Source organism: Rhinoderma darwinii, chromosome 4 (genome assembly GCF_050947455.1).
Source record: "Rhinoderma darwinii isolate aRhiDar2 chromosome 4, aRhiDar2.hap1, whole genome shotgun sequence".
Taxonomy (NCBI): domain Eukaryota; kingdom Metazoa; phylum Chordata; class Amphibia; order Anura; family Rhinodermatidae; genus Rhinoderma; species Rhinoderma darwinii.
The window spans coordinates 283373226-283445314 of NC_134690.1; the positions used below are offsets into that span (position 1 = coordinate 283373226).

A 72089-nucleotide genomic window follows, 5' to 3' on the forward strand; every position below is an offset into this window, starting at 1 on the left:
ATGAGGGCATTGTGTCTGGCAGGTGTCATGGCTAGCATGGGGATTTGTATCTGTCATGTGCTAGTTGGCAAAGGGGGAAGTGAGCGCATTGTTGCTTTTTATTGCAGCATAGTGGCTCGTAAAGGGATATTGCCAGTTTTTAAATACCACTTGGGCATAGGGGCTGGCTTAAAGGGCATTGATTATTGCATGGAAGAGAGTTGATTGTGACTTAAAAGGAGGAAATATGGCTGGCATAAGGCATAGTGGCTCTTATAAGAACCTGGTGGCTGGCATGGGGCATAGTAAATGGCATAAGGTACTTTGTGGGTGTTATGGGGGCATTATGGCTGGCCTGAAGAGCATTGTGGCTTTTTTTTGGGGTATTGTGGCTGGTATAGAGGGCACTCTGGTTGTCATGTGGGAATTTTGGTTGGCCTAGCAGGTACTGTGGCTTGCATAGGGTTCATTAAAGGCATTGTGGTTGTCATGGGGAAAGGTGGTTGGCACTGAGGACTTTGTGGCAGGTACTGCAGCTTTTTAGGTATTGTTGTTCTCAAACGGGCATTGTGCTGTGATTGGAACATTGTGACTGTCGTGACTTCTTAATTCAGGAGAGCAAAGAAGAAAAAATAACTTTACTCAAAAGGGTTTTTGTTCCAGGAGGCATAAGTTAAGTGAGAAATGGTTACTTATACTTTTGGGTAAAAGTATATTTTCAGTCTTTTGTGGGGCTAATAAATGTTAATAAAATTACTCTTGAAAGTATTATCATTACGTTAAGTAGGTGTGATAGAAATAATTCACACAGTTTTGATAATAAAATGATTTTGAGTTGGATTTCCCTGGTCAGGTTGTGTTTGGTTTGTGGTTTGCAAAAGGCTTTTTTTTTTTCGATAGTAATTGTTCTTGTTAGATATTCTTGAGAATGTGATTGGTGAGTAAATTAGGGAATGTGGTCAGAGACATTTCTATGCTACTTGTGGCTTCTAGTCAGGATGGGGTGGTCGGTGCAGATTCTTGGATAGGAATTCTTCAGGTGGGATCTCTAGTTTGGCTCATCAGAAGGTATCCCAGAAAGGGTTCAATTGCCCTTTCAAAATTACTTTTGTTTTATGAGAAACTAGGCACATTAACATCTCTTTACTCATCCAATACATCTATAGCATATACCAGGAACGTATTATCACACCTCTTTTTTTTTTTCTAGGTGTCTATTTGAAAGTGAAAAGAAGCAAGATATGGAATCCTCCAGTCAGCGGCAATAGAGGAATCAGAGAACTGGTAATTAATATTATTATTAATTACTGATAATGATCAGGCTAGTTTCTAGCTCTGGACTTTCAGAGGTGTGGTAATACCTTCCTAGTATATAAGAATACATGTCTAGTAGTATATATATTGGCTACAGATATTTCAGGGCATTGTAAATGCCTTTGCGTTCTGCACATGGATTCACTGCATTTACATTCCAACATACACATTCATCACCATCTCCCCTTTCCCAATAGGAAATTTTTGCTGTCATGTGGGCATTGTGGCAGGTATGGAGGGCCCTGTGGCCGGCATTGAGAGAAATGAGGTAACTGTGGCTGTCATGGGGCATTATGACTGGCAAAAGCAGAAATGAGGGCATTTTGGCTGGCATAGAGGACATTTTGGCTGTCATGGAGATATTGTGGCCGGGATAAGGGACATTGTGGGTAAAAAGGGTTCAAAGTGGCTCTTATGGGAGTATTATGGCTTGCATTTAGGCATTGTTGCTTGAATGGGAGCCATTATGGCTGGCGTTGGAGCATTCCAGATGGAATAAGGCATATAGCGGGAGTCGTGGGCATTTTGGCTTAAATTAGCAGCATTATGGTTAGAACAAGGCCATTCTAGTTTGCATAGGCTAGTAATGGCATTGTGACTGTCATGGAGGGCATTGTAGCTGATATGTGCCATCATTGCTGGCATAGGGATTTGTTACTGTCATGTGGACATCGTGGTTGACAAAGAGGAAATGAGTACATTGTAGCTGGCATGAAGGGCTTTGTTTTTAGGCAAATGAGAGCATTTTGTCTGTCATATGGGCATTGATTATATGTAGCTGTCATTGTGTCCTTGTGGTTGGCATAAGGGGCATTGGCAGCATTGTTACTGGCTGTTATGGTGGCATTTTGACTGGAATAATAGACATATCGGGTGTTATTGTGGCTGGCATGGGGGCTTTGTGGTTGTCATGTTGTCATTGTTTTTGGCCAAGGGTGAAGTGAGGGCGTTGTGACTGGCATGGATGGTATTGTGTCTCGCAAAAGGGGATGTGAGGACATTTTGGCTGTCATGGAGGCAATATGTTTGGTATACGGGCATTGGAGGTTTGTGGTTGTCGTTTTGGCAATGTGGCTGGCATAAGGGGTATTGTTTCCGGGATTAAGTACATTGTATCTGGCATTGTTGCTGGAATGTGGAATTATGGCTGGCATGAGGGCTTTGTGGTTGCCTTGGGGATATTGTGGTTGGCTAAAAGGAAATTAAGGGCATTCTGGCTGGCATGGAGGTCATTGTAACTGGCAAAGGAGGAAGTGAGGGCATTTTGGTTATTATGGGGATTCGTGGCTGGCATAAGGGCATTAAAGGCTTTTGCTGGTCAAAGAGGCATTGTGGCGAGCATAAGGTGCATTGACAGCATTGTTGCTTTAATAAAGTACATTGTGGCTGGCATGGGGGATTTGTGATTGGGAAAATGGATATAGCTGTTGTCATTTAGGCATTGTACATTGCACAGGCGCATTGTGGGTGGTATGGAGACTTTCCTTTTGGAAAGGTGGCGATGAGGGCATTCTGGCTGGCATGAATTTAATTGTGGCTGTAATAAGGACATAGTGGCTGAGATAAGAGATATTGTGGGTGTCATGGTGGCATATTGGCTCTTATGGTGAGCATTGTGACTGGAAAATATGAGTTTTTGCTGGCATGGAGCACTATAGCTGGTATAAAGGATATGATGGCCTTCATGGGGCAATGAGACTGATTAGAGGATCATTAAGCTTATTGCAGTTGTCTTTGAGGAATTCTAATTCAGTGTGGCTGTCATGGGGGCATTTTAATAGTTATGAAGGTGTTAGGGCTGGCATGGAGGGCATTGAGGTATTTATGTGGGCATTGTGGCTGGTAAAATGGGCAATGAGAGCATTGTAATTGTCATTGGGGCATTTTGGCCATTGTAGGGCAATAGTTTCTGTCATGGGCACTGTGGCTCTCATGTGGGCTTTATTGTGAGTTTCATGGGGTATTGTGACTGGGATTATGAACATTGTGGATGTCATGAGGGCATTTTGAGGAGATAAGGAATATTGCAGATGGGGGTTTAGTAAATTTCATGGAGTCATTGTGGCTGGCAAGATGACATTTTTGACTGTCATAGGGCATTATAGTTGTCATAGGGGCACTGAGGCCATTGTGGTTGTCATGGTTTTATTGAGGTTGGCTAAGGGGGGCATTGAGGGCAATGTGTCTGGAATAAGAGGAATTGTGAGAGGTATAAAGGATACTGGGGACATTGTAGCTGTAATGTGGGCATTTTGGTTTGGATATGGGATATTGCTAATTTCATATAAGCATATTGTCTGCCACGGGGTACTTTGACTGTCATGGTGTTTTTGTGGTTAGTTAGCATTGTGGCTGGCATGGAGGAAATTGTGGCTAACATTGGGGCATTTTAACTGGGATAAGGGACATATTAGGGGTCATGAGGGCATTGTGTCTGGCAGGTGTCATGGCTAGCATGGGGATTTGTATCTGTCATGTGCTAGTTGGCAAAGGGGGAAGTGAGCGCATTGTTGCTTTTTATTGCAGCATAGTGGCTCGTAAAGGGATATTGCCAGTTTTTAAATACCACTTGGGCATAGGGGCTGGCTTAAAGGGCATTGATTATTGCATGGAAGAGAGTTGATTGTGACTTAAAAGGAGGAAATATGGCTGGCATAAGGCATAGTGGCTCTTATAAGAACCTGGTGGCTGGCATGGGGCATAGTAAATGGCATAAGGTACTTTGTGGGTGTTATGGGGGCATTATGGCTGGCCTGAAGAGCATTGTGGCTTTTTTTTGGGGTATTGTGGCTGGTATAGAGGGCACTCTGGTTGTCATGTGGGAATTTTGGTTGGCCTAGCAGGTACTGTGGCTTGCATAGGGTTCATTAAAGGCATTGTGGTTGTCATGGGGAAAGGTGGTTGGCACTGAGGACTTTGTGGCAGGTATTGCAGTTTTTTAGGTATTGTTGTTCTCAAACGGGCATTGTGCTGTGATTGGAACATTGTGACTGTCGTGACTTCTTAATTCAGGAGAGCAAAGAAGAAAAAATAACTTTATTCAAAAGGGTTTTTGTTCCAGGAGGCATAAGTTAAGTGAGAAATGGTTACTTATACTTTTGGGTAAAAGTATATTTTCAGTCTTTTGTGGGGCTAATAAATGTTAATAAAATTACTCTTGAAAGTATTATCATTACGTTAAGTAGGTGTGATAGAAATAATTCACACAGTTTTGATAATAAAATGATTTTGAGTTGGATTTCCCTGGTCAGGTTGTGTTTGGTTTGTGGTTTGCAAAAGGCTTTTTTTTTCGATAGTAATTGTTCTTGTTAGATATTCTTGAGAATGTGATTGGTGAGTAAATTAGGGAATGTGGTCAGAGACATTTCTATGCTACTTGTGGCTTCTAGTCAGGATGGGGTGGTCGGTGCAGATTCTTGGATAGGAATTCTTCAGGTGGGATCTCTAGTTTGGCTCATCAGAAGGTATCCCAGAAAGGGTTCAATTGCCCTTTCAAAATTACTTTTGTTTTATGAGAAACTAGGCACATTAACATCTCTTTACTCATCCAATACATCTATAGCATATACCAGGAACGTATTATCACACCTCTTTTTTTTTTCTAGGTGTCTATTTGAAAGTGAAAAGAAGCAAGATATGGAATCCTCCAGTCAGCGGCAATAGAGGAATCAGAGAACTGGTAATTAATATTATTATTAATTACTGATAATGATCAGGCTAGTTTCTAGCTCTGGACTTTCAGAGGTGTGGTAATACCTTCCTAGTATATAAGAATACATGTCTAGTAGTATATATATTGGCTACAGATATTTCAGGGCATTGTAAATGCCTTTGCGTTCTGCACATGGATTCACTGCATTTACATTCCAACATACACATTCATCACCATCTCCCCTTTCCCAATAGGAAATTTTTGCTGTCATGTGGGCATTGTGGCAGGTATGGAGGGCCCTGTGGCCGGCATTGAGAGAAATGAGGTAACTGTGGCTGTCATGGGGCATTATGACTGGCAAAAGCAGAAATGAGGGCATTTTGGCTGGCATAGAGGACATTTTGGCTGTCATGGAGATATTGTGGCCGGGATAAGGGACATTGTGGGTAAAAAGGGTTCAAAGTGGCTCTTATGGGAGTATTATGGCTTGCATTTAGGCATTGTTGCTTGAATAGGAGCCATTATGGCTGGCGTTGGAGCATTCCAGATGGAATAAGGCATATAGCGGGTGTCGTGGGCATTTTGGCTTAAATTAGCAGCATTATGGTTAGAACAAGGCCATTCTAGTTTGCATAGGCTAGTAATGGCATTGTGACTGTCATGGAGGGCATTGTAGCTGATATGTGCCATCATTGCTGGCATAGGGATTTGTTACTGTCATGTGGACATCGTGGTTGACAAAGAGGAAATGAGTACATTGTAGCTGGCATGAAGGGCTTTGTTTTTAGGCAAATGAGAGCACTTTGTCTGTCATATGGGCATTGATTATATGTAGCTGTCATTGTGTCCTTGTGGTTGGCATAAGGGGCATTGGCAGCATTGTTACTGGCTGTTATGGTGGCATTTTGACTGGAATAATAGACATATCGGGTGTTATTGTGGCTGGCATGGGGGCTTTGTGGTTGTCATGTTGTCATTGTTTTTGGCCAAGGGTGAAGTGAGGGCGTTGTGACTGGCATGGATGGTATTGTGTCTCGCAAAATGGGATGTGAGGACATTTTGGCTGTCATGGAGGCAATATGTTTGGTATACGGGCATTGGAGGTTTGTGGTTGTCGTTTTGGCAATGTGGCTGGCATAAGGGGTATTGTTTCCGGGATTAAGTACATTGTATCTGGCATTGTTGCTGGAATGTGGAATTATGGCTGGCATGAGGGCTTTGTGGTTGCCTTGGGGATATTGTGGTTGGCTAAAAGGAAATTAAGGGCATTCTGGCTGGCATGGAGGTCATTGTAACTGGCAAAGGAGGAAGTGAGGGCATTTTGGTTATTATGGGGATTCGTGGCTGGCATAAGGGCATTAAAGGCTTTTGCTGGTCAAAGAGGCATTGTGGCGAGCATAAGGTGCATTGACAGCATTGTTGCTTTAATAAAGTACATTGTGGCTGGCATGGGGGATTTGTGATTGGGAAAATGGATATAGCTGTTGTCATTTAGGCATTGTACATTGCACAGGCGCATTGTGGGTGATATGGAGACTTTCCTTTTGGAAAGGTGGCGATGAGGGCATTCTGGCTGGCATGAATTTAATTGTGGCTGTAATAAGGACATAGTGGCTGAGATAAGAGATATTGTGGGTGTCATGGTGGCATATTGGCTCTTATGGTGAGCATTGTGACTGGAAAATATGAGTTTTTGCTGGCATGGAGCACTATAGCTGGTATAAAGGATATGATGGCCTTCATGGGGCAATGAGACTGATTAGAGGATCATTAAGCTTATTGCAGTTGTCTTTGAGGAATTCTAATTCAGTGTGGCTGTCATGGGGGCATTTTAATAGTTATGAAGGTGTTAGGGCTGGCATGGAGGGCATTGAGGTATTTATGTGGGCATTGTGGCTGGTAAAATGGGCAATGAGAGCATTGTAATTGTCATTGGGGCATTTTGGCCATTGTAGGGCAATAGTTTCTGTCATGGGCACTGTGGCTCTCATGTGGGCTTTATTGTGAGTTTCATGGGGTATTGTGACTGGGATTATGAACATTGTGGATGTCATGAGGGCATTTTGAGGAGATAAGGAATATTGCAGATGGGGGTTTAGTAAATTTCATGGAGTCATTGTGGCTGGCAAGATGACATTTTTGACTGTCATAGGGCATTATAGTTGTCATAGGGGCACTGAGGCCATTGTGGTTGTCATGGTTTTATTGCGGTTGGCTAAGGGGGGCATTGAGGGCAATGTGTCTGGAATAAGGGGAATTGTGAGAGGTATAAAGGATACTGGGGACATTGTAGCTGTAATGGGGGCATTTTGGTTTGGATATGGGATATTGCTGATTTCATATAAGCATGTTGTCTGCCACGGGGTACTTTGACTGTCATGGTGTTTTTGTGGTTAGTTAGCATTGTGGCTGGCATGGAGGAAATTGTGGCTAACATTGGGGCATTTTAACTGGGATAAGGGACATATTAGGGGTCATGAGGTCATTGTGTCTGGCAGGTGTCATGGCTAGCATGGGGATTTGTATCTGTCATGTGCTAGTTGGCAAAGGGGGAAGTGAGCGCATTGTTGCTTTTTATTGCAGCATAGTGGCTCGTAAAGGGATATTGCCAGTTTTTAAATACCACTTGGGCATAGGGGCTGGCTTAAAGGGCATTGATTATTGCATGGAAGAGAGTTGATTGTGACTTAAAAGGAGGAAATATGGCTGGCATAAGGCATAGTGGCTCTTATAAGAACCTGGTGGCTGGCATGGGGCATAGTAAATGGCATAAGGTACTTTGTGGGTGTTATGGGGGCATTATGGCTGGCCTGAAGAGCATTGTGGCTTTTTTGGGGGTATTGTGGCTGGTATAGAGGGCACTCTGGTTGTCATGTGGGAATTTTGGTTGGCCTAGCAGGTACTGTGGCTTGCATAGGGTTCATTAAAGGCATTGTGGTTGTCATGGGGAAAGGTGGTTGGCACTGAGGACTTTGTGGCAGGTACTGCAGCTTTTTAGGTATTGTTGTTCTCAAACGGGCATTGTGCTGTGATTGGAACATTGTGACTGTCGTGACTTCTTAATTCAGGAGAGCAAAGAAGAAAAAATAACTTTATTCAAAAGGGTTTTTGTTCCAGGAGGCATAAGTTAAGTGAGAAATGGTTACTTATACTTTTGGGTAAAAGTATATTTTCAGTCTTTTGTGGGGCTAATAAATGTTAATAAAATTACTCTTGAAAGTATTATCATTACGTTAAGTAGGTGTGATAGAAATAATTCACACAGTTTTGATAATAAAATGATTTTGAGTTGGATTTCCCTGGTCAGGTTGTGTTTGGTTTGTGGTTTGCAAAAGGCTTTTTTTTTCGATAGTAATTGTTCTTGTTAGATATTCTTGAGAATGTGATTGGTGAGTAAATTAGGGAATGTGGTCAGAGACATTTCTATGCTACTTGTGGCTTCTAGTCAGGATGGGGTGGTCGGTGCAGATTCTTGGATAGGAATTCTTCAGGTGGGATCTCTAGTTTGGCTCATCAGAAGGTATCCCAGAAAGGGTTCAATTGCCCTTTCAAAATTACTTTTGTTTTATGAGAAACTAGGCACATTAACATCTCTTTACTCATCCAATACATCTATAGCATATACCAGGAACGTATTATCACACCTCTTTTTTTTTTTCTAGGTGTCTATTTGAAAGTGAAAAGAAGCAAGATATGGAATCCTCCAGTCAGCGGCAATAGAGGAATCAGAGAACTGGTAATTAATATTATTATTAATTACTGATAATGATCAGGCTAGTTTCTAGCTCTGGACTTTCAGAGGTGTGGTAATACCTTCCTAGTATATAAGAATACATGTCTAGTAGTACATATATTGGCTACAGATATTTCAGGGCATTGTAAATGCCTTTGCGTTCTGCACATGGATTCACTGCATTTACATTCCAACATACACATTCATCACCATCTCCCCTTTCCCAATAGGAAATTTTTGCTGTCATGTGGGCATTGTGGCAGGTATGGAGGGCCCTGTGGCCGGCATTGAGAGAAATGAGGTAACTGTGGCTGTCATGGGGCATTATGACTGGCAAAAGCAGAAATGAGGGCATTTTGGCTGGCATAGAGGACATTTTGGCTGTCATGGAGATATTGTGGCCGGGATAAGGGACATTGTGGGTAAAAAGGGTTCAAAGTGGCTCTTATGGGAGTATTATGGCTTGCATTTAGGCATTGTTGCTTGAATGGGAGCCATTATGGCTGGCGTTGGAGCATTCCAGATGGAATAAGGCATATAGCGGGTGTCGTGGGCATTTTGGCTTAAATTAGCAGCATTATGGTTAGAACAAGGCCATTCTAGTTTGCATAGGCTAATAGTGGCATTGTGACTGTCATGGAGGGCATTGTGGCTGACATGTGCCATCATTGCTGGCATAGGGATTTGTGACTATCATGTGGACATTGTGGTTGACAAAGAGGAAATGAGTACATTGTAGCTGGCATGAAGGGCTTTGTTTTTAGGCAAATGAGAGCATTTTGTCTGTCATATGGGCATTGATTATATGTAGCTGTCATTGTGTCCTTGTGGTTGGCATAAGGGGCATTGGCAGCATTGTTACTGGCTGTTATGGTGGCATTTTGACTGGAATAATAGACATATCGGGTGTTATTGTGGCTGGCATGGGGGCTTTGTGGTTGTCATGTTGTCATTGTTTTTGGCCAAGGGTGAAGTGAGGGCGTTGTGACTGGCATGGATGGTATTGTGTCTCGCAAAAGGGGATGTGAGGACATTTTGGCTGTCATGGAGGCAATATGTTTGGTATACGGGCATTGGAGGTTTGTGGTTGTCGTTTTGGCAATGTGGCTGGCATAAGGGGTATTGTTTCCGGGATTAAGTACATTGTATCTGGCATTGTTGCTGGAATGTGGAATTATGGCTGGCATGAGGGCTTTGTGGTTGCCTTGGGGATATTGTGGTTGGCTAAAAGGAAATTAAGGGCATTCTGGCTGGCATGGAGGTCATTGTAACTGGCAAAGGAGGAAGTGAGGGCATTTTGGTTATTATGGGGATTCGTGGCTGGCATAAGGGCATTAAAGGCTTTTGCTGGTCAAAGAGGCATTGTGGCGAGCATAAGGTGCATTGACAGCATTGTTGCTTTAATAAAGTACATTGTGGCTGGCATGGGGGATTTGTGACTGGGAAAATGGATATAGCTGTTGTCATTTTGGCATTGTACATTGCACAGGCGCATTGTGGGTGGTATGGAGACTTTCCTTTTGGAAAGGTGGCGATGAGGGCATTCTGGCTGGCATGAATTTAATTGTGGCTGTAATAAGGACATAGTGGCTGAGATAAGAGATATTGTGGGTGTCATGGTGGCATATTGGCTCTTATGGTGAGCATTGTGACTGGAAAATATGAGTTTTTGCTGGCATGGAGCACTATAGCTGGTATAAAGATTATGATGGTCTTCATGGGGCAATGAGACTGATTAGAGGATCATTAAGCTTATTGCAGTTGTCTTTGAGGAATTCTAATTCAGTGTGGCTGTCATGGGGGCATTTTAATAGTTATGAAGGTGTTAGGGCTGGCATGGAGGGCATTGAGGTATTTATGTGGGCATTGTGGCTGGTAAAATGGGCAATGAGAGCATTGTAATTGTCATTGGGGCATTTTGGCCATTGTAGGGCAATAGTTTCTGTCATGGGCACTGTGGCTCTCATGTGGGCTTTATTGTGAGTTTCATGGGGTATTGTAAAGGATCTGCCAGGCACAGCTTCGGGGTTAACTCCCAGAATTAATCAGTCAGCACCTGAGTCTACATCCCTGAGACTGACTCCTGCTTCCACCACTGTGGCTGGCAGGCTTAGGAGTGGGAGAGCCTATCGTAACCTGGCCAGACTCAGCTAGCTCCCGCCCTCGGTCTATTTAAGCCTGCCCTTCCTGTCCCTCTGGGCTTGTGATTCTTTTCTTGTGGTTTCCTGGCCCAGCTACAGCTCCTGCTATTTTTGATCCTGCTCCATACAGACCCTGGCTTACCGACTACTCTTCTGCTCTTCGTTTTCTACCTCGCACACTCCTGGCTTGACTCGGCTCGTTCACCACTCTGGTTGCTCACGGTGTTGCCGTGGGCAACTGCCCCTTTTCCTTGCTTGTGTTCCTTTGTATGTTTGTCATGTTTGTCGTGCACTTACTGAGCGCAGGGACCGCCGCCCAGTTGTACCCCGTCGCCTAGGGCGGGTCGTTGCAAGTAGGCAGGGACAGAGTGGCGGGTAGATTAGGGCTCACTTGTCCGTCTCCCTACCCCCCGCCATTACATAATCACAAGCCCATACCTAGTCTACCCTGGTCCCTGACACCACTATGGATCCCCGTGAGACCCTGGCTCAGCAAATGCAGGGTCTCTCCCTACAAGTCCAGGCCCTGGCTCAGAGGGTCAACCAGCCTGATGCTACCTTGGTAGTTCCCCTCACCGCACCTCTTGAACCCCACCTCAAGTTGCCCGACCGGTTCTCAGGGGACCGGAGGGCTTTTCTCTCCTTTCGGGAGAGTTGTAGGCTTTACTTTCGTTTAAAGCCTCATTCCTCAGGTTCTGAGAGCCAGCGGGTGGGTATAATTATGTCCCGGCTCCAGGAAGGGCCCCAAGAGTGGGCCTTCTCCTTGGCTCCTGACGCCGTTGAACTTTCCTCCGTTGATTGTTTTTTTTCTGCTCTCGGACTTATTTATGACGAGACTGACAGGACTGCCTTTGCCGAGAGTCAGCTGGTGATCTTAAGTCAGGGTAAGAGACCTGTTGAGGAGTATTGCTCTGACTTTCGGAAGTGGTGCGTAGCTTCTCGGTGGAATGACCCTGCTTTAAGGTGCCAGTTTAGGTTGGGTCTGTCGAATGCCCTGAAAGACCTGCTAGTTAGCTATCCCTCTTCTGACTCCCTAGACCAGGTTATGGCTTTAGCGGTACGACTTGACCGACGTTTTAGGGAACGACAACGTGAACGTTTATGTGTTTTCTCCTCCGACTCCCCCATGATGCCTCCCGAAGCTCCGTTGCTTCGTTCCTCCCCGAAAGATTCAGAGATACCTATGCAACTCGGGGCCTCCGTGTCCCCCCAACAACGTAGAGAATTCTGCAGGAAGAATGGTCTCTGCTTCTACTGTGGGGACGACAAGCATCAAGTGAACAACTGTCCTAAGCGTAAGATTGCAGCCAGAGAACTTCCGCGTCTAAGTGATCATCGGGGAGGTCACTTGGGCGCACAGGTATTTCCCGTAAATAGGAAACGTACTAAGATCTTGCTTCCCTTTCAGGTCTCTTTTGGTGGTAGGTCTGCTACCGGCAGTGCCTTCGTGGATTCAGGGTCCTCTACTAATATCATGTCTGTGGAATTTGCTATGTCTCTTGCTATGCCTCTGATTGATTTGCCTAAACCTGTCCCGGTAGTGGGTATCGACTCCACTCCTCTTGCTAATGGTTATTTTACACAGCATACCCCTGTTTTTGAACTCCTTGTTGGCTCCATGCATTTGGAGCAATGCTCTGTACTGTTGATGCAGGGATTATCGTACGATTTGGTTCTAGGTCTTCCCTGGTTGCAGTTGCATAATCCCACGTTTGACTGGAATACTGGGGAGCTAACCAAATGGGGTAATGAATGTTGTACGTCATGTTTTTCTATTAATTCTATTTCTCCCCCTAAGGAGGCGAATACGGTACCCGAGTTTGTTCAGGACTTCGCTGATGTTTTCTCTAAGGAGGCCTCCGAAGTGTTACCTCCTCATAGAGAATACGATTGCGCTATCGAATTGGTACCAGGAGCTAAGCTTCCTAAGGGCAGGATATTTAATCTTTCTTGTCCCGAACGTGAAGCCATGAGAGTGTATATCCAGGAATCCCTGGCCAAGGGTTACATTCGTCCCTCTTCTTCTCCGGTAGGTGCTGGCTTCTTCTTCATAGGGAAGAAGGATGGTGGTCTTAGGCCATGCATTGACTACCGTAGCCTGAATAAGGTCACGGTAAGGAACCAGTATCCCCTTCCTTTGATTCCTGATCTCTTTAATCAGGTTCAGGGGGCCCAATGGTTTTCTAAATTGGATCTACGGGGGGCGTATAACCTTATTCGCATCAAAGAGGGGGATGAGTGGAAGACTGCGTTTAACACGCCCGAAGGCCATTTCGAATACCTCGTCATGCCCTTTGGGTTGTGTAATGCCCCTGCGGTCTTCCAGAATTTCATAAATGAGATTTTGAGAAATTACCTGGGGATATTTCTGGTAGTGTACCTTGATGACATACTGGTGTTTTCCAAGGACTGGTACTCCCACATTGAGCATGTCAGGAAGGTGCTCCAGGTCCTTCGGGAAAACAAACTCTTTGCCAAAACCGAAAAATGTGTGTTTGGGGTACAGGAGATTAAATTTTTGGGTCAAATCCTCACTCCTCATGAATTCCGCATGGACCCCGCCAAGGTTCAGGCTGTGGCGGAATGGGTCCAACCTGCCTCCCTGAAGGCGTTACAGTGTTTTTTGGGGTTCGCTAATTATTACAGGAGATTTATTGCTAACTTCTCGGTCATCGCTAAGCCCCTTACGGACCTCACTCGCAAAGGTGCTGATCTCCTCCACTGGCCTCCTGAGGCTGTCCAGGCTTTTGAGGTCCTTAAGAAGTGCTTTATCTCGGCCCCGGTGCTGGTTCAGCCCAACCAAATGGAGCCATTTATCGTGGAAGTTGACGCATCTGAGATGGGAGTGGGGGCTGTCTTGTCCCAGGGTACCGGGTCCCTCACCCATCTCCGCCCCTGTGCCTACTTCTCCAGGAAGTTTTCGCCAACTGAAAGTAACTATGATATTGGCAACGGCGAACTCTTAGCCATTAAATGGGGATTTGAAGAGTGGCGCCACTTCCTGGAGGGGGCTAGGCACCAGGTAACGGTCCTTACCGACCACAAGAATCTGGTTTTCCTAGAATCTGCCCGGAGGCTAAACCCGAGACAAGCTCGATGGGCGTTATTTTTTACCAGATTCAATTTTTTGGTTACCTATAGGGCTGGGTCTAAAAATATTAAGGCTGATGCACTGTCGCGTAGCTTCATGGCCAGCCCTCCTTCGGAGGAAGATCCTGCTTGTATTTTGCCTCCAGGTATAATCATTTCCTCGATCTATTCTGATTTAGTCTCTGATATTGCTGCTGATCAAGGTTCAGCTCCCGGGAACCTTCCTGAGAACAAGCTGTTTGTTCCCCTGCAATTCCGGCTAAGGGTACTTAGGGAAAATCATGACTCCGCACTATCTGGCCATCCAGGCATCCTGGGTACCAAACACCTCATTACCAGAAATTATTGGTGGCCTAGGTTGCCTAAAGACGTTAAGGCCTACGTCGCCGCTTGTGAGGTTTGTGCTAGGTCCAAGACTCCCAGGTCCCGACCAGCGGGCTTACTGCGTTCGTTGCCCATTCTCCAGAGACCTTGGACACATATCTCCATGGATTTTATCACTGATTTGCCTCCATCCCAAGGCAAGTCGGTGGTGTGGGTGGTGGTGGACCGCTTCTGTAAGATGTGCCACTTTGTGCCCCTCAAGAAACTACCCAACGCCAAGACGTTGGCTACCTTGTTTGTCAAACACATCCTGCGTCTCCATGGGGTCCCTGTCAATATTGTTTCGGACAGAGGGGTACAATTTGTTTCATTGTTTTGGAGAGCCTTCTGTATGAAGTTGGGGATTGATCTGTCCTTCTCCTCTGCCTTCCATCCTGAAACCAATGGCCAAACGGAGAGGACTAATCAATCTCTAGAACAATACTTAAGGTGTTTTGTCTCTGACTGTCAATTTGATTGGGTCTCTTTCATTCCCCTCGCCGAATTTTCCCTTAATAACCGGGTCAGTAACTCGTCAGGGGTCTCTCCCTTTTTTTGTAATTTTGGGTTTAACCCACGGTTCTCCTCCGTTTCACCTGGTAGTTCCAACAATCCCGAGGTAGAGGTCGTTCATCGGGAACTGTGCACAGTCTGGGCCCAGGTTCAGAAAAACCTAGAGGTGTCCCAGAGCGTACAAAAAACTCAGGCTGATAAAAAACGTTCTGCTAACCCCCTGTTTATGGTCGGGGATCTGGTGTGGTTGTCGTCTAGGAACTTGTGTCTCAAGGTTCCGTCCAAGAAGTTTGCTCCCCGGTTTATTGGGCCGTATAAGGTCATTGAGGTCCTCAATCCTGTCTCCTTCCGGCTGGAGTTACCCCCGTCTTTCCGTATACACGACGTGTTTCATGCCTCCCTCCTCAAACGCTGTTCCCCGTCCTTGGCTCCCTCGAGGAGACCTCCTGTTCCCGTCCTCACCCCTGAGGGGGTGGAATTCGAGGTGGCCAGGATTGTGGACAGCAAGATGGTCCAAGGCTCCCTCCAGTACCTCGTCCATTGGAGAGGATATGGGCCCGAGGAGAGGACTTGGGTACCCGCCCGGGATGTTCACGCTGGGGTATTGGTCAGGAGGTTCCACCTGCATTTCCCCAGTAAGCCAGGTCCACTTAGAAAGGGTCCGGTGGCCCCTCATAAAAGGGGGGGTACTGTAAAGGATCTGCCAGGCACAGCTTCGGGGTTAACTCCCAGAATTAATCAGTCAGCACCTGAGGCTACATCCCTGAGACTGACTCCTGCTTCCACCACTGTGGCTGGCAGGCTTAGGAGTGGGAGAGCCTATCGTAACCTGGCCAGACTCAGCTAGCTCCCGCCCTCGGTCTATTTAAGCCTGCCCTTCCTGTCCCTCTGGGCTTGTGATTCTTTTCTTGTGGTTTCCTGGCCCAGCTACAGCTCCTGCTATTTTTGATCCTGCTCCATACAGACCCCTTTCTTACCGACTATTCTTCTGCTCTTCGTTTTGTACCTCGCACACTCCTGGCTTGACTCGGCTCGTTCACCACTCTGGTTGCTCACGGTGTTGCCGTGGGCAACTGCCCCTTTTCCTTGCTTGTGTTCCTTTGTGTGTTTGTCGTGCACTTACTGAGCGCAGGGACCGCCGCCCAGTTGTACCCCGTCGCCTAGGGCGGGTCGTTGCAAGTAGGCAGGGACAGAGTGGCGGGTAGATTAGGGCTCACTTGTCCGTCTCCCTACCCCCCGCCATTACAGGTATTGTGACTGGGATTATGAACATTGTGGATGTCATGAGGGCATTTTGAGGAGATAAGGAATATTGCAGATGGGGGTTTAGTAAATTTCATGGAGTCATTGTGGCTGGCAAGATGACATTTTTGACTGTCATAGGGCATTATAGTTGTCATAGGGGCACTGAGGCCATTGTGGTTGTCATGGTTTTATTGCGGTTGGCTAAGGGGGGCATTGAGGGCAATGTGTCTGGAATAAGGGGAATTGTGAGAGGTATAAAGGATACTGGGGACATTGTAGCTGTAATGGGGGCATTTTGGTTTGGATATGGGATATTGCTGATTTCATATAAGCATGTTGTCTGCCACGGGGTACTTTGACTGTCATGGTGTTTTTGTGGTTAGTTAGCATTGTGGCTGGCATGGATGAAATTGTGGCTAACATTGGGGGCATTTTAACTGGGATAAGGGACATATTAGGGGTCATGAGGGCATTGTGTCTGGCAGGTGTCATGGCTAGCATGGGGATTTGTATCTGTCATGTGCTAGTTGGCAAAGGGGGAAGTGAGCGCATTGTTGCTTTTTATTGCAGCATAGTGGCTCGTAAAGGGATATTGCCAGTTTTTAAATACCACTTGGGCATAGGGGCTGCCTTAAAGGGCATTGATTATTGCATGGAAGAGAGTTGATTGTGACTTAAAAGGAGGAAATATGGCTGGCATAAGGCCTAGTGGCTCTTATAAGAACCTGGTGGCTGGCATGGGGCATAGTAAATGGCATAAGGTACTTTGTTGGTGTTATGGGGGCATTATGGCTGGCCTGAAGAGCATTGTGGCTTTTTTTGGGGTATTGTGGCTGGTATATAGGGCACTCTGGTTGTCATGTGGGAATTTTTGTTGGCCTAGCAGGTACTGTAGCTTGCATAGGGTTCATTAAAGGCATTGTGGTTGTCATGGGGAAAGGTGGTTGGCACTGAGGACTTTGTGGCAGGTACTGCAGCTTTTTAGGTATTGTTGTTCTCAAACGGGCATTGTGCTGTGATTGGAACATTGTGACTGTCGTGACTTCTTAATTCAGGAGAGCAAAGAAGAAAAAATAACTTTACTCAAAAGGGTTTTTGTTCCAGGAGGCATAAGTTAAGTGAGAAATGGTTACTTATACTTTTGGGTAAAAGTATATTTTCAGTCTTTTGTGGGGCTAATAAATGTTAATAAAATTACTCTTGAAAGTATTATCATTACGTTAAGTAGGTGTGATAGAAATAATTCAGTTTTGATAATAAAATCATTTTGAGTTGGATTTCCCTGGTCAGGTTGTGTTTGGTTTGTGGTTTGCAAAAGGCTTTTTTTTTCGATAGTAATTGTTCTTGTTAGATATTCTTGAGAATGTGATTGGTGAGTAAATTAGAGAATGTGGTCAGAGACATTTCTATGCTACTTGTGGCTTCTAGTCAGGATGGGGTGGTCGGTGCAGATTCTTGGATAGGAATTCTTCAGGTGGGATCTCTAGTTTGGCTCATCAGAAGGTATCCCAGAAAGGGTTCAATTGCCCTTTAAAAATTACTTTTGTTTTATGAGAAACTAGGCACACTAACATCTCTTTACTCATCCAATACATCTATAGCATATACCAGGAACGTATTATCACACCTCTTTTTTTTTTCTAGGTGTCTATTTGAAAGTGAAAAGAAGCAAGATATGGAATCCTCCAGTCAGAGGCAATAGAGGAATCAGAGAACTGGTAATTAATATTATTATTAATTACTGATAATGATCAGGCTAGTTTCTAACTCTGGACTTTCAGAGGTGTGGTAATACCTTCCTAGTATATAAGAATACATGTCTAGTAGTACATATATTGGCTACAGATATTTCAGGGCATTGTAAATGCCTTTGCGTTCTGCACATGGATTCACTGCATTTACATTCCAACATACACATTCATCACCATCTCCCCTTTCCCAATAGGAAATTTTTGCTGTCATGTGGGCATTGTGGCAGGTATGGAGGGCCCTGTGGCCGGCATTGAGAGAAATGAGGTAACTGTGGCTGTCATGGGGCATTATGACTGGCAAAAGCAGAAATGAGGACATTTTGGCTGTCATGGAGATATTGTGGCCGGGATAAGGGACATTGTGGGTAAAATGGGTTCAAAGTGGCTCTTATTGGAGTATTATGGCTTGCATTTAGGCATTGTTGCTTGAAAAGGAGCCATTATGGCTGGCGTTGGAGCATTCCAGATGGAATAAGGCATATAGCGGGTGTCATGTGGGCATTGTGGCTTAAATTAGCAGCATTATGGTTAGAACAAGGCCATTCTAGTTTGCATAGGCTAATAGTGGCATTGTGACTGTCATGGAGGGCATTGTGGCTGACATGTGCCATCATTGCTGGCATAGGGATTTGTGACTGTCATGTGGACATTGTGGTTGACAAAGAGGAAATGAGTACATTGTAGCTGGCATGAAGGGCTTTGTTTTTAGGCAAATGAGAGCATTTTGTCTGTCATATGGGCATTGATTATATGTAGCTGTCATTGTGTCCTTGTGGTTGGCATAAGGGGCATTGGCAGCATTGTTACTGGCTGTTATGGTGGCATTTTGACTGGAATAATAGACATATCGGGTGTTATTGTGGCTGGCATGGGGGCTTTGTGGTTGTCATGTTGTCATTGTTTTTGGCCAAGGGTGAAGTGAGGGCGTTGTGACTGGCATGGATGGTATTGTGTCTCACAAAAGGGGATGTGAGGACATTTTGGCTGTCATGGAGGCAATATGTTTGGTATACGGGCATTGGAGGTTTGTGGTTGTCGTTTTGGCAATGTGGCTGGCATAAGGGGTATTGTTTCCGGGATTAAGTACATTGTATCTGGCATTGTGGCTGGAATGTGGAATTATGGCTGGCATGAGGGTTTTGTGGTTGCCTTGGGGATATTGTGGTTGGCTAAAAGGAAATTAAGGGCATTCTGGCTGGCATGGAGGTCATTGTAACTGGCAAAGGAGGAAGTGAGGGCATTTTGGTTATAGTGGGGATTCGTGGCTGGCATAAGGGCATTAAAGGCTTTTGCTGGTCAAAGAGGCATTGTGGCGAGCATAAGGTGCATTGACAGCATTGTTGCTTTAATAAAGTACATTGTGGCTGGCATGGGGGATTTGTGACTGGGAAAATGGATATAGCTGTTGTCATTTTGGCATTGTAGATTGCACAGGGGCATTGTGGGTGGTATGGAGACTTTCCTTTTGGAAAGGTGGCGATGAGGGCATTCTGGCTGCCATGAATTTAATTGTGGCTGTAATAAGGACATAGTGGCTGAGATAAGAGATATTGTGGGTGTCATGGTGGCATATTGGCTCTTATGGTGAGCATTGTGACTGGAAAATATGAGTTTTTGCTGGCATGGAACACTATAGCTGGTATAAAGGATATGATGGTCTTCATGGGGCAATGAGACTGATTAGAGGATCATTAAGCTTATTGCAGTTGTCTTTGAGGAATTCTAATTCAGTGTGGCTGTCATGTGGGCATTTTAATAGTTATGAAGGTGTTAGGGCTGGCATGGAGGGCATTGAGGTATTTATGTGGGCATTGTGGCTGGTAAAATGGGCAATGAGAGCATTGTAATTGTCATTGGGGCATTTTGGCCATTGTAGGGCAATAGTTTCTGTCATGGGCACTGTGGCTCTCATGTGGGCTTTATTGTGAGTTTCATGGGGTATTGTGACTGGGATTATGAACATTGTGGATGTCATGAGGGCATTTTGAGGAGATAAGGAATATTGCAGATGGGGGTTTAGTAAATTTCATGGAGTCATTGTGGCTGGCAAGATGACATTTTTGACTGTCATAGGGCATTATAGTTGTCATAGGGGCACTGAGGCCATTGTGGTTGTCATGGTTTTATTGCGGTTGGCTAAGGGGGCATTGAGGGCAATGTGTCTGGAATAAGGGGAACTGTGAGAGGTATAAAGGATACTGGGGACATTGTAGCTGTAATGGGGGCATTTTGGTTTGTATATGGGATATTGCTGATTTCATATAAGCATGTTGTCTGCCACGGGGTACTTTGACTGTCATGGTGTTTTTGTGGTTAGTTAGAATTGTTGCTGGCATGGATGAAATTGTGGCTAACATTGGGGGCATTTTAACTGGGATAAGGGACATAGCAGGGGTCATGAGGGCATTGTGTCTGGCAGGTGTCATGGCTAGCATGGGGATTTGTATCTGTCATGTGCTAGTTGGCAAAGGGGGAAGTGAGCGCATTATTGCTTTTTATTGCAGCATAGTGGCTCGTAAAGGGATATTGCCAGTTTTTAAATACCACTTGGGCATAGGGGCTGGCTTAAAGGGCATTGATTATTGCATGGAATAGAGTTGATTGTGACTTAAAAGGAGGCAATATGGCTGGCATAAGGCATAGTGGCTCTTATAAGAACCTGGTGGCTGGCATGGGGCATAGTAAATGGCGTAAGGTACTTTGTGGGTGTTATGGGGGCATTATGGCTGGCCTGAAGAGCATTGTGGCTTTTTTTGGGGTATTGTGGCTGGTATAGAGGGCACTCTGGTTGTCATGTTGGAATTTTGGTTGGCCTAGCAGGTACTGTGGCTTGCATAGGGTTCATTAAAGGCATTGTGGTTGTCATGGGGAAAGGTGGTTGGCACTGAGGACTTTGTGGCAGGTACTGCAGCTTTTTAGGTATTGTTGTTCTCAAACGGGCATTGTGCTGTGATTGGAACATTGTGACTGTCGTGACTTCTTAATTCAGGAGAGCAAAGAAGAAAAAATAACTTTACTCAAAAGGGTTTTTGTTCCAGGAGGCATAAGTTAAGTGAGAAATGGTTACTTATACTTTTGGGTAAAAGTATATTTTCAGTCTTTTGTGGGGCTAATAAATGTTAATAAAATTACTCTTGAAAGTATTATTATTACGTTAAGTAGGTGTGATAGAAATAATTCACACAGTTTTGATAATAAAATGATTTTGAGTTGGATTTCCCTGGTCAGGTTGTGTTTGGTTTGTGGTTTGCAAAAGGCTTTTTTTTTCGATAGTAATTGTTCTTGTTAGATATTCTTGAGAATGTGATTGGTGAGTAAATTAGGGAATGTGGTCAGAGACATTTCTATGCTACTTGTGGCTTTTAGTCAGGATGGGGTGGACTTTGCAGATTCTTGGATAGGAATTCTTCAGGTGAGATCTCTAGTTTGGCTCATCAGAAGGTATCCCAGAAAGGGTTCAATTGCCCTTTAAAAATTACTTTTGTTTTATGAGAAACTAGGCACACTAACATCTCTTTACTCATCCAATACATCTATAGCATATACCAGGAACGTATTATCACACCTCTTTTTTTTTTCTAGGTGTCTATTTGAAAGTGAAAAGAAGCAAGATATGGAATCCTCCAGTCAGCGGCAATAGAGGAATCAGAGAACTGGTAATTAATATTATTATTAATTACTGATAATGATCAGGCTAGTTTCTAGCTCTGGACTTTCAGAGGTGTGGTAATACCTTCCTAGTATATAAGAATACATGCCTAGTAGTACATATATTGGCTACAGATATTTCAGGGCATTGTAAATGCCTTTGCGTTCTGCACATGGATTCACTGCATTTACATTCCAACATACACATTCATCACCATCTCCCCTTTCCCAATAGGAAATTTTTGCTGTCATGTGGGCATTGTGGCAGGTATGGAGGGCCCTGTGGCCGGCATTGAGAGAAATGAGGTAACTGTGGCTGTCATGGGGCATTATGACTGGCAAAAGCAGAAATGAGGGCATTTTGGCTGGCATAGAGGACATTTTGGCTGTCATGGAGATATTGTGGCCGGGATAAGGGACATTGTGGGTAAAATGGGTTCAAAGTGGCTCTTATTGGAGTATTATGGCTTGCATTTAGGCATTGTTGCTTGAAAAGGAGCCATTATGGCTGGCGTTGGAGCATTCCAGATGGAATAAGGCATATAGCGGGTGTCATGTGGGCATTGTGGCTTAAATTAGCAGCATTATGGTTAGAACAAGGCCATTCTAGTTTGCATAGGCTAATAGTGGCATTGTGACTGTCATGGAGGGCATTGTGGCTGACATGTGCCATCATTGCTGGCATAGGGATTTGTGACTGTCATGTGGACATTGTGGTTGACAAAGAGGAAATGAGTACATTGTAGCTGGCATGAAGGGCTTTGTTTTTAGGCAAATGAGAGCATTTTGTCTGTCATATGGGCATTGATTATATGTAGCTGTCATTGTGTCTTTGTGGTTGGCATAAGGGACATTGGCAGCATTGTTACTGGCTGTTATGGTGGCATTTTGACTGGAATAATAGACATATCGGGTGTTATTGTGGCTGGCATGGGGGCTTTGTGGTTGTCATGTTGTCATTGTTTTTGGCCAAGGGTGAAGTGAGGGCGTTGTGACTGGCATGGATGGTATTGTGTCTCACAAAAGGGGATGTGAGGACATTTTGGCTGTCATGGAGGCAATATGTTTGGTATACGGGCATTGGAGGTTTGTGGTTGTCGTTTTGGCAATGTGGCTGGCATAAGGGGTATTGTTTCCGGGATTAAGTACATTGTATCTGGCATTGTGGCTGGAATGTGGAATTATGGCTGGCATGAGGGTTTTGTGGTTGCCTTGGGGATATTGTGGTTGGCTAAAAGGAAATTAAGGGCATTCTGGCTGGCATGGAGGTCATTGTAACTGGCAAAGGAGGAAGTGAGGGCATTTTGGTTATAGTGGGGATTCGTGGCTGGCATAAGGGCATTAAAGGCTTTTGCTGGTCAAAGAGGCATTGTGGCGAGCATAAGGTGCATTGACAGCATTGTTGCTTTAATAAAGTACATTGTGGCTGGCATGGGGGATTTGTGACTGGGAAAATGGATATAGCTGTTGTCATTTTGGCATTGTAGATTGCACAGGGGCATTGTGGGTGGTATGGAGACTTTCCTTTTGGAAACGTGGCGATGAGGGCATTCTGGCTGCCATGAATTTAATTGTGGCTGTAATAAGGACATAGTGGCTGAGATAAGAGATATTGTGGGTGTCATGGTGGCATATTGGCTCTTATGGTGAGCATTGTGACTGGAAAATATGAGTTTTTGCTGGCATGGAACACTATAGCTGGTATAAAGGATATGGTGGTCTTCATGGGGCAATGAGACTGATTAGAGGATCATTAAGCTTATTGCAGTTGTCTTTGAGGAATTCTAATTCAGTGTGGCTGTCATGTGGGCATTTTAATAGTTATGAAGGTGTTAGGGCTGGCATGGAGGGCATTGAGGTATTTATGTGGGCATTGTGGCTGGTAAAATGGGCAATGAGAGCATTGTAATTGTCATTGGGGCATTTTGGCCATTGTAGGGCAATAGTTTCTGTCATGGGCACTGTGGCTCTCATGTGGGCTTTATTGTGAGTTTCATGGGGTATTGTGACTGGGATTATGAACATTGTGGATGTCATGAGGGCATTTTGAGGAGATAAGGAATATTGCAGATGGGGGTTTAGTAAATTTCATGGAGTCATTGTGGCTGGCAAGATGACATTTTTGACTGTCATAGGGCATTATAGTTGTCATAGGGGCACTGAGGCCATTGTGGTTGTCATGGTTTTATTGCGGTTGGCTAAGGGGGCATTGAGGGCAATGTGTCTGGAATAAGGGGAACTGTGAGAGGTATAAAGGATACTGGGGACATTGTAGCTGTAATGGGGGCATTTTGGTTTGTATATGGGATATTGCTGATTTCATATAAGCATGTTGTCTGCCACGGGGTACTTTGACTGTCATGGTGTTTTTGTGGTTAGTTAGAATTGTTGCTGGCATGGATGAAATTGTGGCTAACATTGGGGGCATTTTAACTGGGATAAGGGACATAGCAGGGGTCATGAGGGCATTGTGTCTGGCAGGTGTCATGGCTAGCATGGGGATTTGTATCTGTCATGTGCTAGTTGGCAAAGGGGGAAGTGAGTGCATTATTGCTTTTTATTGCAGCATAGTGGCTCGTAAAGGGATATTGCCAGTTTTTAAATACCACTTGGGCATAGGGGCTGGCTTAAAGGGCATTGATTATTGCATGGAATAGAGTTGATTGTGACTTAAAAGGAGGCAATATGGCTGGCATAAGGCATAGTGGCTCTTATAAGAACCTGGTGGCTGGCATGGGGCATAGTAAATGGCGTAAGGTACTTTGTGGGTGTTATGGGGGCATTATGGCTGGCCTGAAGAGCATTGTGGCTTTTTTTGGGGTATTGTGGCTGGTATAGAGGGCACTCTGGTTGTCATGTTGGAATTTTGGTTGGCCTAGCAGGTACTGTGGCTTGCATAGGGTTCATTAAAGGCATTGTGGTTGTCATGGGGAAAGGTGGTTGGCACTGAGGACTTTGTGGCAGGTACTGCAGCTTTTTAGGTATTGTTGTTCTCAAACGGGCATTGTGCTGTGATTGGAACATTGTGACTGTCGTGACTTCTTAATTCAGGAGAGCAAAGAAGAAAAAATAACTTTACTCAAAAGGGTTTTTGTTCCAGGAGGCATAAGTTAAGTGAGAAATGGTTACTTATACTTTTGGGTAAAAGTATATTTTCAGTCTTTTGTGGGGCTAATAAATGTTAATAAAATTACTCTTGAAAGTATTATCATTACGTTAAGTAGGTGTGATAGAAATAATTCACACAGTTTTGATAATAAAATGATTTTGAGTTGGATTTCCCTGGTCAGGTTGTGTTTGGTTTGTGGTTTGCAAAAGGCTTTTTTTTTCGATAGTAATTGTTCTTGTTAGATATTCTTGAGAATGTGATTGGTGAGTAAATTAGGGAATGTGGTCAGAGACATTTCTATGCTACTTGTGGCTTTTAGTCAGGATGGGGTGGTTGGTGCAGATTCTTGGATAGGAATTCTTCAGGTGGGATCTCTAGTTTGGCTCATCAGAAGGTATCCCAGAAAGGGTTCAATTGCCCTTTAAAAATTACTTTTGATTTATGAGAAACTAGGCACACTAACATCTCTTTACTCATCCAATACATCTATAGCATATACCAGGAACGTATTACCACAACTCTTTTTTTTTTTTTCTAGGTGTCTATTTGAAAGTGAAAAGAAGCAAGATATGGAATCCTCCAGTCAGCGGCAATAGAGGAATCAGAGAACTGGTAATTAATATTATTATTAATTACTGATAATGATCAGGCTAGTTTCTAGCTCTGGACTTTCAGAGGTGTGGTAATACCTTCCTAGTATATAAGAATACATGTCTAGTAGTACATATATTGGCTACAGATATTTCAGGGCATTGTAAATGCCTTTGCATTCTGCACATGGATTCACTGCATTTACATTCCAACATACACATTCATCACCATCTCCCCTTTCCCAATAGGAAATTTTTGCTGTCATGTGGGCATTGTGGCAGGTATGGAGGGCCCTGTGGCCGGCATTGAGAGAAATGAGGTAACTGTGGCTGTCATGGGGCATTATGACTGGCAAAAGCAGAAATAAGGGCATTTTGGCTGGCATAGAGGACATTTTGGCTGTCATGGAGATATTGTGGCCGGGATAAGGGACATTGTGGGTAAAATGGGTTCAAAGTGGCTCTTATGGGAGTATTATGGCTTGCATTTAGGCATTGTTGCTTGAATAGGAGCCATTATGGCTGGCGTTGGAGCATTCCAGATGGAATAAGGCATATAGCGGGTGTCATGTGGGCATTGTGGCTTAAATTAGCAGCATTATGGTTAGAACAAGGCCATTCTAGTTTGCATAGGCTAATAGTGGCATTGTGACTGTCATGGAGGGCATTGTGGCTGACATGTGCCATCATTGCTGGCATAGGGATTTGTGACTATCATGTGGACATTGTGGTTGACAAAGAGGAAATGAGTACATTGTAGCTGGCATGAAGGGCTTTGTTTTTAGGCAAATGAGAGCATTTTGTCTGTCATATGGGCATTGATTATATGTAGCTGTCATTGTGGCCTTGTGGTTGGCATATGGGGCATTGGCAGCATTGTTACTGGCTGTTATGGTGGCATTTTGACTGGAATAATAGACATATCGGGTGTTATTGTGGCTGGCATGGGGGCTTTGTGGTTGTCATGTTGTCATTGTTTTTGGCCAAGGGTGAAGTGAGGGCGTTGTGACTGGCATGGATGGGCATGTGAGGACACTTTGGCTGTCATGGAGGCAATATGGTTGGTATACGGGCATTGGAGGTTTGTGGTTGTCGTTTTGGCAATGTGGCTGGCATAAGGGTTATTGTTTCCGGGATTAAGTACATTGTATCTGGTATTGTGGCTGGAATGTGGAATTATGTCTGGCATGACGGCTTTGTGGTTGCCTTGGGGATATTGTGGTTGGCTAAAAGGAAATTAAGGCATTCTGGCTGGCATGGAGGTCATTGTAACTGGCATAGGAAGAAGTGAGGGCATTTTGGTTATAGTGGGGATTCGTGGCTGGCATAAGGGCATTAAAGGCTTTTGCTGGTCAAAGAGGCATTGTGGCGAGCATAAGGTGCATTGACTGCATTGTTGCTTTAATAAACTACATTCTGGCTGGCATGGGGGTTTTGTGACTGGGAAAATGGATATAGCTGTTGTCATTTTGGCATTGTAGATTGCACAGGGGCATTGTGGGTGGTATGGAGACTTTCCTTTTGGAAAGGTGGTCGATGAGGGCATTCTGGCTGGCATGAATTTAATTGTGGCTGTAATAAGGACATAGTGGCTGAGATAACAGATATTGTGGGTGTCATGGTGGCATATTGGCTCTTATGGTGAGCATTGTGACTTGAAAATATGAGTTTTTGCTGGCGTGGAGGACTATAGCTGGTATAAAGGATATGATGGCCTTCATGGGGCAATGAGATTGATTAGAGGATCATTAAGCTTATTGCAGTTGTCTTTGAGGAATTCTAATTCAGTGTGGAAGTCATGGGGGCATTTTAATAGTTATGAAGGTATTAGGGCTGGCAAGGAGGGCATTGAGGTATTTATGTGGGCATTGTGGCTGGTAAAATGGGCAATGAGAGCATTGTAGTTGTCATTGGGGCATTTTGGCCATTGTAGGGCAATAGTTTCTGTCATGGGCACTGTGGCTCTCATGTGGGCTTTATTGTGAGTTTCATAGGGTATTGTGACTGGGATTATGAACATTGTGGATGTCATGAGGGCATTTTGAGGAGATAAGAAATATTGCAGATGGGGGTTTAGTAAATTTCATGGAGTCATTGTGGCTGGCAAGATGACTTTTTTGACTGTCATAGGGCATTATAGTTGTCATAGGGGCACTGAGGCCATAGTGGTTGTCATGGTTTTATTGCGGTTGGCTAAGGGGGGCATTGAGGGCAATGTGTCTGGAATAAGGGGAATTGTGAGAGGTATAAAGGATACTGGGGACATTGTAGCTGTAATGGGGGCATTTTGGTTTGGATATGGGATATTACTGATTTCATATAAGCATGTTGTCTGCCACGGGGTACTTTGACTGTCATGGTGATTTTGTGGTTAGTTAGCATTGTGGCTGGCATGGATGAAATTGTGCCTAACATTGGGGGGCATTTTAACTGTTATAAGGGACATAGCAGGGGTCATGAGGGCATTGTGTCTGGCAGGTGTCATGGCTAGCATGGGGATTTGTATCTGTCATTTGCTAGTTGGCAAAGGGGGAAGTGAGCGCATTGTTGCTTTTTATTGCAGCATAAACGGAGGCAATATTGCTGGCATAAGGCATAGTGGCTCTTATAAGAACCTGGTGGCTGGCATGGGGCATAGTAAATGGCATAAGGTACTTTGTGGGTGTTATGGGGGCATTATGGCTGGCCTGAAGAGCATTGTGGCTTTTTTTGGGGTATTGTGGCTGGTATAGAGGGCAGTCTGGTTGTCATGTGGGAATTTTGGTTGGCCTAGCTGGTATTGTGGCTTGCATAGGGTTCATTAAAGGCATTGTGGTTGTCATGGGGAAAGGTGGTTGGCACTGAGGACTTTGTGGCAGGTACTGCAGATTTTTAGGTATTGTTCTCAAATGGGCATTGTGCTGTAATTGGAACATTGTGACTGTCATGACTTCTTAGTTCATTAGAGCAAAGAAGAAAAAATAACTTTACTCAAAAGGGTTTTTGTTCAAGGAGGCATAAGTTAAGTGAGAAATGGTTACTTATACTTTTGGGTAAAAGTATGTTTTCAGTCTTTTGTGGGGCTAATAAATGTTGATAAAATTACTCTTGAAAGTATTATCATTACGTAAAGTAGGTGTGATAGAAATAATTCACACAGTTTTGATAATAAAATGATTTTGAGTTGGATTTCCCTGGTCAGGTTGTGTTTGGTTGTGGTTTGCAAAAGGTTTTTTTTTTCGATAGTAATTGTTCTTGTAGGATATTCTTGAGAATGTGATTGGTGAGTAAATTAGGGAATGTGGTCAGAGACATTTCTATGCAACTTGTGGCTTCTAGTCAGGATGGGGTGGACGGTGCAGATTCTTGGATAGGAATTCTTCAGGTGGGATCTCTAGTTTGGCTCATCAGAAGGTATCCCAGAAAGGGTTCAATTGCCCTTTAAAAATTACTTTTGTTTTATGAGAAACTAGGCACACTAACATCTCTTTACTCATCCAATACATCTATAGCATATACCAGGAACGTATTATCACACCTCTTTTTTTTTTCTAGGTGTCTATTTGAAAGTGAAAAGAAGCAAGATATGGAATCCTCCAGTCAGCAGCAATAGAGGAATCAGAGAACTGGTAATTAATATTATTATTAATTACTGATAATGATCAGGCTAGTTTCTAGCTCTGAACTTTCAGAGGTGTGGTAATACCTTCCTAGTATATAAGAATCCATGCCTAGTAGTACATATATTGGCAACAGATATTTCAGGGCATTGTAAATGCCTTTGCGTTCTGCACATGGATTCACTGCATTTACATTCCAACATACACATTCATCACCATCTCCCCTTTCCCAATAGGAAATTTTTGCTGTCATGTGGGCATTGTGGCAGGTATGGAGGGCCCTGTGGCCGGCATTGAGAGAAATGAGGTAACTGTGGCTGTCATGGGGCATTATGACTGGCAAAAGCAGAAATGAGGGCATTTTGGCTGGCATAGAGGACATTTTGGCTGTCATGGAGATATTGTGGCCGGGATAAGGGACATTGTGGGTAAAAAGGGTTCAAAGTGGCTCTTATGGGAGTATTATGGCTTGCATTTAGGCATTGTTGCTTGAATGGGAGCCATTATGGCTGGCGTTGGAGCATTCCAGATGGAATAAGGCATATAGCGGGTGTCATGTGGGCATTGTGGCTTAAATTAGCAGCATTATGGTTAGAACAAGGCCATTCTAGTTTGCATAGGCTAATAATGGCATTGTGACTGTCATGGAGGGCATTGTGGCTGACATGTGCCATCATTGCTGGCATAGGGATTTGTGACTGTCATGTGGACATTGTGGTTGACAAAGAGGAAATGAGTACATTGTAGCTGGCATGAAGGGCTTTGTTTTTAGGCAAATGAGAGCATTTTGTCTGTCATATGGGCATTGATTATATGTAGCTGTCATTGTGTCCTTATGGTTGGCATAAGGGACATTGGCAGCATTGTTACTGGCTGTTATGGTGGCATTTTGACTGGAATAATAGACATATCGGGTGTTATTGTGGCTGGCATGGGGGCTTTGTGGTTGTCATGTTGTCATTGTTTTTGGCCAAGGGTGAAGTGTGGGCATTGTGACTGGCATGGATGGGCATGTGAGGACACTTTGACTGTCATGGAGGCAATATGGTTGGTATACGGGCTTTGGAGGTTTGTGGTTGTCGTTTTGGCAATGTGGCTGGCATAAGGGTTATTGTTTCCGGGATTAAGTACATTGTATCTGGTATTGTGGCTGGAATGTGGAATTATGTCTGGCATGACGGCTTTGTGGTTGCCTTGGGGATATTGTGGTTGGCTAAAAGGAAATTAAGGCATTCTGGCTGGCATGGAGGTCATTGTAACTGGCAAAGGAGGAAGTGAGGGCATTTTGGTTATAGTGGGGATTCGTGGCTGGCATAAGGGCATTAAAGGCTTTTGCTGGTCAAAGAGGTATTGTGGCGAGCATAAGGTGCATTGACAGCATTGTTGCTTTAATAAAGTACATTGTGGCTGGCATGGGGGATTTGTGACTGGGAAAATGGATATACCGTATTTTCCGGACTATAAGGCGCACCGGATTATAAGGCGCACTTTCTATGAGCGCCTTGTAAGCAATCATGTTTCATATATAAGGCGCACTGGATTATAAGGCGCAGCACATTACCGTTAAATAAACCATTGCTCAGACTGCAAGTCAAAATTTATTACACTTTTTAACAATAACTTGCAACTGGTTCAGCTGTAATTGCAAATCAAAACGTTAAGGGTATGTGCACACACACTAATTACGTCCGTAATTGACGGACGTATTTCGGCCGCAAGTCCCGGACCGAACAGTGCAAGGAGCCGGGCTCCTAGCATCATACTTATGTACGACGCTAGGAGTCCCTGCCTCGCTGCAGGACAACTGTCCCGTACTGTAAACATGATTATACTACGGGACAGTTGTCCTGCAGCAAGGCAGGGACTCCTAGCGTCGTACATAAGTATGATGCTAGGAGCCCGGCTCCTTGCACTGTGTTCGGTCCGGGACTTGCGGCCGAAATACGTCCGTCAATTACGGACGTAATTAGTGTGTGTGCACATACCCTTACCGTACTTTTTCAGTTCATTCCTCCACCAGAAATCCATCAAATCCGTCATCTTCAGTGTCGGAGTTGAACAGTTGGGCGATTTCGGCATCAAGCATGGGGTCCTCCTCTTCATTATCCGAGTCGGTTTCGTTGCTGCTGCTAGGCTCTTCAGTGGTGATTCCAGCCTTCCTGAAAGCTCGGATGACACTGGAGACTGATACATTCTTCCAGGCATCCACGATCCACTGGCACATAGTGGCATAACTCGCACGGCGTTGCCTCCCTGTTTTGGTGAATGTGTGGTCACCTTCTGTCATCCAATGCTCCCATGCAGCTCGCAATTTAACTTTAAATGACCTGTTGATGCTGATATCTAGCGGCTGGAGCTCTTTGGTTAATCCACCAGGGATGACAGCAAGCTCCGAATTAGTTTTCTTCACTTGGGCTTTGACAGTATCGGTCAAGTGGGCGCGCATCGAGTCACAGACCAATAGGGATGGGGATTTGTGAAAAAAGCCACCCGGTCTCTTGACGTAGACCTCCCTCAGCCACTCACTCATCTTCTCCTCATCCATCCAGCCCTTTGGGTTAGCCTTAATGATGACACCAGCAGGAAAATTTTCTTTAGGCAAAGTCTTCCTCTTGAAAATTACCATGGGTGGTAGTTTCTGGCCATTAGCCTGACAAGCGAGAACTACAGTGAAAGATGACTTCTCATTTCCTGTGGTACGTATAGATATCGTACTGGTCCCTGTTTTCTCAACAGTACGGTTTACGGGGATATCGAAAGTGAGGGGAACCTCATCCATGTTAATAATGTGTTCTGGCTGGATATTCTTTTCATTTATCTTGGTTATGCAGTAGGTGCGGAAAATGGCCAGCTTCTCTTCATAATCCTTTGGTAATTGCTGGCACACAGTAGTTCTGGTGCGAATGGAGAGATGACGCCTTTGCATGAAACGAAAGCACCATGAAGGACCTCCTCGAAAGTCCTTGATCTCCATGTCACGTGCTAAAGCAGTGGCTTTGAGTCTAATAGAGACAGTGGAGACGCTTCTACATGCGTTTCTCTGTTCCATAACCCACTGTTCTATTTTGTCCTCCAACTGTGGCCACCTTGCTTTGTTTCCTCGGAAACTCAGTTTGGTCTTCTTTACTTGGCGGAGGTCATCTTCTTGTTTTCTCCACTTACGCACCATGGATTCATTAATGTTGAATTCTCTTGCAGCTGCCCTATTTCCATGCTCTACTGCATAACTTATAGCTTTAAGCTTGAAACCTGCATCATAAGCATGTCTCTTAACAGGAGGCATTTTTTGGGGTAGTGGGTATAGTTAACGCTAAAGCAAAGATATATTGCAAGGATCCTACAGAGCTGTAAGTATCACTCAGTGTGGCTCCTGATTACGGTGGCCGTAATGCTCAATCCATTTATGGATACTGTAAAAACCCAAGTGAAGAATAAATTCATAGGCGCACGGGGGGGAGGAGCATGGTGTGTGCTGTGGTATGCCGCCGCCGACCCCTGCCGCCCACGATAGAGGTAAAGGATCCTGTATGAACCCCTCTCTTTACTGTCGGGTTCATATATAAGGCGCACCGGATTATAAGGCGCACTTTCTATTTCTGAGAAATTCTCAACATTTTATGTGCGCCTTATAGTCCGGAAAATACGGTAGCTGTTGTCATTTTCGCATTGTAGATTGCACAGGGGCATTGTGGGTGGTATGGAGACTTTCCTTTTGGAAAGGTGGCGATGAGGGCATTCTGGCTGGCATGAATTTAATTGTGGCTGTAATAAGGACATAGTGGCTGAGATAAGAGATATTGTGGGTGTCATGGTGGCATATTGGCTCTTATGGTGAGCATTGTGACTGGAAAATATGAGTTTTTGCTGGCATGAAGCACTATAGCTGGTATAAAGGATATGATGGTCTTCATGGGGCAATGAGACTGATTAGAGGATCATTAAGCTTATTGCAGTTGTCTTTGAGGAATTCTAATTCAGTGTGGCTGTCATGGGGGCATTTTAATAGTTATGAAGGTGTTAGGGCTGGCATGGAGGGCATTGAGGTATTTATGTGGGCATTGTGGCTGGTAAAATGGGCAATGAGAGCATTGTAATTGTCATTGGGGCATTTTGGCCATTGAAGGGCAATAGTTTCTGTCATGGGCACTGTGGCTCTCATGTGGGCTTTATTGTGAGTTTCATGGGGTATTGTGACTGGGATTATGAACATTGTGGATGTCATGAGGGCATTTTGAGGAGATAAGGAATATTGCAGATGGGGGTTTAGTAAATTTCATGGAGTCATTGTGGCTGGCAAGATGACATTTTTGACTGTCATAGGGCATTATAGTTGTCATAGGGGCACTGAGGCCATTGTGGTTGTCATGGTTTTATTGCGGTTGGCTAAGGGGGGCATTGAGGGCAATGTGTCTGGAATAAGGGGAATTGTGAGAGGTATAAAGGATACTGGGGACATTGTAGCTGTAATGGGGGCATTTTGGTTTGTATATGGGATATTGCTGATTTCATATAAGCATGTTGTCTGCCACGGGGTACTTTGACTGTCATGGTGTTTTTGTGGTTAGTTAGAATTGTGGCTGGCATGGATGAAATTGTGGCTAACATTGGGGGCATTTTAACTGGGATAAGGGACATATTAGGGGTCATGAGGGCATTGTGTCTGGCAGGTGTCATGGCTAGCATGGGGATTTGTATCTGTCATGTGCTAGTTGGCAAAGGGGGAAGTGAGCGCATTATTGCTTTTTATTGCAGCATAGTGGCTCGTAAAGGGATATTGCCAGTTTTTAAATACCACTTGGGCATAGGGGCTGGCTTAAAGGGCATTGATTATTGCATGGAATAGAGTTGATTGTGACTTAAAAGGAGGCAATATGGCTGGCATAAGGCATAATGGCTCTTATAAGAACCTGGTGGCTGGCATGGGGCATAGTAAATGGCATAAGGTACTTTGTGGGTGTTATGGGGGCATTATGGCTGGCCTGAAGAGCATTGTGGCTTTTTTTGGGGTATTGTGGCTGGTATAGAGGGCACTCTGGTTGTCATGTTGGAATTTTGGTTGGCCTAGCAGGTACTGTGGCTTGCATAGGGTTCATTAAAGGCATTGTGGTTGTCATGGGGAAAGGTGGTTGGCACTGAGGACTTTGTGGCAGGTACTGCAGCTTTTTAGGTATTGTTGTTCTCAAACGGGCATTGTGCTGTGATTGAAACATTGTGACTGTCGTGACTTCTTAATTCAGGAGAGCAAAGAAGAAAAAATAACTTTACTCAAAAGGGTTTTTGTTCCAGGAGGCATAAGTTAAGTGAGAAATGGTTACTTATACTTTTGGGTAAAAGTATATTTTCAGTCTTTTGTGGGGCTAATAAATGTTAATAAAATTACTCTTGAAAGTATTATCATTACGTTAAGTAGGTGTGATAGAAATAATTCACACAGTTTTGATAATAAAATGATTTTGAGTTGGATTTCCCTGGTCAGGTTGTGTTTGGTTTGTGGTTTGCAAAAGGCTTTTTTTTTCGATAGTAATTGTTCTTGTTAGATATTCTTGAGAATGTGATTGGTGAGTAAATTAGGGAATGTGGTCAGAGACATTTCTATGCTACTTGTGGCTTTTAGTCAGGATGGGGTGGTTGGTGCAGATTCTTGGATAGGAATTCTTCAGGTGGGATCTCTAGTTTGGCTCATCAGAAGGTATCCCAGAAAGGGTTCAATTGCCCTTTAAAAATTACTTTTGATTTATGAGAAACTAGGCACACTAACATCTCTTTACTCATCCAATACATCTATAGCATATACCAGGAACGTATTACCACAACTCTTTTTTTTTTTTTTCTAGGTGTCTATTTGAAAGTGAAAAGAAGCAAGATATGGAATCCTCCAGTCAGCGGCAATAGAGGAATCAGAGAACTGGTAATTAATATTATTATTAATTACTGATAATGATCAGGCTAGTTTCTAGCTCTGGACTTTCAGAGGTGTGGTAATACCTTCCTAGTATATAAGAATACATGTCTAGTAGTACATATATTGGCTACAGATATTTCAGGGCATTGTAAATGCCTTTGCATTCTGCACATGGATTCACTGCATTTACATTCCAACATACACATTCATCACCATCTCCCCTTTCCCAATAGGAAATTTTTGCTGTCATGTGGGCATTGTGGCAGGTATGGAGGGCCCTGTGGCCGGCATTGAGAGAAATGAGGTAACTGTGGCTGTCATGGGGCATTATGACTGGCAAAAGCAGAAATAAGGGCATTTTGGCTGGCATAGAGGACATTTTGGCTGTCATGGAGATATTGTGGCCGGGATAAGTGACATTGTGGGTAAAATGGGTTCAAAGTGGCTCTTATGGGAGTATTATGGCTTGCATTTAGGCATTGTTGCTTGAATAGGAGCCATTATGGCTGGCGTTGGAGCATTCCAGATGGAATAAGGCATATAGCGGGTGTCATGTGGGCATTGTGGCTTAAATTAGCAGCATTATGGTTAGAACAAGGCCATTCTAGTTTGCATAGGCTAATAGTGGCATTGTGACTGTCATGGAGGGCATTGTGGCTGACATGTGCCATCATTGCTGGCATAGGGATTTGTGACTGTCATGTGGACATTGTGGTTGACAAAGAGGAAATGAGTACATTGTAGCTGGCATGAAGGGCTTTGTTTTTAGGCAAATGAGAGCATTTTGTCTGTCATATGGGCATTGATTATATGTAGCTGTCATTGTGGCCTTGTGGTTGGCATAAGGGGCATTGGCAGCATTGTTACTGGCTGTTATGGTGGCATTTTGACTGGAATAATAGACATATCGGGTGTTATTGTGGCTGGCATGGGGGCTTTGTGGTTGTCATGGTGTCATTGTTTTTGGCCAAGGGTGAAGTGAGGGCATTGTGACTGGCATGGATGGGCATGTGAGGACACTTTGGCTGTCATGGAGGCAATATGGTTGGTATACGGGCATTGGAGGTTTGTGGTTGTCGTTTTGGCAATGTGGCTGGCATAAGGGTTATTGTTTCCGGGATTAAGTACATTGTATCTGGTATTGTGGCTGGAATGTGGAATTATGTCTGGCATGACGGCTTTGTGGTTGCCTTGGGGATATTGTGGTTGGCTAAAAGGAAATTAAGGCATTCTGGCTGGCATGGAGGTCATTGTAACTGGCATAGGAAGAAGTGAGGGCATTTTGGTTATAGTGGGGATTCGTGGCTGGCATAAGGGCATTAAAGGCTTTTGCTGGTCAAAGAGGCATTGTGGCGAGCATAAGGTGCATTGACTGCATTGTTGCTTTAATAAACTACATTCTGGCTGGCATGGGGGTTTTGTGACTGGGAAAATGGATATAGCTGTTGTCATTTTGGCATTGTAGATTGCACAGGGGCATTGTGGGTGGTATGGAGACTTTCCTTTTGGAAAGGTGGTCGATGAGGGCATTCTGGCTGGCATGAATTTAATTGTGGCTGTAATAAGGACATAGTGGCTGAGATAACAGATATTGTGGGTGTCATGGTGGCATATTGGCTCTTATGGTGAGCATTGTGACTTGAAAATATGAGTTTTTGCTGGCGTGGAGGACTATAGCTGGTATAAAGGATATGATGGCCTTCATGGGGCAATGAGATTGATTAGAGGATCATTAAGCTTATTGCAGTTGTCTTTGAGGAATTCTAATTCAGTGTGGAAGTCATGGGGGCATTTTAATAGTTATGAAGGTATTAGGGCTGGCAAGGAGGGCATTGAGGTATTTATGTGGGCATTGTGGCTGGTAAAATGGGCAATGAGAGCATTGTAGTTGTCATTGGGGCATTTTGGCCATTGTAGGGCAATAGTTTCTGTCATGGGCACTGTGGCTCTCATGTGGGCTTTATTGTGAGTTTCATAGGGTATTGTGACTGGGATTATGAACATTGTGGATGTCATGAGGGCATTTTGAGGAGATAAGAAATATTGCAGATGGGGGTTTAGTGAATTTCATGGAGTCATTGTGGCTGGCAAGATGACTTTTTTGACTGTCATAGGGCATTATAGTTGTCATAGGGGCACTGAGGCCATAGTGGTTGTCATGGTTTTATTGCGGTTGGCTAAGGGGGGCATTGAGGGCAATGTGTCTGGAATAAGGGGAATTGTGAGAGGTATAAAGGATACTGGGGACATTGTAGCTGTAATGGGGGCATTTTGGTTTGGATATGGGATATTACTGATTTCATATAAGCATGTTGTCTGCCACGGGGTACTTTGACTGTCATGGTGATTTTGTGGTTAGTTAGCATTGTGGCTGGCATGGATGAAATTGTGCCTAACATTGGGGGGCATTTTAACTGTTATAAGGGACATAGCAGGGGTCATGAGGGCATTGTGTCTGGCAGGTGTCATGGCTAGCATGGGGATTTGTATCTGTCATTTGCTAGTTGGCAAAGGGGGAAGTGAGCGCATTGTTGCTTTTTATTGCAGCATAAACGGAGGCAATATTGCTGGCATAAGGCATAGTGGCTCTTATAAGAACCTGGTGGCTGGCATGGGGCATAGTAAATGGCATAAGGTACTTTGTGGGTGTTATGGGGGCATTATGGCTGGCCTGAAGAGCATTGTGGCTTTTTTTGGGGTATTGTGGCTGGTATAGAGGGCAGTCTGGTTGTCATGTGGGAATTTTGGTTGGCCTAGCTGGTATTGTGGCTTGCATAGGGTTCATTAAAGGCATTGTGGTTGTCATGGGGAAAGGTGGTTGGCACTGAGGACTTTGTGGCAGGTACTGCAGATTTTTAGGTATTGCTCTCAAATGGGCATTGTGCTGTAATTGGAACATTGTGACTGTCATGACTTCTTAGTTCATTAGAGCAAAGAAGAAAAAATAACTTTACTCAAAAGGGTTTTTGTTCCAGGGGGCATAAGTTAAGTGAGACATGGTTACTTATACTTTTGGGTAAAAGTATGTTTTCAGTCTTTTGTGTGGCTAATAATATCGGGTGTTATTGTGGCTGGCATGGGGGCTTTGTGGTTGTTATTGTTTTTGGCCAAGGGTGGAGTGAGGGCGTTGTTACTGGCATGGATGGTATTGTGTCTCGCAAAAGGGGATGTGAGGACATTTTGGCTGTCATGGAGGCAATATGTTTGGTATACGGGCATTGGAGGTTTGTGGTTGTCGTTTTGGCAATGTGGCTGGCATAAGGGGTATTGTTTCCGGGATTAAGTACATAGTATCTGGCATTGTGGCTGGAATGTGGAATTATGGCTGGCATGAGGGCTTTGTGGTTTCCTTGAGGATATTCTGGTTGGCTAAAAGGAAATTAAGGGCATTCTGGCTGGCATGGAGGTCATTGTAACTGGCAAAGGAGGAAGTGAGGGCATTTTGTTTATAGTGGAGATTTGTGGCTGGCATTAGGGCGTTAAAGGCTTTTGTTGGTCAAAGAGGCATTGTGGCGAGCATAAGGTGCATTGACAGCATTATTGCTTTAATAAAGTACATTGTGGCTGGCATGGGGGATTTGTGACTGGGAAAATGGATATAGCTGTTGTCATTTTGGCATTGTAGATTGCACAGGGGCATTGTGGGTGGTATGGAGACTTTCCTTTTGGAAAGGTGGCGATGAGGGCATTCTGGCTGGCATGAATTTAATTGTGGCTGTAATAAGGACATAGTGGCTGAGATAAGAGATATTGTGGATGTCATGGTGGCATATTGGCTCTTATGGTCGGCATTGTGATTGGAAAATATGAGTTTTTGCTGGCATGAAGCACTATAGCTGGTATAAAGGATATGATGGCCTTCATGGGGCAATGAGACTGATTAGAGGATCATTAAGCTTATTGCAGTTGTCTTTGAGGAATTCTAATTCAGTGTGGCTGTCATGGGGGCATTTTAATAGTTATGAAGGTGTTAGGGCTGGCACGGAGGTCATTGAGGTATTTATGTGGGCATTGTGGCTGGTAAAATGGGCAATGAGAGCATTGTAGTTGTCATTGGGGCATTTTGGCCATTGTAGGGCAATAGTTTCTGTCATGGGCACTGTGGCTCTCATGTGGGCTTTATTGTGAGTTTCATGGGGTATTGTGACTGGGATTATGAACATAGTGGATGTCATGAGGGCATTTTGAGGAGATAAGGAATATTGCAGATGGGGGTTTAGTAAATTTCATGGAGTCATTGTGGCTGGCAAGATGACTTTTTTGACTGTCATAGGGCATTATAGTTGTCATAGGGGCACTGAGGCCATTGTGGTTGTCATGGTTTTATTGCGGTTGGCTAAGGGGGCATTGAGGGCAATGTGTCTGGAATAAGGGGAATTGTGAGAGGTATAAAGGATACTGGGGACATTGTAGCTGTAATGGGGGCATTTTGGTTTGTATATGGGATATTGCTGATTTCATATAAGCATGTTGTCTGCCACGGGGTACTTTGACTGTCATGGTGTTTTTGTGGTTAGTTAGAATTGTGGCTGGCATGGATGAAATTGTGGCTAACATTGGGGGCATTTTAACTGGGATAAGGGACATAGCAGGGGTCATGAGGGCATTGTGTCTGGCAGGTGTCATGGCTAGCATGGGGATTTGTATCTGTCATGTGCTAGTTGGCAAAGGGGGAAGTGAGCGCATTATTGCTTTTTATTGCAGCATAGTGGCTCGTAAAGGGATATTGCCAGTTTTTAATTACCACTTGGGCATAGGGGCTGGCTTAAAGGGCATTGATTATTGCATGGAATAGAGTTGATTGTGACTTAAAAGGAGGCAATATGGCTGGCATAAGGCATAGTGGCTCTTATAAGAACCTGGTGGCTGGCATGGGGCATAGTAAATGGCGTAAGGTACTTTGTGGGTGTTATGGGGGCATTATGGCTGGCCTGAAGAGCATTGTGGCTTTTTTTGGGGTATTGTGGCTGGTATAGAGGGCACTCTGGTTGTCTTGTGGGAATTTTGGTTGGCCTAGCAGGTACTATGGTCTGCATAGGGTTCATTAAAGGCATTGTGTTTGTCATGGCGAAAGGTGGTTGGCACTGAGGACTTTGTGGCAGGTACTGCAGCTTTTTGGGTATTGTTGTTCTCAAAGGGGCATTGTGCTGTGATTGGAACATTGTGACTGTCGTGACTTCTTAATTCAAGAGAGCAAAGAAGAAAAAATAACTTTACTCAAAAGGGTTTTTGTTCCACGAGGCATAAGTTAAGTGAGAAATGGTTACTTATACTTTTGGGTAAAAGTATATTTTCAGTCTTTTGTGGGGCTAATAAATGTTAATAAAATTACTCTTGAAAGTATTATCATTACGTTAAGTAGGTGTGATAGAAATAATTCACACAGTTTTGATAATAAAATGATTTTGAGTTGGATTTCCCTGGTCAGGTTGTGTTTGGTTTGTGGTTTGCAAAAGGCTTTTTTTTTTCGATAGTAATTGTTCTTGTTAGATATTCTTGAGAATGTGATTGGTGAGTAAATTAGGGAATGTGGTCAGAGACATTTCTATGCTACTTGTGGCTTTTAGTCAGGATGGGGTGGTCGGTGCAGATTCTTGGATAGGAATTCTTCAGGTGGGATCTCTAGTTTGGCTCATCAGAAGGTATCCCAGAAAGGGTTCAATTGCCCTTTAAAAATTACTTTTGTTTTATGAGAAACTAGGCACACTAACATCTCTTTACTCATCCAATACATCTATAGCATATTCCAGGAACGTATTATCACACCTCTTTTTTTTTTTCTAGGTGTCTATTTGAAAGTTAAAAGAAGCAAGATATGGAATCCTCCAGTCAGCGGCAATAGAGGAATCAGAGAACTGGTAATTAATATTATTATTAATTACTGATAATGATCAGGCTAGTTTCTAGCTCTGGACTTTCAGAGGTGTGGTAATACCTTCCTAGTATATAAGAATACATGTCTAGTAGTACATATATTGGCTACAGATATTTCAGGGCATTGTAAATGCCTTTGCGTTCTGCACATGGATTCACTGCATTTACATTCCAACATACACATTCATCACCATCTCCCCTTTCCAAATAGGAAATTTTTGCTGTCATGTGGGCATTGTGGCAGGTATGGAGGGCCCTGTGGCCGGCATTGAGAGAAATGAGGTTACTGTGGCTGTCATGGGGCATTATGACTGGCAAAAGCAGAAATAAGGGCATTTGGCTGGCATAGAGGACATTTTGGCTGTCATGGAGATATTGTGGCCGGGATAAGGGACATTGTGGGTAAAATGGGTTCAAAGTGGCTCTTATGGGAGTATTATGGCTTGCATTTAGGCATTGTTGCTTGAATAGGAGCCATTATGGCTGGCGTTGGAGCATTCCAGATGGAATAAGGCATATAGCGGGTGTCATGTGGGCATTGTGGCTTAAATTAGCAGCATTATGGTTAGAACAAGGCCATTCTAGTTTGCATAGGCTAATAGTGGCATTGTGACTGTCATGGTGGGCATTGTGGCTGACATGTGCCATCATTACTGGCATAGGGATTTGTGACTGTCATGTGGACATTGTGGTTGACAAAGAGGAAATGAGTACATTGTAGCTGGCATGAAGGGCTTTGTTTTTAGGCAAATGAGAGCATTTTGTCTGTCATATGGGCATTGATTATATGTAGCTGTCATTGTGTCCTTGTGGTTGGCATAAGGGTCATTGGCAGCATTGTTACTGGCTGTTATGGTGGCATTTTGAATGGAATAATAGACATATCGGGTGTTATTGTGGCTGGCATGGGGGCTTTGTGGTTGTCATGGTGTCATTGTTTTTGGCCAAGGGTGAAGTGAGGGCATTGTGACTGGCATGGATGGGCATGTGAGGACACTTTGGCTGTCATGGAGGCAATATGGTTGGTATACGGGCATTGGAGGTTTGTGGTTGTCGTTTTGGCAATGTGGCTGGCATAAGGGTTATTGTTTCCGGGATTAAGTACATTGTATCTGGTATTGTGGCTGGAATGTGGAATTATGTCTGGTATGACGGCTTTGTGGTTGCCTTGGGGATATTGTGGTTGGCTAAAAGGAAATTAAGGCATTCTGGCTGGCATGGAGGTCATTGTAACTGGCATAGTAAGAAGTGAGGGCATTTTGGTTATAGTGGGGATTCGTGGCTGGCATAAGGGCATTAAAGGCTTTTGCTGGTCAAAGAGGCATTGTGGCGAGCATAAGGTGCATTGACTGCATTGTTGCTTTAATAAACTACATTCTGGCTGGCATGGGGGTTTTGTGACTGGGAAAATGGATATAGCTGTTGTCATTTTGGCATTGTAGATTGCACAGGGGCATTGTGGGTGGTATGGAGACTTTCCTTTTGGAAAGGTGGTCGATGAGGGCATTCTGGCTGGCATGAATTTAATTGTGGCTGTAATAAGGACATAGTGGCTGAGATAACAGATATTGTGGGTGTCATGGTGGCATATTGGCTCTTATGGTGAGCATTGTGACTTGAAAATATGAGTTTTTGCTGGCGTGGAGGACTATAGCTGGTATAAAGGATATGATGGCCTTCATGGGGCAATGAGATTGATTAGAGGATCATTAAGCTTATTGCAGTTGTCTTTGAGGAATTCTTGGGTAAAAGTATGTTTTCAGTCTTTTGTGGGGCTAATAATATCGGGTGTTATTGTGGCTGGCATGGGGGCTTTGTGGTTAGTTAGAATTGTGGCTGGCATGGATGAAATTGTGGCTAACATTGGGTGCATTTTAACTGGGATAAGGGACATATTAGGGGTCATGAGGGCATTGTGTCTGGCAGGTGTCATGGCTAGCATGGGGATTTGTATCTGTCATGTGCTAGTTGGCAAAGGGGGAAGTGAGCGCATTGTTGCTTTTTATTGCAGCATAGTGGCTCGTAAAGGGATATTGCCAGTTTTTAAATACCACTTGGGCATAGGGGCTGGCTTAAAGGGCATTGATTATTGCATGGAAGAGAGTTGATTGTGACTTAAAAGGAGGAAATATTGCTGGCATAAGGCATAGTGGCTCTTATAAGAACCCGGTGGCTGGCATGGGGCATAATAAATGGCATAAGGTACTTTGTGGGTGTTATGGGGGCATTATGGCTGGCCTGAGGAGCATTGTGGCTTTTTTTGGGGTATTGTGGCTGGTATAGAGAGCACTCTGGTTGTCATGTGGGAATTTTGGTTGGCCTAGCAGGTGTTATGGCTTGCATAGGGTTCATTAAAGGCATTGTGGTTGTGGTTGTGATTGGGAAAGGTCGTTGGCACTGAGGAATTTGTGGCAGGTACTGCAGCTTTTTAGGTATTGTTGTTCTCAAACGGGCATTGTGCTGTGATTGGAACATTGTGACTGTCGTGACTTCTTAATTCAGGAGAGCAAAGAAGAAAAAATAACTTTACTCAAAAGGGTTTTTGTTCCAGGAGGCATAAGCTAAGTGAGAAATAATTACTTATACTTTTGGGTAAAAGTATATTTTCAGTCTTTTGTGGGGCTAATAAATGTTACTAAAATTACTCTTGAAAGTATTATCATTACTAGAGATGAGCGAACCGGGACAACCGAACCCGGTTTCGGTCCGAACTTCAGGAAAAGTTCAGTTCGCAGCGAATCCGAACTTTACCGGGTTCGGCTGAACCCGTTTTGACCGAACCCGGCTACATTTTGGCGCCTGCCACATGTTACATCTAAAATGGAGGATTACAGAAGATCACCTGACATCAGGCTACCCCATAATGCCTTGCAAACGGCTCTCCCAGCCAATCGGGAGGCAGCATAGGGGCGGGCTCAAGCCTGCAATAAAAATCTATGCACGGAGCTCAGCGGCCATTTTACAGACAGGAGCTGTAGGGATAGCATCTCTGTGCAGTAAGGGAAAGCTTTAGGAATCTAAACGGCAGGAATTCAGAAATCGAAGGGGCTCATCCACTACTCACTACTCAGCCAGTGTGTGAATACGCTTTTATAAGGGGCTCATCCCCATTGCATCCAACTTGCAATACAGGCAGCTTTTGTAGTAGTGGTAGTAGTAGTACTACAAGGCCCAGCATTCCCTGAGTGCACTGCAGCGAGGCTGATTGAAATTCTCATTCATTGCCATTTGCCAAGCCAGTGTCCGTGTGTGAATACGCTTTTAAAAGGGGCTCATCCCTGGAATAACAATCCAACTTGCCATACAGGCAGCCTAGAAGTACTACAACGCCCAGCATTCCCTGAGTGCACTGCAGCGAGGCTGATTGAAATTCTCATTCATTGCCATTTGCCAAGCCAGTGTCCGTGTGTGAATACGCTTTTAGAAGGGGCTCATCCCCATTGCATCCAACTTGCAATACAGGCAGCCTTTGTAGTAGTGGTAGTAGTAGTACTACAAGGCCCAGCATTCCCTGACTGCACTGCAGCGAGGCTGATTGAAATTCTCATTCATTGCCATTTGCCAAGCCAGTGTCCGTGTGTGAATACGCTTTTAAAAGGGGCTCATCCCTGGCCGTTATTAACAGGAATAACAATCCAACTTGCCATACAGGCAGCCTAGAAGTACTACAAGGCCCAGCATTCCCTGAGTGCACTGCCGCGAGGCTGATTGAAATTCTCATTCATTGCCATTTGCCAAGCCAGTGTCCGTGTGTGAATACGCTTTTAAAAGGGGCTCATCCCTGGCCGTTATTAACAGGAATAACAATCCAACTTGCCATACAGGCAGCCTAGTAGTACTACAAGGCCCAGCATTCCCTGAGTGCACTGCAGCGAGGCTGATTGAAATTCCCATTCATTGCCATTTGCCAAGCCAGTGTCCGTGTGTGAATACGCTTTTAAAAGGGGCTCATCCCTGGCCGTTATTAACAGGAATAACAATCCAACTTGCCATACAGGCAGCCTAGTAGTACTACAAGGCCCAGCATTGCCTGAGTGCACTGCAGCGAGGCTGATTGAAATTCTCATTCATTGCCATTTGCCAAGCCAGTGTCCGTGTGTGAATACGCTTTTAAAAGGGGCTCATCCCTGGCCGTTATTAACAGGAATAACAATCCAACTTGCCATACAGGCAGCCTAGAAGTACTACAAGGCCCAGCATTCCCTGAGTGCACTGCCGCGAGGCTGATTGAAATTCTCATTCATTGCCATTTGCCAAGCCAGTGTCCGTGTGTGAATACGCTTTTAAAAGGGGCTCATCCCTGGCCGTTATTAACAGGAATAACAATCCAACTTGCCATACAGGCAGCCTAGTAGTACTACAACGCCCAGCATTCCCTGAGTGCACTGCAGAGAGGCTGATTGAAATTCTCAGTCATTGCCATTTGCCAAGCCAGTGTCAGTGTGTGAATACACTTTTAGAAGGGGCTCTGAAATGTCTGGGAAAAAAAAGGTTGTGAAAGGACGGGGTAGAGGAAAAAACACCCATGCCGTCTCCTCTTCCAGTCCAAATGTTGGATCTGTTGGTGCCAGACCCAGTAGCAGCATTTGTGGCACAAGACATGTGCCCAGTTCCACTAGTAGCAGCTGCCGTGTGCCTGCTCGTAGTAGTATCAGCAAGCCAGACTTGTCCATCTCCTCCGGTGGGCGGGTTACTTTAGACAATACGGCCATTGTGGACTGGTTGGCTGGCTCACGGTCATCTCAGCAGGAAGACTCTGACGATCTGGCTTCAAGCCAGGTTTCGTTGGATTCCAGATCCTCTACAGTTCCTTGGCACGGTGACAGTAGTAATATAGGTATTTCTAGCGTTTCCATTCCATCATCTATGTCTTCGCTCCCCCTTCCTAGTGGGAAGCCATCTTTCCTGAGAGTCCTAAGAGACATCTCCTCGGGTGCGAAGGAAGATACTGAACACATAGTGATGATGATGATTTGTTTTCCGCGAGTCAGCCAACGGAGTGTGTTGCGGCGGTGGTGGAGGTGGAAGCGGTGACCGAGACGCATAGCTGCGGTAGTGGGGGTGTTGGTGGTGGTAGCCGTGGTGGCAGACGCAGTAATGAGGGGGGGCATGGAGCCCGCCATGATGTCACATCACATTCACAACACAGTGACAGAAGTGGCGGGGATGATGAGGAAGGCTATAATGATGATGTTGTTTTAGACAGGACGTGGGAACCAGGTGACGAGGTGATGACGGCGTCAGAGGAGGAGGGTAGTAGTGGCGGCACTGGATGTGATAAACAGCCAAGCCGAGGTAGGGGCAGAAGTCAATCTGCAAAACGTTGCAGCGGTAGGGTCAGCTCAGGAGCCGGTGACGGCGACACAGATGCTGGTGTAGGCTCCCGAAAAAAGCCTGCCAGACAAGGGGCAAACTCGGGTGGTTGTGGTGGTGGTGGTGGTGGTGGTGGTGGTGGACGTGGTACTACCTCTTTATGGTACTCTGCCGTGTGGCAATTTTTCTGTACCTTCCCGGAGGAGGAAAACATGGCACAGTGCCGTATCTGCAAGCAGAAAGTAAGGCGTGGGCAGGGCAGCAATGTAGGAACTACTGCTCTACGTAAACACATGGAACGGCATCACAAGGCCATGTGGGACAATCAACATGCCCCACCATCATGTACATCTAATGAAGACCCCTCTTCCGCTGCTGCTGCTGCTCCGAGTCCCTGTCATCTAAGTAGTAGCCAGGCCTTATCCACCATGTCGTTGTCATCATCATCATCACTGTCATCTAGTGCTCCTCCTATGTCCCGTCAGTTATACATTACGGAATCGTTGTCCAATAAGCAACAATATATACCCAGTCATCCACTTGTCGTGCGGCTTAATTCACACTTGGCTAAGTTGTTGGTGGTGCAGTCGCTGCCGTACCACCTGGTCAACTCCGCCGGCTTCAAGCAATTGATGGCGTGCGCTCAGCCTAGGTGGCGAATACCTAGCCGACATTACTTCTCCAAAACAGCTGTCCCTGCCTTGCACAAGCATGTGGAGGAAAAGGTGTCCAAGTCCTTGCAATTATCCGTGTGCAGCAGGGTACATGCCACCGTCGACACGTGGAGCAGCAACTATGGGCAGGGACAGTACATGTCTTTCACGGCCCACTGGGTCAATATTTTGCAGTCCGATGCACCACCGCAGCAATGCCAGGCATTACCACCTCCACGCTTGTATGTTTCTAGTTCAACTCCGGACACCAGGCGCCTACCATCCTTCTCCTCCTACTCCTCCTCCTCCTCCTTGCCTTCCTCCTTGGAGGTCTTCCCGTCCCCGACAGGACACAGCGTATCTTCCACTCCTCCTCCCTCCTCTTTTCATAGGTGCAAGGTGAAGCGCCACAACGCTGTCTTACACCTGCTGAGCCTGGGCGAGAAAAGCCACACAGGGCAGGAGCTGCTGCTGTGCATCAAGGAGGAAATCACACGCTGGCTGTCTCCTCTGAAACTCACACTGGGCAATGTTGTCTCTGATAACGGCAAGAACGTTGTGACTGCACTGCGTCTAGGTCACCTGACACACGCTCCTTGCATGGCACATGTGATCAATCTGGTCATAACACGCTTCTTAAAGTCATATGTTGGTTTGAAGGGTGTGCTGGCCATGTCCAGGAGGGTTTGCGTTCGCTTTAGACGTTCGTATGCATTTAAGCACTCCCTCCTGGACTTGCAGCGTCAAAACAATCTCCCAGAACACAGCCTGATTTGCGACGTTCCAACACGATGGAATTCCACCCTGCACATGTTGGACCGTCTGTACGAACAGCGGAAAGCCGTGAATGATTTCCTGATGCAGCAGACGGGCAGCGTTTGGAGCCAGTGTAATTTCGAGCTCAGGCACTGGCAGCTGGTTAGAGACGCATGTCGCGTTTTGAGGCCCTTTGAAGAGGCCACACGATTTGTGAGCCGTGACGCTAGCGGAATGAACGATGTTATGCCGCTGATATTCATTATGGAGCAAACGCTCACAGCGATGATTCAGCAAAGGATGGAGGAAGGATCACATCTGGCTATGGATGTTGAGGAGGAGGAGGAGGAGGAGGATGAGGAAACAGGACCTGAAGAGGAGCTGGATTTGGAGATGGAATCACAGGAAGGGATAGGGGACGAGGCAGCCGCACAACATGACAGTGATGGTGGTGATGACGAGTCTGACGACGACCTTGATGATGGACAACCATGGCAGTATGGGGCGGAGATGGAACCAACCGGGCCCTCTGAAACGCTGGCCAGGATGGCGAGCTTTATGCTTCGTTACTTGCGTGCTGACTGTCGTATTGTTAGCATGAAGCAAAGAGATGACTACTGGATAGCCACACTTTTAGACCCTCGGTATAAAGCCAGAATGGGGGAGTTGTTTGCGCCTTCCGAGAGGGAGGCAAAATTGGCTTATTATAGAGAGAAGCTATGCAGCCAGCTTGTCACGGCTTTCAAACGGCAAACACCCGCTGCAAGCATGTCTGACCGGGGGGCCACTCTCCGCTCCCCACTGTCTCATCGTTCCACCGCCTCTGGCAGAGCTACCTCTGCAATAGGCGGCAGCCGTGGCAGCAGCGGCAGCAGCAGCAGCAGCAGCAGCCAATTCAGTTTGGAAAATATGATGACAACATTTTTACATCCAATACCCCGACCTGACACACATCGTAGTACTAGTCACCAAAGGGATGTTCACCATCTCCAGGTGCAGCACCTAAACAACCAGGTTCACTCGTACCTGGACTGTGCCCTTTCTCCGTCAGAAATGCTGATCCCAGACCCCATGGACTTCTGGGTCAGCAGATTGGATCATTGGCAAGAACTGGCCCAGTTTGCCATGGGTGTACTGTCTTGTCCACCCTCCAGTGTAGCGTCAGAGAGGGTATTCAGCGCAGCAGGGGGCTTCGTCACCCCTAAGCGAACAAGATTGTCCGCCAACAGCTTGGAAAATCTCACGTTTCTGAAAATTAATCAAGCGTGGATCGGTGAGGATTTTAAAACCCCTGTGCCTGATGCCACTGATTAGATCTGACATTGCTGCTGCTGCTGCCGCTGCCGCCTGCTACTGCCGCCTGCTACTACAGGATTCTGTCCTGTCCACTCTTTTTTTAATGTGCCGCTGTTGGTGCTGCAGCTGCTACTACTTCTACCACCAATCCACCCCAGTGCCGTCTGCTACAAGCAGGCCTGCCCCACCAGAGGGCTTTGTCCTGTGACTCTCCAGTCTCTTTTTTTAATGTGCTGCTACTACTGCTACTACTGCTTGCACCCTTGCTGTCTGTGTTGGCTAGTACCTCTACTACCACCAATACACCTACACTGCCATCTGCTACAAGCAGGCCTGAGGCCTGCCCCACTACAGGGCTTTGTCCTCCTGTGACTGTCCAGTCTCTTTTTTTTTATGTGCTGCTACTACTGCTACTACTGCTTGCACCCTTGCTGTCTGTGTTGGCTACCTCAACCTCTACTACCACCAATACACCTCCACTGCCGTCTGCTACAAGCAGGCCTGAGGCCTGCCCCACTACAGGGCTTTGTCCTCCTGTGACTGTCCAGTCTCTTTTTTTTAATGTGCTGCTACTACTGCTACTACTGCTTGCACCCTTGCTGTCTGTGTTGGCTAGTACCTCTACTACCACCAATACACCTACACTGCCATCTGCTACAAGCAGGCCTGAGGCCTGCCCCACTACAGGGTTTTGTCCTCCTGTGACTGTCCAGTCTCTTTTTTTTTATGTGCTGCTACTACTGCTACTACTGCTTGCACCCTTGCTGTCTGTGTTGGCTACCTCGACTACTACCACCAATACACCTCCACTGCCGCCCGTCTGCTACAAGCAGGCCTGCCCCACCACAGGGCTTTGTCCTGTGACTGTCGTCCAGTATCTTTTAATGTGCTGCTACTACTGCTACTACTGCTTGCACCCTTGCTGTCTGTGTTGGCTACCTCTACTACCACCAATACACCTACACTGCCGTCTGCTACAAGCAGGCCTGAGGCCTGCCCCACCACAGGGCTTTGTCCTCCTGTGACTGTCCAGTCTCTTTTTTTAATGTGCTGCTACTACTGCTACTACTGCTTGCACCCTTGCTGTCTGTGTTGGCTACCTCGACTACTACCACCAATACACCTCCACTGCCGCCCGTCTGCTACAAGCAGGCCTGAGGCCTGCCCCACCACAGGGCTTTGTCCTCCTCTGACTGTCCAGTCTCTTTTTTTAATGTGCTGCTACTACTGCTTGCACCCTTGCTGTCTGTGTTGGCTACCTCGACTACTACCACCAATACACCTCCACTGCCGCCCGTCTGCTACAAGCAGGCCTGCCCCACCACAGGGCTTTGTCCTCCTGTGACTGTCCAGTCTCTTTTTTTAATGTGCTACTACTACTACTACTACTACCACCCTTGCTGTCTGTGTTGGCTACCTCTACTACCACCAATACACCTCCACTGCCGCCCGTCTGCTACAAGCAGGCCTACCCCACCACAGGGCTTTGTCCTGTGACTGTCGTCCAGTCTCTTTTTTTAATGTGCTGCTGCTACTACCAGTCTACCACCCTTGCTATCTGTGTTGGCTAGTCTACCTCTACTACCACCAATACACCTCCACTGCCGTCTGCTACAAGCAGGCCTGAGGCCTGCCCCACTACAGGGCTTTGTCCTCCTGTGACTGTCCAGTCTCTTTTTTTTAATGTGCTGCTACTACTGCTTGCACCCTTGCTGTCTGTGTTGGCTAGTACCTCTACTACCACCAATACACCTACACTGCCGTCTGCTACAAGCAGGCCTGAGGCCTGCCCCACCACAGGGCTATGTCCTCTTGTGACTGTCCAGTCTCTTTTTTTAATGTGCTGCTACTACTGCTACTACTGCTTGCACCCTTGCTGTCTGTGTTGGCTACCTCGACTACTACCACCAATACACCTCCACTGCCGCCCGTCTGCTACAAGCAGGCCTGCCCCACCACAGGGCTTTGTCCTGTGACTGTCGTCCAGTGTCTTTTAATGTGCTGCTACTACTCACCCTTGCCAATAAAAAGGGTCAATTTTTGGAGGGCTTGTGAAAAGCCATTGCTTGTTGCTTTTACATCCATGTATGGAAGAACCCCGGCAGGCATCTGCCAATAAAAAGGGTCAATTTTTGGAGGGCTTGTGAAAAGCCATTGCTTGTTGCTTTAATGCTTTTACATCCATGTATGGAAGAACCCCGGAAGGCATCTGCCAATAAAAAGGGTCAATTTTTGGAGGGCTTGTGAAAAGCCATTGCTTGTTGCTTTTACATCCATGTATGGAAGAACCCCGGCATGCATCTGCCAATAAAAAGGGTCAATTTTTGGAGGGCTTGTCAAAAGCCATTGCTTGTTGCTTTAATGCTTTTACATCCATGTATGGAAGAACCCCGGCAGGCATCTGCCAATAAAAAGGGTCAATTTTTGGAGGGCTTGTGAAAAGCCATTGCTTGTTGCTTTTACATCCATGTATGGAAGAACCCCGGCAGGCATCTGCCAATAAAAAGGGTCAATTTTTGGAGGGCTTGTCAAAAGCCATTGCTTGTTGCTTTAATGCTTTTACATCCATGTATGGAAGAACCCCGGCAGGCATCTGCCAATAAAAAGGGTCAATTTTTGGAGGGCTTGTGAAAAGCCATTGCTTGTTGCTTTTACATCCATGTATGGAAGAACCCCGGCAGGCATCTGCCAATAAAAAGGGTCAATTTTTGGAGGGCTTGTGAAAAGCCATTGCTTGTTGCTTTAATGCTTTTACATCCATGTATGGAAGAACCCCGGCAGGCATCTGCCAATAAAAAGGGTCAATTTTTGGAGGGCTTGTGAAAAGCCATTGCTTGTTGCTTTTACATCCATGTATGGAAGAACCCCGGCAGGCATCTGCCAATAAAAAGGGTCAATTTTTGGAGGGCTTGTGAAAAGCCATTGCTTGTTGCTTTAATGCTTTTACATCCATGTATGGAAGAACCCCGGCAGGCATCTGCCAATAAAAAGGGTCAATTTTTGGAGGGCTTGTGAAAAGCCATTGCTTGTTGCTTTTACATCCATGTATGGAAGAACCCCGGCAGGCATCTGCCAATAAAAAGGGTCAATTTTTGGAGGGCTTGTCAAAAGCCATTGCTTGTTGCTTTAATGCTTTTACATCCATGTATGGAAGAACCCCGGCAGGCATCTGCCAATAAAAAGGGTCAATTTTTGGAGGGCTTGTGAAAAGCCATTGCTTGTTGCTTTTACATCCATGTATGGAAGAACCCCGGCAGGCATCTGCCAATAAAAAGGGTCAATTTTTGGAGGGCTTGTGAAAAGCCATTGCTTGTTGCTTTAATGCTTTTACATCCATGTATGGAAGAACCCCGGCAGGCATCTGCCAATAAAAAGGGTCAATTTTTGGAGGGCTTGTGAAAAGCCATTGCTTGTTGCTTTAATGCTTTTACATCCATGTATGGAAGAACCCCGGCAGGCATCTGCCAATAAAAAGGGTAAATTTTTGGAGGGCTTGTGAAAAGCCATTGCTTGTTGCTTTTACATCCATGTATGGAAGAACCCCGGCAGGCATCTGCCAATAAAAAGGGTCAATTTTTGGAGGGCTTGTCAAAAGCCATTGCTTGTTGCTTTAATGCTTTTACATCCATGTATGGAAGAACCCCGGCAGGCATCTGCCAATAAAAAGGGTCAATTTTTGGAGGGCTTGTCAAAAGCCATTGCTTCTTCTTTTACCACCTTATATGTATGAACCCTGGCAGGCATCAGCCGCCTAAAATGGTTAATTTTTGTACCTTTTTTAACAATACATTAAGCATACAACATGCACAAGTGCAGTGGTTTCTGTTAGTTATCTCCGTGTCCCATCCGTTTTCCTAGAGCCATACATGTTGGCGTAACTTTGACACCAACTTTGCATTAAAGACAGCTCAAAAGTACTTGGATACACTCATGGGTGACCTAAGAGTGTTATACAGGGCTTCTAGGGCTTTAAAACAGTGTTATACACGATTTTTAGGGGCTTTCTTGTATTACAGGTTCGGTCAGAACTAGTTCGGTCCGAATCGAACTTTTGCACCAAATTCGGCGAATTTGCCGAACCGAACTTTTCATAAGTTCGCTCATCTCTAATCATTACGTAAAGTAGGTGTGATAGAAATAATTCACACAGTTTTGATAATAAAATGATTTTGAGTTGGATTTCCCTGGTCAGGTTGTGTTTGGTTTGTGGTTTGGAAAAGGTTTTTTTTTTCGATAGTAATTGTTCTTGTTAGATATTCTTGAGAATGTGATTGGTAAGTAAATTAGTGAATGTGGTCAGAGACATTTCTATGCTACTTGTGGCTTCTAGTCAGGATGGGGTGGTCGGTGCAGATTCTTGGATAGGAATTCTTCAGGTGGGATCTCTAGTTTGGCTCATCAGAAGGTATCCCAGAAAGGGTTCAATTGCCCTTTAAAAATTACTTTTGTTTTATGAGAAACTAGGCACACTAACATCTCTTTACTCATACAATACATCTATAGCATATACCAGGAACGTATTATCACACCTCTTTTTTTTTCTAGGTGTCTATTTGAAAGTGAAAAGAAGCAAGATATGGAATCCTCCAGTCAGCGACAATAGAGGAATCAGAGAACTGGTAATTAATATTATTATTAATTACTGATAATGATCAGGCTAGTTTCTAGCTCTGGACTTTCAGAGGTGTGGTAATACCTTCCTAGTATATAAGAATACATGTCTAGTAGTACATATATTGGCTACAGATATTTCAAGGCATTGTAAATGCCTTTGCGTTCTGCACATGGATTCACTGCATTTACATTCCAACATACGCATTCATCACCATCTCCCCTTTCCCAATAGGAAATTTTTGCTGTCATGTGGGCATTGTGGCAGGTATGGAGGGCCCTGTGGCCGGCATTGAGAGAAATGAGGTAACTGTGGCTGTCATGGGGCATTATAACTGGCAAAAGCAGAAATGAGGGCATTTTGGCTGGCATAGAGGACATTTTGGCTGTCATGGAGATATTGTGGCCGGGATAAGTGACATTGTGGGTAAAATGGGTTTAAAGTGGCTCTTATGGGAGTATTATGGCTTGCATTTAGGCATTGTTGCTTGAATAGGAGCCATTATGGCTGGCGTTGGAGCATTCCAGATGGAATAAGGCATATAGCGGGTGTCATGTGGGCATTGTGGCTTAAATTAGCAGCATTATGGTTAGAACAAGGCCATTCTAGTTTGCATAGGCTAATAATGGCATTGTGACTGTCATGGAGGGCATTGTGGCTGACATGTGCCATCATTGCTGTCATAGGGATTTGTGACTGTCATGTGGACATTGTGGTTGACAAAGAGGAAATGAGTACATTGTAGCTGGCATAAAGGGCTTTGTTTTTAGGCAAATGAGAGCATTTTGTCTGTCATATGGGCATTGATTATATGTAGCTGTCATTGTGTCCTTGTGGTTGGCATAAGGGGCATTGGCAGCATTGTTACTGGCTGTTATGGCGGCATTTTGACTGGAATAATAGACATATCGGGTGTAATTGTGGCTGGCATGGGGGCTTTGTGGTTGTCATGTTGTCATTGTTTTTGGCCAAGGGTGAAGTGAGGGCGTTGTGACTGGCATGGATGGTATTGTGTCTCGCAAAAGGGGATGTGAGGACATTTTGGCTGTCATGGAGGCAATATGTTTGGTATACGGGCATTGGAGGTTTGTGGTTGTCGTTTTGGCAATGTGGCTGGCATAAGGAGTATTGTTTCCGGGATTAAGTACAATGTATCTGGCATTGTGGCTGGAATGTGGAATTATGGCTGGCATGAGGGCTTTGTGGTTGCCTTGGGGATATTGTGGTTGGCTAAAAGGAAATTAAGGGCATTCTGGCTGGCATGGAGGTCATTGTAACTGGCAAAGGAGGAAGTGAGGGCATTTTGGTTATAGTGGGGATTCGTGGCTGGCATAAGGGCATTAAAGGCTTTTGCTGGTCAAAGAGGCATTGTGGAGAGCATAAGGTGCATTGACAGCATTGTTGCTTTAATAAAGTACATTGTGGCTGGCATGGGGGATTTGTGACTGGGAAAATGGATATAGCTGTTGTCATTTTGGCATTGTAGATTGCACAGGGGCATTGCGGGTGGTATGGAGACTTTCCTTTTGGAACGGTGGCGATGAGGGCATTCTGGCTGCCATGAATTTAATTGTGGCTGTAATAAGGACATAGTGGCTGAGATAAGAGATATTGTGGGTGTCATGGTGGCATATTGGCTCTTATGGTGAGCATTGTGACTGGAAAATATGAGTTTTTGCTGGCATGGCGCACTATAGCTGGTATAAAGGATATGATGGCCTTCATGGGGCAATGAGACTGATTAGAGGATCATTAAGCTTATTGCAGTTGTCTTTGAGGAATTCTAATTCAGTGTGGCTGTCATGGGGGCATTTTAATAGTTATGAAGGTGTTAGGGCTGGCATGGAGGGCATTGAGGTATTTATGTGGGCATTGTGGCTGGTAAAATGGGCAATGAGAGCATTGTAATTGTCATTGGGGCATTTTGGCCATTGCAGGGCAATAGTTTCTGTCATGGGCACTGTGGCTCTCATGTGGGCTTTATTGTGAGTTTCATGGGGTATTGTGACTGGGATTATGAACATTGTGGATGTCATGAGGGCATTTTGAGGAGATAAGGAATATTGCAGATGGGGGTTTAGTAAATTTCATGGAGTCACTGTGGCTGGCAAGATGACATTTTTGATTGTCATAGGGCATTATAGTTGTCATAGGGGCACTGAGGCCATTGTGGTTGTCATGGTTTTATTGCGGTTGGCTAAGGGGGGCATTGAGGGCAATGTGTCTGGAATAAGGGGAATTGTGAGAGGTATAAAGGATACTGGGGACATTGTAGCTGTAATGGGGGCATTTTGGTTTGGATATGGGATATTGCTGATTTCATATAAGCATGTTGTCTGCCACGGGGTACTTTGACTGTCATGGTATTTTTGTGGTTAGTTAGCATTGTGGCTGGCATGGATGAAATTGTGGCTAACATTGGGGGCATTTTAACTGGGATAAGGGACATATTAGGGGTCATGAGGGCATTGTGTCTGGCAGGTGTCATGGCTAGCATGGGGATTTGTATCTGTCATGTGCTAGTTGGAAAAGGGGGAAGTGAGCACATTGTTGCTTTTTATTGCAGCAATACCACTTGGGCATAGGGGCTGGCTTAAAGGGCATTGATTATTGCATGGAAGAGAGTTGATTGTGACTTAAAAGGAGGAAATATGGCTGGCATAAGGCATAGTGGCTCTTATAAGAACCTGGTGGCTGGCATGGGGCATAGTAAATGGCATAAGGTACTTTGTGGGTGTTATGGGGGCATTATGGCTGGCCTGAAGAGCATTGTGGCTTTTTTTGGGGTATTGTGGCTGGTATAGAGGGCACTCTGGTTGTCATGTGGGAATTTTGGTTGGCCTAGCAGGTACTGTGGCTTGCATAGGGTTCATTAAAGGCATCGTGGTTGTCATGGGGAAAGGTGGTTGGCACTGAGGACTTTGTGGCAGGTACTGCAGCTTTTTAGGTATTGTTGTTCTCAAACGGGCATTGTGCTGTGATTGGAACATTGTGACTGTCGTGACTTCTTAATTCAGGAGAGCAAAGAAGAAAAAATAACTTTACTCAAAAGGGTTTTTGTTCCAGGAGGCATAAGTTAAGTGAGAAATGGTTACTTATACTTTTGGGTAAAAGTATATTTTCAGCCTTTTGTGGGGCTAATAAATGTTAATAAAATTACTCTTGAAAGTATTATCATTACGTTAAGTAGGTGTGATAGAAATAATTCACACAGTTTTGATAATAAAATGATTTTGAGTTGGATTTCCCTGGTCAGGTTGTGTTTGGTTTGTGGTTTGCAAAAGGCTTTTTTTTTCGATAGTAATTGTTCTTGTTAGATATTCTTGAGAATGTGATTGGTGAGTAAATTAGGGAATGTGGTCAGAGACATTTCTATGCTACTTGTGGCTTCTAGTCAGGATGGGGTGGACGGTGCAGATTCTTGGATAGGAATTCTTCAGGTGGGATCTCTAGTTTGGCTCATCAGAAGGTATCCCAGAAAGGGTTCAATTGCCCTTTAAAAATTACTTTTGTTTTATGAGAAACTAGGCACACTAACATCTCTTTACTCATCCAATACATCTATAGCATATACCAGGAACGTATTATCACACCTCTTTTTTTTCTAGGTGTCTATTTGAAAGTGAAAAGAAGCAAGATATGGAATCCTCCAGTCAGCGGCAATAGAGGAATCAGAGAACTGGTAATTAATATTATTATTAATTACTGATAATGATCAGGCTAGTTTCTAGCTCTGGACTTTCAGAGGTGTGGTAATACCTTCCTAGTATATAAGAATACATGTCTAGTAGTACATATATTGGCTACAGATATTTCAGGGCATTGTAAATGCCTTTGCGTTCTGCACATGGATTCACTGCATTTACATTCCAACATACACATTCATCACCATCTCCCCTTTCCCAATAGGAAATTTTTGCTGTCATGTGGGTATTGTGGCAGGTATGGAGGGCCCTGTGGCCGGCATTGAGAGAAATGAGGTTACTGTGGCTGTCATGGGGCATTATGACTGGCAAAAGCAGAAATAAGGGCATTTTGGCTGGCATAGAGGACATTTTGGCTGTCATGGAGATATTGTGGCCGGGATAAGGGACATTGTGGGTAAAATGGGTTCAAAGTGGCTCTTATGGGAGTATTATGGCTTGCATTTAGGCATTGTTGCTTGAATAGGAGCCATTATGGCTGGCGTTGGAGCATTCCAGATGGAATAAGGCATATAGCGGGTGTCATGTGGGCATTGTGGCTTAAATTAGCAGCATTATGGTTAGAACAAGGCCATTCTAGTTTGCATAGGCTAATAATGGCATTGTGACTGTCATGGAGGGCATTGTGGCTGACATGTGCCATCATTGCTGGCATAGGGATTTGTGACTGTCATGTGGACATTGTGGTTGACAAAGAGGAAATGAGTACATTGTAGCTGGCATGAAGGGCTTTGTTTTTAGGCAAATGAGAGCATTTTGTCTGTCATATGGGCATTGATTATATGTAGCTGTCATTGTGTCTTTGTGGTTGGCATAAGGGACATTGGCAGCATTGTTACTGGCTGTTATGGTGGCATTTTGACTGGAATAATAGACATATCGGGTGTTATTGTGGCTGGCATGGGGGCTTTGTGGTTCTCATGTTGTCATTGTTTTTGGCCAAGGGTGAAGTGAGGGCATCGTGACTGGCATGGATGGGCATGTGAGGACACTTTGGCTGTCATGGAGGCAATATGGTTGGTATACGGGCTTTGGAGGTTTGTGGTTGTCTTTTTGGCAATGTGGCTGGCATAAGGGTTATTGTTTCCGGGATTAAGTACATTGTATCTGGCATTGTGGCTGGAATGTGGAATTATGTCTGGCATGAGGGCTTTGTGGTTGCCTTGGGGATATTGTGGTTGGCTAAAAGGAAATTAAGGGCATTCTGGCTGGCATGGAGGTCATTGTAACTGGCATAGGAAGAAGTGAGGGCATTTTGGTTATAGTGGGGATTCGTGGCTGGCATAAGGGCATTAAAGGCTTTTGCTGGTCAAAGAGGCATTGTGGCGAGCATAAGGTGCATTGACAGCATTGTTGCTTTAATAAAGTACATTGTGGCTGGCATGGGGGATTTGTGACTGGGAAAATGGATATAGCTGTTGTCATTTTGGCATTGTAGATTGCACAGGGGCATTGTGGGTGGTATGGAGACTTTCCTTTTGGAAAGGTGGCGATGAGGGCATTCTGGCTGGCATAAATTTAATTGTGGCTGTAATAAGGACATAGTGGCTGAGATAAGAGATATTGTCGGTGTCATGGTGGCATATTGGCTCTTATGGTGAGCATTGTGACTGGAAAATATGAGTTTTTGCAGGTGTGGAGCACTATAGCTGGTATAAAGGATATGATGGCCTTCATGGGGCAATGAGACTGATTAGAGGATGATTAAGATTATTGCAGTTGTCTTTGAGGAATTCTAATTCAGTGTGGCTGTCATGGGGGCATTTTAATAGTTATGAAGGTATTACGGCTGGCATGGAGGGCATTGACGTATTTATGTGGGCATTGTGGCTGGTAAATTGGGCAATGAGAGTAAAATGGGCATTGTATTTGTCATTAGGGCATTTTGGCCATTGTAGGGCAATAGTTTCTGTCATGGGCACTGTGGCTCTCATGTGGGCTTTATTGTGAGTTTCATGGGGTATTGTGACTGGGATTATGAACATTGTGGATGTCATGAGGGCATTTTGAGGAGATAAGGAATATTGCACCAGATGGGGGTTTAGTAAATTTTTCATTGAGTCATTGTGGCTGGCAAGATGACTTTTTTGACTGTCATTGGGCATTATAGTTGTCATAGGGGCACTGAGGCCATTGTGGTTGTCATGGTTTTATTGCGGTTGGCTAAGGGGGGCATTGAGGGCAATTTGTCTGGAATAAGGGGAATTGTGAGAGCTATAAAGCATACTGAGGACATTGTAGCTGTAATGGGGGCATTTTGGTTTGGAAATGGGATATTGCTGATTTCATATAAGCATGTTGTCTGTCACAGGGTACTTTGACTGTCATGGTGTTTTTGTGGTTAGTTAGCATTGTGGCTGGCATGGATGAAATTGTGGCTAACATTGGGGGCATTTTAACTGGGATAAGGGACATAGCAGGGGTCATGAGGGCATTGTGTCTGGCAGGTGTCATGGCTAGCATGGGGATTTGTATCTGTCATGTGCTAGTTGGCAAAGGGGGGAGTGAGCGCATTGTTGCTTTTTATTGCAGCATAGTGGCTCATAAAGGGATATTTCCAGTTTTTAAATACCACTTGGGCATAGGGGCTGGCTTAAAGGGCATTGATTATTGCATGGAAGAGAGTTGATTGTGACTTAAAAGGAGGCAATATGGCTGGCATAAGGCATAGTGGCTCTTGTAAGAACCTGGTGGCTTGCATGGGGCATAGTAGATGGCATAAGGTACTTTGTGGGTGTTATGGGGGCATTGTGGCTTTTATTGGGGTATTGTGGCTGGTATAGAGGGCACTCTGGTTGTCATGTGGGAATTTTGGTTGGCCTAGCAGGTATTGTGGCTTGCATAGGGTTCATTAAAGGCATTGTGGTTGTCATGGGGAAAGGTGGTTGGCACTGAGGACTTTGTGGCATGTACTGCAGCTTTTTAGGTATTGTTGTTCTCAAACGGGCATTGTGCTGTGATTGGAACATTGTGACTGTCGTGACTTCTTAATTCAGGAGAGCAAAGAAGAAAAAATAACTTTACTCAAAAGGGTTTTTGTTCCAGGAGGCATAAGTTAAGTGAGAAATGGTTACTTATACTTTTGCGTAAAAGTATGTTTTCAGTTTTTTGAGGGGTTAATAAATGTTGATAAAATTACTCTTGAAAGTATTATCATTACTAGAGATGAGCGAACTTATGAAAAGTTCGGTTCGGCTAGTTCGCCGAATTTCACGAAAAAGTTCGATTCGGACCGAACCTGTAATTTCCGTGCGCCGAGCATGGTACTGTCCAGAGTGCTGATAGAGTTAATGGGCTGCACTAACTCTTTCAGCAACCTTGACAGTACATGCTCGGCGCGCGGAAAATACAATTTTAATGTAATAAAAAAAAAAATACGTTCATACTTTCATTCCTCCTGTCCGGCCTCCAGCGATGACGTTTCATCCATGTCGCCGCTGCAGCCAATCACAGGCTGTAGTGGCGGTCACGCACATCAGGATGACGTCAGAAGGCTGGCCTCCAGGGTTGACGCTTCATGCCACGTGACCGCCTCTGCAGCCAATCACAGGCTGCAGCGGCCTCTGCAGCCAATCACACGCTCCTCTCCTGAAATACTCTGTGCTGCCTTAAACTCTGTGGACAGGTCAGGATCTTGTTTCTTTTAAATGCTGCTGGGGAACCCCCTCGATCCACTATATAAGGCTGCGCTACAGTGCAGCATTTAAAAGAAACAGGATCCTGACCTGTCCACAGAGTTTAAGGCAGCACAGAGTATTTCAGGAGATGAGCGTGCAGATTTAGTGCTGCTGTAAACTCTGCTCTTACCATTACATAGCTCTCAGTCTGATTGGCAAGTCACCATGTAATGGTAAGAGCAGAGTTCACAGCAGCACAGAGTTTTTCAGGAGATGAGCGTGCGGATCTTTTGCGGGGTGGTGACTTGCCAATCATGTGAAGGTGCTATTGAGGACAGGAGTGGAGGAGAGGTAACAGACTGAGAGCTACGTAATGGTAAGAGCAGAGTTCACAGCAGCACAGATTCTGCACGCTCCTCTCCTGAAATACTCTGTGCTGCTGTGAACTCTGCTCTTACAATTACGTAGCTCAGTCTGTTACCTCTCCTCCACTCCTGTCCTCAATAACACCTTCACATGATTGGCAAGTCAACACCCCGCACAAGATCCGCACGCTCATCTCCTGAAATACTCTGTGCTGCTGTGAACTCTGCTCTTACCATTACGTGGTGACTTGCCAATCATGTGAAGGTGTTATTGAGGACAGGAGTGGAGGAGAGGTAACAGACTGAGAGCTACGTAATGGTAAGAGCAGAGTTCACAGCAGCACTGAATCTGCACGCTCATCTCCTGAAATACTCTGTGCTGCCTTAAACTCTGTGGACAGGTCAGGAACCTGTTTCTTTTAAATGCTGCACTGTAGCGCAGCCTTACAGAGTGGATCGAGCGGGTTCCCTAGCAGCATTTAAAAGAAACAGGATCCTGACCTGTCCACAGAGTTTAAGGCAGCACAGAGTATTTCAGGAGATGAACACGGCCGGCCACGGGCAGCAGGTCGTTTTTTCGAGCCATGCTCCCATTATAAAGTATAGGAGCACGGCCCGTAAAATAAAAAAATAGAACATGTTCTATCTTTTTAATGGCACGGGCACCTTCCCGTGAGAAAACGGGTAGGTACCCATGGCTAACAGAAGTCTATGGGCCCGCTATTTCGGATCGTAATTACGACCCATAATAACGGGTGTTTTTACGGTCGTGTGCATGAGGCCCCATAATGACGGGTGGCTACATGTGTGCACCCGTCATTACGGCAGCGTTGCTAGGCGACGTCAGTAAATAGTCACTGTCCAGGGTGCTGAAAGAATTAACTGATCGGCAGTAACTGTTTCAGCACCCTGGACAGTGAATTCCGATAAGAATATAGAGTAAACTGTAAAAAAAAAAAAAAGACGTTCATACTTACCGAGACCTAATGGTGCCCAATCTTATCCGCTTTTAGACAAAATTTCTGTCGCTATATTCTGAGCGCCAGAACTTTTTTTATTTTTTTTCCACCGGAACCGTGCGAGGGCTTATTTGTTACGTTACAATCTGTAGTTTTCATTGCTACAATTTTAGGGTACATGTCATTTTTTTGATCACTTTTTATTCGATTTTTTGGCAAGCAAAGTGACTTAAAAAACATACATTTTGACAATGTTTTTCGTCCTTTTTTTTTTACAGTAATCACTTTGCGCTGTCATTTTACTTTATTCTGCAGGTCGGTACGATTACGGCGATACCATATGTATATAGTTTTTTTATGTTTTGTTGCGTTTGCGCAATAAAATCACTTTTCTATAAAATTATTTATTTATTGGGTCACCATATTCTGAGAGCCATAGTTTTTTTTATTTTTCAGTCAAAAAAGCTGTGTAAGGGCTTGTTTTTTGCGGGATGGGTTGTAGTTTTTATTTGTATTATTTTGGGGTACATGCGAATTTTTGATCACTTTTTCTTCTATATTTTGGGAGGGGTGATGACCAAAAAAATAGTGATTCTAGTATTGTTTTTTAATTATTATTTGCGGTGTTCACCGTGTGGGAAAAATAACATTATAGTTTTATAGTTGGGTTCGTTACGAATGCGGTGATACCAAATATGTGTACTTTTTTAAAGTTTTTTTTTTTTTCCTATAATAAAAGACTTATTATAGGAACAAAAGCATTTTTTGTTTTTGTAACTTATAACTTGTTTTTACACTTTTATAAAGCATTTTTATTACTTTTGTTTTTTTTTTTATTCATTTTACTTGAAGACCTGCAGCACTGATGGCTGCTATAATACATTATGCTACCCAGGAAGTATAACGTGTTATAAACTGTCAGTGTGAAGTTGACAGTCACACTGACAGGAAGCCTATGAGGACCAGTTGGTCCTCATAGGCTTCCGTGAACGACATACAACGGCCTCCGGCTTTGCCATGCAACCGACGGCAGCACCCGCAATCGGTCCTCGGGAAAGTTTATTGTAACTACAAACTTTCCAGTTTGCTTCTACATCAAACTTTCCATGCGATCACATGATCGGAACCTGAACCAATCAGGTCCCGATCATGTTTCCTGGACCAGAGGCAGGGGTTAACAGCGCGATCCGGGTGTCAGCACTACTCTGAGACACCCGGATCGCGCTTTTAACACCCACTGTGAATTCACGTCAGCACTGCACAGAGCCCAGCAAGCGCCAACGTGAATTTACTGTGGGTGATCATATTCTCTGTAGCCGAACCAATCGGTTCGGCTGTCAGTGAGCATTTTGCTGGGGAGTCGGGGACACTGACACAGCCGGCGTCCGATCGCTTTTCACAGCGCTATGCAGGCTGGAACAGAGATCTGTATATTCACGCCCTGGAAGCACGGGGTATGTGCGAAAAGGACGTGAATCTACAGATTGTCGGCATGAAAGGGTTAACAATCAATTCCACTACAGCAACAAACTTCGTCTTTTTCGTTTAATAACATTTTTTGCAAACGAAAAAGTAGTTGGAAAGAGCAAAAATAACGCTTTGAATGGTAGAAATTTTGCACGTTTTTTTATTGAATATCAACCTATGTCATATATACACCGCGTTCCAAATTATTATGCACATTAGTTTTAAGTGTCATAAACATTTAATTATTAGTTTTTCAATTAAACTCATGGATGGTATTGTGTCTTAGGGTATGTGTACACGTAGTGACCAAAAACGTCTGAAAATACGGAGCTGTTTTCAAGGGAAAACAGCCCCTGATTTTCAGACGTTTTTTGAGCAACTAACGTTTTTCGCTGCGTTTTTCGCTGCGTTTTTTACGTCCCTTTTTGGAGCTGTTTTCATTGGAGTCTATGAGAAAACGGCTCCAAAAACGTCCAAAAAAGTGTCCTGCACTTCTTTGACGAGGCAGTAATTTTACGCGTCGTCATTTGACAGCTGTCAAAAGACGACGCGTAAATTACAGGTCGTCGGCACAGTACATCGGCAAACCCATTCAAATGAATGGGCAGTTGTTTGCCGACGTATTGGAGCCGTATTTTCAGGCGTAAATCGAGGCATAATACGCCTCGTTTACGCCTGAAAATAGGTCGTGTGAACCCAGCCTAAAGGCTCTTTGGATCATTGCAATCAATCTCAGACACCTGTGATAATTCGTTTTCCTTTGATTGGGCACACCTGGCAAACTACTTAAGAAGGACGTTCCACATTATTAAGCAGGCCACAAGTTTCAAGCAATATGGGAAAGAAAAAGGATCTCGCTGCTGCCAAAACGCGTGAAATTGTCCAAGGTATTGCACTAGGTATGAAAACATTGGATATTTCTAGAAAACTTAAGCGTGATCATCGTACTGTGAAAAGATTTGTAGCTGATTCAGAGCACAGACGGGTTCGTTCAGATAAAGGCATAATGAGGAAGGTTTCTGCCAGACAAATTAATAGGTTTAGGAGAGCAGCTGCTAAAATGCCATTGCAAAGCAGCAAACAGGTATTTGAAGCCGCTGGTGCCTCTGCAGTCCCGCGAATCTCAAGGTGTAGGATCCTCCAGATTTTTGCAAGTGTGCATAAAGCTATTATTTGGCCACCCCTAAACAATGCTCACAATCAGAAACGGTTGCACTGGGCTCAGAAATACATGAAGACTAATTTTCAAATCGTGTTGTTTACTGATGAGTGCCGTGCAACCCTGGATGGTCCAGATGGATGGAGTAGTGGTTGGTTGGTGAATGGCCACCATGTCCCAACAAGGCTGCGACGTCAGCAAAGAGGTGGCGGAGTCATGTTTTGGGCTGGAATCATGGGGAGGGAGCTGGTAGGCCCCTTTAGGGTCCCTGACGGTGTGAAAATGACCTCTGCAAAGTATGTAGAGTTTATGACTGACCACTTTCTTCCATGGTACAAAAAGAAGAACCGTGCTTTCCGTAGCAAAATTATCTTCATGCATGACAATGCACCATCTCATGCTGCAAAGAATACCTCTGTGTCATTGGCTGCTATGGGCATAAAAGGAGAGAAACTCATGGTGTGGCCCCTATGTTCCCCTGACATCAACCCTATTGAGAACCTTTGGAGCATCCTCAAGCAAAATATCTATGAGGGTGGGAGGCAGTTCACATCAAAACAAAATCTCTGGGAGGTTATTCTGACATCCTGCAAAGATGTTCAAGCAGAAACTGTCCAAATACTCACAAATTCAATGGATGCAAGAATTGTGAAGGTGATATCAAAGAAGGGATCCTATGTTAACATGTAACTTGGCCTGTTAAGATTTTTATGATTGAAAGAGCTTTTGATTTCTGTAAATATGACCTAATGATGCTGCAAATTCAACAAATTGCCATTTTAGTTCTCTTTACAACCTTTAAAATGTTTTGATCTTGTTGTGCATAATAATTTGAAACAGTGCCTTTTGAATTTTTTACTTCTAAAAAAAATCTGTTATCATTAGGAGAATTGCTCAATAAAATTTGCATTATACTCCAACGGTTGATGGCTTGAAGATTATACTGACTGTCATTTGCATCGACTATTTAGGAAAATCAGCGAAAAATAACATTTGCATAATAATTTGGAACGCGGTGTATATATTTTTGGAATTTTCCACTATGTCTGCTATTGTTCATACCATCAAATTAATGTGTGCTATGGGTTTCTCTCTAGAAAATTGTATAATACCGCATATCTTTCTACCTAGACTACTGTGTACAAGCCTCTATGTATTGGTGTGGTGGCCGCAAACCTGCAGACTAATTAACTTGTTTTTCAAAAAGGTGGTAGTTCCTTTCTGACCTAAAATGTTACAGGATTGGTCGATGCTGATTTTAAAACACATGTCCTAAGTGTGTTACGTTATGCTATGAGTAAGAACACTCTGTTTGAAACGCGTTAGCGGTAACATGTCCAACCTGTGTCTTATGGATTTTTACATTGTCGAAATAAAGCTCTTTTTATATTTTTCTAATGTGGATGTGCTGAGGATTTTTCTACATTTCTTCATGCCTCTGGTCAGTCCTTATGAGGTACGGCCTATCGGGGGTTTTGTGAATTGGCTCCAGACCCTGTATGCCGGGGCCGAGGCTCTTGCGCTGGTGAACGGTTGGGTTGGATCTCCCTTTGAGGTTGAGTCCGGTGTCCACTAGGGTTGTCCCTTGAGCCCATTGCTATATGCGTTTGCGATTGATCCTTTTCTCAAGAGGATTGATCGTGGACAAGTGGCGGGAGTTGGGGCCGGCCTGTTGGGGCCGTAAGCCATTCAGAGGGTGGTTGCGTATGTGGACGATGTCTCCATCTTTGTCTCCTCGAGAGGGGAGGCAGAGTGGGTGATGTCGGAAGTGTAACGTTACTCATTGGTGTCTGGGTCCAATATCAACCGGGATAAGTGCAAGAGTCTCTGGCTGGGAGGAGAAGATCCTAGTTTTGATCTCCTGGACACCCTTCTAGAGCCCCAGGGGTCTGCTAAGATTTTGAATTTGGCCCGGGTGATTATCAAAGAAAAATCTGGAGGGTAAGCAGTGTCTAGCTGCCCAGAAGGTCGACCAATGGAAGGGTTGGCCCTTAAATCTGAGGGAAAGAGTTCACCTGTCCAAGGCCTACCTGGTGCCCATGTTGCTCTACTTTGGCAGTGTGTGCATCTTGCCAGAACCTCTCTGGACTCGAGTTTATCGCCTATTTTGGGAGAATAGGCTTAACCTAATCATGAGACAGGTGACTTACCTAAAAGTTTGCAAAAGTGACACAATATAAAACCATTTTTTCTTTGCAGCTTACTTCCTGCTGAGCAGCTGACTGGAGGGAGGGGTTAGCTGGTCCCAGGTGGTATAAATTAGCCCTCAGGGCTCTAGAGAGCCTGCTCTAGTGGGGCTTGTAAAACAAGTGGTTTGTATATCAAGTGGAGTTACAAAAACCAGAGTTAAAAAGAGGAGTTAAAACCCCAGTAAGTACTCTTCTATTCTTTTTGTATTAACAACTGTTCGCTGTTTTTTTGTAACTGGGATAATGGCCAGCAAGATTGGAGGTTTTCTTCGGTGCACAGTTTGCCATATGTATGCACGACTGGAGCCTGAGTTCCAGGGTGAATACCTCTGTGGCAGATGTGAGAATGTTGGTCACCTGGAAGCTTGCATTAGAAATCTGGAGGAGCAAAGTGCAACACTGAGGGCAATTGACAATCTTGAGCGAAGCATGCTGCTCACAGAGCATGCAGTTAGTGGGTTAGAACTGGAGGGTGAAGACATAGGTGAGCAGGATCAGGCAAATAGCTGGGTTAATGTAGTTAGGGGCAGTAGAAAGGGGTCCAAGAAAAGGAAGGCCAATCCTGTTTCTGACATTCCAAGCAAAATTGCCAAGTTGGGTGATGATGCGAGGGTGTCAGTCTCAGAAATGGCAGCCCTAGTGGATACTGATCTCCCTAACAGCTCGGAGAATAGACCTTCTAGTAGTCGGCGGGATGGTAATGCAGGTAAGCCAAGACAATTGATAGTCGTAGGGGATTCTATAATCAGGAAGACGGATAGAATAATTTGTCGCCAAGACCACCTCAACTGAATGGTTTGCTGTCTCCCTGGTGCCAGGGTTCGGCATGTGGTGGAACGGGTGGACAAATTGCTGGGAGGGGCTGGTGATGATCCAGCTGTTGTGGTCCATGTCAGTACCAACGACAGAATAAATGGTAGGTGGAGGAGCCTTAAGAATAATTTTAAAGAACTAGGCTACAAGCTGAAGGGAAGGACCTCCAAGGTTGTATTCTCAGGAATACTGCCTGTGCCATGCGCATCACAGGAAAGACAGTGGGAGCTCAGGGAGTTAAATGCATGGCTCAAGTCTTGGTGTAGAGGAGAAGGCTTTGGGTTCCTAGAGCACTGGGCTGAATTTTCATTGGGGTACAAACTGTATTCTGCAGATGATTTGCACCTAAATGGAAGGGGGTCCGCTGTGCTGGGGGAGAGAATTCTAGCTGGGGTGGTGGAGTATTTAAACTAGGGCTGAGGAGGGAGGTCAATGTAGAAAAAAAGGGGTAGTGAGGTTAGAGAGGGGTCAGACTATATTGGTGGGGGGAGAAACAGAATGTGGGGAGAGGACTAGACAACAGGATAAGGAGATCCTTTTGTTACAAAACAGCATTGTAAATAAAAATGCCCAAATAATGTCAAATCACATTTCTGCTAATAAAAGTGAAAAACTGAAAGGCAAGTTAAAGTGTATGTTCACAAATGGCAGAAGTCTAGCAAGCAAAATGGCGGAGCTGGAGGCCTTGGTACTGGAAGAAAATATAGATATAGTTGGTGTTGCTGAAACATGGCTGAACTCTTCACATGACTGGGCTGTAAATCTACAGGGTTTTACACTGTTTCGGAAAGACAGGACAAATAGGAAAGGCGGTGGTGTATGTCTGTATGTGAGAAGTGATATGAAGGCGAGTGTGAAAGAGACAATAGTGGGTGAATACTGTGGTTAAAACCTTGTGGGTGGAACTAGAAAGGGAGGTAAACACTGAAAAAAATAACTTTTGGTGTAATCTATAGACCCCCCAATATAACTGAGGAGATGGAAGGTCAGCTATATAAACAGATGGAGCGGGCTGCACAGGCGGGTACTGTAGTGATAATGGGAGATTTTAATTTCCGGGATATTAATTTGTGTCATGGTTCGGCTTCAACTGCAAAGGGGAGACATTTCCTCAACCTGTTGCAGGAAAATTTTATGGGCCAGTTTGTGGAAGACCCGACTAGAGGTGAAGCTCTGTTGGATCTGGTCATTTCTAATAATGCAGATCTTGTTGGGAATGTCAATGTTCGTGAAAACCTTGGTAACAGTGATTACAATATACTTACATTTTACCTATACTGTAAAAAACAAACACAGGCTGGGAGGGCAAAAACATTTAATTTTAAGAAAGCCAATTTCCCCAGGATGAGGGCTGCAATTCAGGATATAGACTGGGAAGAACTAATGTCAAATAATGGAACAAATTATAAATGGGAGATTTTCAAATCTACTTTGGGTAATTATAGTGCAAAATTTATTCCTATAGGTAACAAGTATAAACGACTAAAATTAAATCCCACATGGCTTACACCTTCTGTGAAAGGGGCAATACATGACAAAAAAAGGGCATTTAAAAAATACAAATCTGAGGGTACATCTGCAGCCTTTGTAAAATATAAAGAGCTTAATAAAATCTGTAAAAAGGTAATAAAATTAGAAAAAATACAAAATGAAAGGCAGGTGGCCAAGGATAGTAAAACAAATCCCAAAAAACTCTTCAAGTATATAAATGCTAAAAAGCCAAGGTCTGAACATGTAGGACTCCTAGATAGTGGTAATGGGGAGTTGGTCACAGGGGATCAAGAGAAGGCAGAGTTACTAAATGGGTTCTTTAGCTCTGTATATACAACTGAAGAAAGAGCAGCTGATGTAGCCGGTACCAGTGCTGTTAATATATCAGTTGATATACTGAATTGGATGAATGTAGAGATGGTCCAAGATAAATAAAATAAAATTAATGTGCACAAGGCCCCGGGACCAGATGGGTTACACCCTAGAATTCTTAAAGAGCTTAGTTCACTTATTTCTGTCCCCCTTTTCATAATATTCAGAGAATCTCTAGTGACTGGAATAGTGCCAAGGGACTGGCGCAGGGCAAATGTGGTGCCTATTTTCAAAAAGGGCTCTAGGTGTTCCCCAGGTAATTATAGACCAGTAAGCTTAACATCCATCGTGGGGAAAATGTTTGAGGGGCTATTGAGGGACTATATACAGGATTATGTGACCAAAAATAGTATTATAAGTGACAGCCAGCACGGTTTTACTAAGGACAGAAGTTGTCAAACTTACCTGATCTGTTTTTATGAAGAGGTGAGCAGAAGCCTAGACAGAGGGGCCGCTGTGGATATAGTGTTTTTGGACTTTGCAAAGGCATTTGACACTGTCCCCCATAGACGCCTAATGGGTAAATTAAGGACTATAGGTATAGTTTGTAATTGGATTGAGAATTGGCTCAAGGACCGTATCCAGAGATTTGTGGTCAATGATTCCATCCATCCGTGCTCACCATTTAGCCCAAGATTTTAGGGCTGAAGAAAGTGAAGTATTAATTTATACTCCTTAAATCCCGAGTGTCTTAGAGTCGCAACAATATTACTCACAGAGTTTTATAATTACGAAAATTTCTTCTGGCTTTGAAGTACTCTCTTTTTATACCATTTGAAACTGAAGATTATCTCTTACAAGTATAACAAGATTTCAACATGTCTCAAGAAACACGCTGCTCCAGAGACTAAATGGCAGCACAGGTGTTCGGCAATGAAGATACTCCAGAAGGAGGAGACCGTGCACTAACAGAATTGTTTCGAGACTTGGAGAAACTATCAGTGCAAGAAGCCAAAATCTGGTGGGACCTGACTACCCTACGTAATTATATTACGAAACAGATGATCCCAAGAGGCTTACGCCTAAGAAAAAGCCCTACGTTTGTTTATTCTGAAGAGTTTAATACACAATGGAATTCTATACTATCTGAATGTTCCATAAAATTAATGGAATTAATAACCAGTAATGAGGAGGCCAAATTGACAGAATTGGATACAGATATTTCTTTACTGAAGGAAAAAATCAATGCCTTTTCCAGCTCACCTGCTTTCATTACATTGGAACAACGTACCTCTCTCTATTTGGAAAAACTCAACAAATCTATAGCTGAAACTAAAAAGAACAAGTTTCAAAGAGATCTTAGAGACTATTCAAATAAAGAAGTATATGAATGGAACAGAAGAGAAAAACTGCATAAAATTAAACCTATTCTTAAAAACCGCAGACAAGAGAGAAGATCGAATACTAGTCTGAATAGAGTCAGTTTCAGCTCCTCTGAACCACACTCTTTTGAGGGGATAAATGGAACCTCAGACAGTGATAACTCCAGCAATTCTTATTCCCAAAGATACCAACCAGTTACCAAGGTCAAAAATTCAAAAAACGAGGAAGGAGGGGCGGCAGGAAACATAAATCAAAGGGATCAGGAACAAAACCGCCGCCTACGAAATCGCAAGAACCCTTATCCAGCATAAGTGTGATTAACCTCTCTTCAACTGAGTTAACTTCAGACCAAGTCAAAGTCCTTTCTTTGGGCCTAAATTTTGCCCCTAATTGTATGTTTGATACCTTTAACACACGTTTGGATATCAACCGGTTTGTCAGAAACCTTACAGTTAAAAGGCATTTCTATAATCCATTATCAGCAATAACAGATAATGAAGAAATCAGTCAACAAGAACAGAATATCCATTCCTATGATCACAGATCAATGTCATTTGAGGAACACAGGACTATACAATGTCTAGAAAGTTTGGACCCCCAACCTCCTGTACGGAACATCAGTCTCTCTACGGACTTTGTCACAAAAAACCCGAGTTTCTACCCTTTGGCATCTAGGACCGACTCCATGGATAGATTCCAATGGGCAATGGAGAAAGATTTACAACAACTATCCGAGAAGTCCAAACACTGCAAAAGGGACTATAATATCTCTAAAGCTCTTAATAATCATTGAAAAATAATAATGATATTGTGATTAAAATGTCGAATAAGGGGGGTAGCATTACCGTACTAGACAGGGAAATGTATAGAAGTCAAATTTTAAAATTGTTGGAAGACACAAATACATACAAAAAATTAACATGTAATCCAACCACCATGTTTCAAAAGAAACTTGACAAACTTATAAGTGATGGGTTAAATAGTGGTGTACTGACAAAAAAACAATCAGAATATATTACTGTGCAAAGCCCTACTATCCCAATCGTGCATGCATTACCCAAAACACATAAATGTATAGTTCCTCCTCCCATGCGTCCCATAGTGTCAGGGATAGGTTCAATGACAGAAAAACTTTTGGAATGGTTAGATTCCCTGCTACAACCTTTAGCAGTTAAAACCCCGGGTCACTTACGTGATACAAGAGATGTATTGTGCTCGTTTGTAGATAAAAAGTGGAAAGATGAATTTACATGGTTGAGTTGTGACGTGACCTCGCTTTATACAAGTATCCCTCACCACATAGCTCAGAGAGCATTAGAACATCATCTATTCAGACATAGTGCCTATAGTTATGAATTGCAATCTTTCATACTTGAGGTACTTACATTTCTTATGACACACAATTTCTTTAAATTTGATGGTACATTTTATTTACAACTGACTGGAGTATCAATGGGAGGCAAGTTCTCCCCCTCTCTGGCAAATCTTGTGATGGCC

At 44.3% G+C, this 72089-nt stretch overlaps 1 long non-coding RNA gene across 2 annotated transcripts; it reads left to right on the forward strand.

Annotated features, from left to right (window-relative positions):
- The first annotated feature begins 17679 nt into the window (after positions 1-17679).
- LOC142761139 (uncharacterized) lies at positions 17680-57059 on the forward strand. 2 transcript variants are annotated; one of them, XR_012883518.1, is made up of 7 exons: positions 17680-17748; positions 21364-21437; positions 25077-25150; positions 28663-28736; positions 34562-34635; positions 40414-40487; positions 56742-57059. It is a non-coding gene; the product is annotated as an uncharacterized LOC142761139 (long non-coding RNA). The 2 variants fall into 2 exon arrangements; XR_012883517.1 differs by lacking the exon at positions 56742-57059 and adding an exon at positions 53067-53124.
- The last annotated feature ends 15030 nt before the right edge of the window (positions 57060-72089 follow it).